The sequence below is a fragment of the Thamnophis sirtalis genome, unplaced genomic scaffold (genome assembly GCF_051295495.1).
Source record: "Thamnophis sirtalis isolate CommonGarterSnake01/CBP01778 unplaced genomic scaffold, rThaSir2_p1.2 scaffold_1, whole genome shotgun sequence".
In the NCBI taxonomy this organism is placed as follows: domain Eukaryota; kingdom Metazoa; phylum Chordata; class Lepidosauria; order Squamata; family Natricidae; genus Thamnophis; species Thamnophis sirtalis.
The window spans coordinates 96,910,756-96,982,435 of record NW_028261381.1 but is presented as its reverse complement, the minus strand read 5'-3'; the positions used below and the strand labels follow the sequence as shown (position 1 = coordinate 96,982,435).

Sequence of the window (71,680 nt, the reverse complement as noted above, 5' to 3'; positions counted from 1 at the left end):
TTAATAAGGCTATGAAGTTGTTTAATTTCCCTTTACTTCATTTAAGCAGAATATTGTCTGTAACATTAAAGTTCCAAAGAAAAAAGATTAGACGACTCTGCTCTTATAGAATGGGCCATCTTCAAATAATAAAATGCAAGTCCCTTCACATTTTCTTTCTTTTATGTGTTTATTAATATGTTTAAAGGCTTTTTACAATTAATCTGCAAGGGTATTAAAGTGCAATCTTACTAAATAAAATTCATTCTAAATGCAATGTTATACTTTGTAAAATCTTTCTGTTATAGTTACTAGTCAGTAAAATAAATGTAAAATTTAACAATTTACAAGATTATTTTAAGGATAAATGAGAATGCAATAATATTCCACATTAAAATACAGTAATAAAGCACAGTGACAAAAATGCCATTGCTTACCTCCATTTCCTATTAAATAATTTATTACAATATTCAGTTCTGTGTTTGGTAAAGTAGATAAAGAAAGCAAATATTAAAAAAAATTAGAAATAGGCTTGCCTTAAGTTCTAAGATTTTTCTACAATGTACATTTAATTCTTACAGAACAAGACCGCATAGGGAAACCATTAGAGACACCCATTTTCACTCATAACTATGGCAGTTTCAATTCAATAAGTTGAGGTTTTTTTATAAGTAATTGACTTAAAATGTCTGCATTTTGTTTAATTACAAAAAAATAACGTGTACCTGATATTAAAGTAATACAACAAAAACAATGTTTATCAACAAATGCTGTTTCCATTCTTGTTTATATTTTTATTATGAAGTATATTACAGTCAATATATATCCTGCACGGAAATACTATAGTATTTGTACTTATGAAATTGGGTTTTACTAGTTGTACACAACAATGTACAGTACGTTTAGCTTTTTTTTAAAAAATGCTTATTTTATACTGCTTCTGCAGTAATGAGGAATGGCTAAAGATCATGCAAGCCATTTTAGTCCCACCACCATTGAAGAGTTTTCTTAGCTTTTCCTCAGTCTTTTTCCAAGTATTCCCGCTACCACCACCACCACTACTCTATTTCTGAATGTGTCAGTCTCGACGAATGCAATCCCACTTTAACAAAACGGCAAGCTGAGATTGTCACAATTTTAAATTCTATGTTGTTGTTAGTTGTGATGTCATGTCTGACCCATCGCGACCCCATGGACAATGTTTCTCCAGGCCTTCCTGTCCTCTACTGGAGTCGATTTAAGTTCACATCTACTGCTTTGGTGACTCCATCCAGCCACCTCATTCTCTGCCGTCCTCTTCTTCTTTTGCCCTCAATCTTTCCCAGCAGTAGGCTTTTCTCCAGTGAGTAAATTCTATACCCAAAGCTATATCCTCACCTGCTATTGTAGAAAATGTCTGAGTCTTCTGTACCAGTTCTTTCTTGAGCAGGATAGAATTTTGGTCCTAATTAGACTCTCTGCAGGTTGAAATGATTGCTTTGATTTTTTTCAAACAGGGAGCCAGTGGATGAGGTGCTCCAAATCCCCCCTTCCTTGTTAACATGTGGAGGTTGTCAGCAAAACATTGGGGATCGATACTTCCTTAAAGCCATTGACCAGTACTGGCATGAAGATTGTCTGAGCTGTGATTTATGTGGGTGCCGACTTGGAGAAGTGGGAAGGAGACTATATTATAAACTGGGCAGAAAGCTCTGTCGAAGAGACTATCTCAGGTAAGCTACTCGCTCCTCATCCTTTTGCCCTGCTGATAGTTTTCTCTCACAATTCTTTAGACACAATGTGTCTCAGCCTCAGCAACTTTAAGATGCATGGACTTCAACTCCCACAATACCAAGCCAGAATACATACATCTTAAAATTACTGAGGTGAGAAACATTGCTATAGAACAAAGCTAGGATCACCTACAAAATTTGAGTTGGGTTCAGCTTCGGCTGAAAGAACATATGTGGTTGTTTGAAAGGAACTAGTCTTGAAACTCAACTTGGGAAAGCCTTTTGCCAGATTAGCCTGAGAAGAAAGACTCTTTCAGCAAAGTCTGATTTGCTAGAGAGTGAGGCTGAAAAAAGATCCAATCCACCCTTGAAAGTGATGCTAGAATGACAATGTTACAGACACAAAGAGAAAAAGAGGCAGAATCTTGACAGAGGGCCTATAAGTCTAAGATTGAATAGCAAATGTATGTTCAAGACATGAGGGTAGGGGGGTAATAGTGTTGTCAATTGCTTTGGGCTTTACAAAAAGTATGTTTTTGTAAAGATTTCAAATTAATAAAATAATATTATTATTTCTCAATAATATTAATTCAAGGCAGAACAACTAATCAGTTGCCTTTATACTGTCTCAATTATTTCCATTAATTTAGTGCTCCCCATGCAGTCTTATTTAGTGGGCCACTGATTTCAGTAGGAAAAATATACCCTGGGATAAGAATATAATGTGAATAAATTCTAAGTACAAGTAATCCTCGACTTGAAACCATTTATTTAGTGATTGTTTGAAGTTACAACAGCACTGAAAAAAGTGACATGACTTTTTCACACGACTATTGCAGCATCCCTGGGGTCACATGATCAAAACTTGAATGCTTGGAAACTGGCATATATTTTTGACAGCTGTAGTGTCCCAGAGTCATATGATCACCTTTTGCTACCTTAAGACAAGCAAAGTCAATGGCGAAATCAGATTCACTTAACAACTGTGTTACTAACATAACAACTGCAGTGATTCACTTAACAACTGTGGCAAGAAAGGTCGTAAAATTGGGCAAAATTCACTTATCAAGTATCTTGTTTAGCAAATGGAAATTTTGGGCTCAATTGTGGACATAAGCCAAGGACTACCTGTATGTGTATTGAACTTCCAATGAACATTATGCCACTAGGCCTTTAAAAAGCCCTTTGTTTTTTTCTGAAGTGAATAGTTGAAAACCAAGGCTAAATGAACAAAACAATATTCATAATTAACACAGTTCAAAAAATTAACCAATATTTAATTTCAATGTTAAAATTGCATTACTGCACCAAGAAATTTTATTTTCTCTTAATAACTAATTCAGAGTGGAGGGATGGGAATAAAAGAGCTAACTTACTGATTTATTTTTATATTAGGATATATATTCTCTTTATTTAGAAATCTCAAAGCAGTGTACAAATTGCTCCATTTTAAACTTTTTTTCCAGCAACTGTCTTGTTTGAATAAAGAACTAGCTTTACATAACCTAATTTGCAGCAAACTTCCAGAATAATTCAATACTCTCAGAGGATTTTATTCTATTTCCACTGGTTGAATATTTTCTGAGATGGTAGAAAATCTGAACTGTTAATACATCTCCATAAGTTGTAATTGGGTATGTCCCGACTTTTCACACTATGATGTGTCTCAGTTATTTGCATCTTCTTAATGAAGTGCTCCATAGATATAGACTGCTCAACCATGTTTTTTTTAAATTTGTAATTCAAATATAGTACAGCAAGTACAGTGTATAGTATAGTATAGCGTAATGTAGTGTAGTATATGGTACTGTACCATACAGTACAGTACAGTGCAATATATACTGTCTGCCACTTTTTAAGATAATTAGCAGTTTCTTTATGTATTATATTACAAACTAAAAGGTGACATTTAGAAAAACACCCATATCTTAACAGGCATTGTACTATTGCTTTGGATAAGTAAACAGTGACATCTCTTGGAAGACAAGGGAGAAACATGTATCATTTTCATGCTCAGAATTATTGTCCCTGGCCCTATATTTGCTTTACAACAATATTTGAAATTAATAAGCTTGTTCCAAAATTAATTATATTAATACACGGCATATCTTATTGATATAATAAAATATGCCTAATGGAATGTAATACAAAAATATAATAGTAGTCATTGACTTGCAACCATAATTGAGCCAGGATCTATGGTCATAAATCGTGCTGGTTATTAGGCACATCACTGCATGACCACGACTGATATTACAAGCTTTTTTGTTGCAGTCATTAAGTGGATATGGCAGTTGTGATAGCACTAGCAATAGCACTTATGCTTCATAATGCTTTACAGCCCACCCTGAATGGTTTACCATGTCAGCATATTGCCCTCAACAATTTGGGTCTTCATTTTATGGGCCTCAGAGAGATGGAAGGCTGAATCAATCTTGAGCCAGTCAAAATCAAACTCCTGGAAGGAGGCAAAGATAAACTGCAATATGCATTCTAACCTTTGCACCACCATGGCTCAACTGTAATGTGAATGGCGTGCTCGTAAAATGAATGCCATGGTCTTTAAGTGATTCCATTGTGTACAATGGTGGTTTTTTCCTGGAAATCAGAAGCAAATGCCAATTCCTGGCAAAAAAAAATGTGGCCACAAAGCTGCAGGACTCTGCAAGCAGTGATAAAAATGGACCAGTTGCCAAGTGCCCAAAATATAATCATATGAACATGAGGGGTATGTGTGTGTGGGTGTCTTCAAATCCAAGTCTAAGTCTTGGGGAAGTGTGTGATATAACTTTGATTGGTTGATTAATGATTGATCAAAGTTACAATGGACTTGAAAAAAAGTTAGGTCCTGTCCTCAAAGTTATGACTGCCACATCACCCCCACAGTGATGTAGATGCATCCAGATGCTTGGCAACTGGCTTGCATTTACATCCAGTTGCAGCATCCCACAGTCATGTGACTGCATTTTGCAATATTTTTTGCCATTGTTCTGCAAAAAAAACCCCACCATTTGATAAGATGGATTAGGACTTACAACTACAATTTGCTTAACAATCACAATGGCTCACTTAAAAATGGCTGTAAAGTCAAGTATATTGACATGATGACTTGTCTTCTGACTACAGTGACATATAACCAAAATTCCAGATGGTCATAAATAAAGGACTACTTGCATCTGCTTGTGTTAACATATAACCAAGAATTATACAACGTATGATGGATTTTACAATTCCTCTTTCTCTATTCTGTAATGTGCATAAGAATAAGGTACATTATGCTAAGCATTATTTGTAAAAATACTTTTAAGATCCATCATAATGACCACAATTCATGTGATACTGATGTAAAGATCAATCCTAAGCAAACCTATTATCATTCTACTTAATGTTTCCATAAATGTTTGGTTTAAAATCAAATTCAAATTTGCACCCCTTTAACAATTTGACTATTTTAATTTGGATTACTCAATGATCAATCAACCTGCAGAGGATTTTTAAGGATCGATAAGAAGGAAGACAAATTAAGAATAGAAACTATTTCCAAACTCATTTGAGATTCTACTTTAATATTGGAAAGCTGAGCTGACACAGTGAGCTGTGGTGCAGCTGAAAATATTGTAACACTTTTTGTTTGCTTGTTTACTTGCTTTGTCAAGATGTTATGGCTAAATTTCTCCAATGAATGCTATGCTCTTATGGACTATGACAAGTCCTTAGAGTTATCATGGTACTATAGGTGGTCCTTATTAGGTGACCACAATGGAACCAGCAACTCAGTTAAGCAAAGCATTAGTTAAATGAAATCGCAAATATGCTTACAATATTTCTTTAGGACTCCTTTACAGACCTGCAGAGAGCATAAATACAAGGATTGGTAAAAAAAATTAGTTTTTTTATCAGTGTCATAATTGCAAATAGTCATTATTTATTTATTTATTTGCATCCCACCTATAGTATTTTTACAAATAGTTCAAGGTGGTGAACATACTTAATTCTCCTTTTTCTTCCTATTTTCACCACAACAACCCTGTAAAGTGAATTGAGCTGAGAGAGGGACAGACCCAAAGTCATTCAGCTGCCTTTCACGGCTAAGGCAGGACTCAAACTAAATTGAATTAAACAGTCAATCAATTAGGACTGTCTGTATAATTTGTTCCCTTTTTGTGCTTTCTTTTCCCTCCTCCCAGAACTTCAGACTATCCATATGTTTGCTTAAAACTCTAATAAAATTAGGTCAATTACTTTGTTAAAATGGATTATGGAACATTAACCTTGGACTTTTTTCCCTACAAACAAGGCTTTTTGGACAAGATGGTCTCTGTGCCTCCTGCGAGAAGAGAATCCGAGCCTATGAGATGACCATGAGAGTAAAGGACAAAGTGTACCATCTGGAATGCTTCAAGTGTGCTGCTTGCCAGAAACATTTTTGCGTTGGTGACAGATACCTTCTCATAAACTCAGATATAGTATGTGAGCAAGACATCTATGAGTGGACTAAGATCAATGGAATGATGTAACTCACTTGTGCCTCATAGTCTTAAATACATTTCATGAGTGACATATATTTTTGGCTATGGTGAGGTTATTGCTCACATCTATATGCTTTCTGTAAGGACGGGGGAAATGGAACAGAATACATAGGCATTGCATCTAATAAAATAAGTGACGATTGAATAAAAGGCAACATTATTTCTTTTAGCAAATATACTGTGATAATAAACTGACATTATTAGAGTTATTAATTGAAACTAATACAAAGCAACAATGGATACTTTTAAACTGAAGTACGATTAGCTAACTTTGTGGATTTATCTTCTCTAACCTGGTACTTTTTAGATGAATCGAGTCTATAAATCCCTAGAAATCTAGCAATTGTTGTCCTAAGACATCTGGCACATGCTGGCTTCAAGGGTGGCCTTAACACTCACAAACAAATTTGTTAAATTTTGCTTATTTTGTATCTATCTAGAGTTAATCCCAGCATTAATATTAAATGTAAGAGCATCAGGAGACTTGTATGTCTGAAGAAGAAGGGGCTTTCAAATAAGTGTATCCCCCCACTTTAATGATACTCTTCTTTTTAAAAATGAAAATACAATTTTTGTACAATTACAATTGAACAATTGCTCCAGTGCAAAAGATGATATCTCATCAGATATAATTAAATCCTTGTGAAATCCATGAGAGTTAATGGCATGTAACTGGAGAGGGAGGAAAGACTGCAGCCTTAAATGGTAATTATTTCAAATAATACATAGCTACCTTCTGTTAATATTGTTGGAAGGTGAGGAATTACTACTCCTTTCTATACAATATTTTTTTAAGTTCTTCAACTATTTTATTAGAAAATGTAAATACATTATTGTATGTAGTAAGATACTGCAGACTTCATTAAATAGACTTGATCGAAGAGTTGTGACATTTTTCATTCAATAAACTGGCAGCTTTTTATTATTTTAGTGCAATAAATATATGGTTCTTGTATGGCTCATTTATTTGTACAGAGTATCTTGCTTTGAGCTCAGATTTTGTTTGAAAACAACAGTTACTCACTGTATTAAATAGATTCAAAGGAGAAAATTTAAGTCTTCCTAATAATAGAAGAGATTGATTTCCCCAATCTTTTGAAGATTATTTATCCTTTGATTGCTATGTGCATTGCAATATATATTGTAGGTGCCTCTCACATTAATTTGTGATGTGACTAGTCATGACTAATGTCATGAATTATTTGACTCCTCTAGTCTCCCTACATATGCCACCTAAAATTGTTTAGATTAAAATGGGTTGATGCTTTAGCTGTGATTCTGATATTATCCTTGCATTTTGAGAACAGAAACATTTGCAAAGCAATTCCTGACATGTAGCAATGCACATCAGCTTTCACATCTTTCCAGAGCAGCCTTATTATGCATGTTGATATGGAATTAAGTTTTTCAGTATTCAGTGAGAGTATATTTTCTATAAAGTATACTTAGGATTGTAATTATTTTTCTTTATTTTTTAACTTTCAAAAGTATGAAGAGCTAATGCAGCTTTAATAATCACCCCTTAATTCATCCATAAACAGTAGATAACTTGCTTTTCTTGAAACTGAAAAGCAAGTGATTTTTTCACAAAGGCTGCATGCAGTTCAGTCACTCATTTAGTGCAATCCCCTGAATAAGCATTAAAGAAATTTTGGTGTAATCTTGCCATTAATTTTATATAAGCAGAAAGGTTATAGCAGAATTCATGGTGATTAATAAGTCATGCTAAAAATATGAATTTCCAACAAATATATTTATTTTGTAGTGGAAGCTCTACCCATTGTTTAAACAAACAATGTCTTGATGGGATATTATGAAATGATGTTTTTACATAGTAAAACAATGAAACAAAATTGAACAGAAAAGTGGAATTGAAATTGAACAGATTCAGATATCAATCTAAAATTTCTTGGACATTGTACTTAAATTTGTAAAATCTGTTAGACCAGTAATATTTTATTTGGTCTAGTAGTTACCAATCTATCACCATTTACACCTGTACTAAAAAACCAGCCAAATAATTTTGCCTACAGATTTAAAAAGTCCTGATATCCCATACATTCTTGGAAGAAAAAACTGTGACAATGAAAGTCACCCATTCTGCAGAAATATCTCATTTACCAAATAAGATATTTTTTCCCTCCACCCTTCAAAAAGTACCTTAAAGTTGGAATCTTAGATCAGCTCAAAATAATTTAAATTATTGAAAAAAGAATAGTTAAAATGCAAAAATGGTTGCAAAAAGTGGCTGCTGAAAAAATTGACTCTTTAAAATTATACATTGGTTCAGACATTGCTTCCCTTGTGAATTTTAATCCTTTTGTAGTTCCATAATAGGGCGTCTCTTTTTTCTTTTTCCTTTTCTTTTCTTGTTCAGTTACCATACTTATTCTTTATCTTTATCCATTCCATTCCATTTCACTTTTTGTCCCTTCTAGGTATGTCCTCATAGCTTTTCTTTTTTCTTTTTCTTTTGTTAGTGTTTTTATTAGATGAAGTATATTTTTGTGCGTGGGAGTGTCGGTGTGACAGAGACCAAAATAAAGGTTTGTGCATCAAAAGGAGAAAGAATATTTGGGATATACTGATGGGAATTTCAACTAATTTTAATTCTATTGTTTTATTTTTTTCTCCCTTGGCCCATCCATTTTGAATTGTGGATTGATAAATACATGAGGATGTGACCTGCACAATTTATGAATTATGGTGAGCAAGGATTGGTTTCAGCCAGAGTTAGTAAGCCTAGGTTAGCAAGAAAGGGAAGCAGGTACATTGCAGGATTTTTTTATCTTTTTGACTGACTCTCCCCCTCCCTCCATCCCCCTCTCTCATCTGTGTAAATATAGTAAGCAAATTTTCTAGGGGAAAAAATAAAATTTTCTCACAGGTTTAGTTATATTCACATGAGAAATTACTGAACTTATTAAAATTAACATGAATTGCATTTCTCTATATACTTGTTATAGCAAAGTCATGACAAATCATTTCCATTGATCTGTATGAAAACATAAGCACTATCACAGCAAAGGTATTTTGGAGAAAATCATTTTTTTTAAAGTTTTATTAAACAGCTAATTAAACCATACTAAATGAAGTCAGTTAACAGCGAAACGGACATGGATACTGGATTACATTATATTTTGTCTGAATTTAATACAAGTTTTAAAAGCCTATCCATTTTTTATTGTCCCCATTATTCAATGTCATGCTTTGAAGATGAGAGCGTTACCTGCAGTATTACTTTTTCCTCTGTCTCCTTGGTTGGAGAAAATGTACCATAACGAAACATAATGAAACTTTTAAATAGACAGCATAAATGTAGAGCAGTTATTAACATAAGGCTAGCTAAAATAGCTGTCTTTGTGTCCCTGTTCCTGTTCTCAAGGTAACATTGAGTTCTCAAAATTATTGTAGCCTAAAATCACATAATTTGAATTCTGCATACAGCAGCCCAAAATATCATCTGCCAAATTCATAGCATACAATGTTTAGAAAAGAATATTGTAAACATTAATTGATATAACTGCATTCTAGTAATATAGTTCACAAATTAAAAACACCTTGGATATTATGCATGTTATCTTCCTGTTCCTGAATAACTTTTAATTAATATACTAGTTAAGTTTTCATCCTAAATTTTAGGCTTACAAATATATGCTAGAATACACACAGATTGCCTAGGATCTAAGTCTAAAAAGAAAACAGTTTATTAAACCTGTTAATTGATCACCGAATTATAATCCACAATAATTAGCCACTTAAAATATAAATTTAAACAGTAATCTACAAAAGTCCTAGTGTGGTACAGTATAACAATGCATAGTTGACATCTCCATATACAGTATGTTACTTTAATATTTTACCTTTTTAGTGAATGCTGACTGTAATGCAGGCAAATAAAATCAAATAGAATTTTTTTTTGTTTACTCTGTAAGAAAATGAAATTATTCATATCTTCTCAGTGACAAAAAATAATTATGCAATAATCAGTGAAAATATTTTTGGCAGATGTTTATTATACTGACTATGTATTTTTAATATGGAATAATTTAAATTAAGGATAGGATTACATAAATTAGTTTATATATCATGTGATAAACCAATTTTTGTCCTATAAATCATTATTTTCTGTACCTAAAAACCAATAAAGTTTGAAGTTATGATTCTACAGATAAGTTAGAAGTGCTTTAGCATTGCCTGATAAAAATCACATAAGTTGAAAAATAACTCAGAGGAAATTATGTAATAGATACTTAACAATTGAGCTTTACTCTATAGTTGTCATTCTCCAGAATTTCCCACTAGAGCTCTTCTTTCGCAGCAAGTACTGAAATCCTTTTAAATTTCTTTAATTTATGGTATCTTCATTATTATATTAATATGAATAATATGGAACTCTCTTGGGTATAGTAGCTTTCCTTTCCAGCAAATTAAATTCATAAAATGGCAATAAGTTTCAGAAAAGTTCAGATTTTCAGGGGCTCATTGAGGTAGATCTTTTAATAAAACAAAGTATCCTTTCAAATAATGCACAATTATGGAATTCATATCTACAAAATATAATAATGAATTTCAATTAAGAAATTTTAAAGACGGTTAGCAATAGGAAAGTATTAATGAATAACAGTCCGGGTGAGTATATATCACCACAAATATCAAAATCAATTTGCTTAAGTCACAGTATGATGGTTAAAGTGCTGGTCTAGGAGAGGAAGATCAAGATTTTAGTCTCCCCCTTAGTCCCAGAAGCCAGCTTGGTTACTTTGGATCAGTCTCTCCTTATCAGCCATAATTGGCATCAGGCTGTGTGACAAGAAAAATGGTAAACAGAATTCCTCATTACATCATACATTGGTAGCTTCACCGTAAGAATTAGAATAAACATAAAGGTTTCCCTGTCCAGTCATGTCCAATTCTTGAGTGTGGTACTCATCTCCGTTTCTTGGCCAAGGAAGCCAGCATTGTCCAAAGACATTTTCCATGGTCATCTGGCCAGCATGGCTATATGGCAAAGGTGCATGGAATGCTGTTACCTTCCCCCCGAAGGTCTACCCATTTATCTACTAACATTTGCATCAGAGGTGGGTTGCTCCCAGTTTGGCCCAGTTCGGGCAAACCGGTAGTGGCAGCAATGGGAGGCGCCGCCTACCGTCCGGACACTTCTACGCATATGCAGAAGTGTCCCACGCGTGCGCAAGCACAAGCAAATCAGTAGCACTGGGATTTGCAACCTACATCTGATTTGCATGTTTTTGAACTTCTAGGTGGACAGGAATGGGAACTCACTCCTGTTGCGTGACACTCGGGTCTTGAACTTGGGCTGTCAACTTTCCTACTGACAAGTTCAGTGTCTTTAATTATTGAACCATCACTCTCCCTGTTATAATTAGAATACCATAGTGCAAAAACAAGGGGATCCTGCAGTATGCGGGACAAACACTAAGAACAAAAAATATCAAAAGCAATATGCTTCTCAGTATTAGCTGATTAGTTGACACAATAAGGATTGAGACTCCACTCGCTACTGTTTTGCTTGAAGGTTTCCATAGATATCTGATTTGATGCTGTTAGAACTAGACATTTTTCATTTGTGAATTTTTAAATCAGTTCATTCAATCTGACTCTGAGCAGCGCACAAAAGCAATAACAGTAACAATATATAACAACATAAATGCAATATATAATTATGGGGGAAATAGCTAATACAATATTCTTGACCCCGGAAACTCTAAAGCACTCAGTTCCCAAGGACATTCTAGAGCAGCTATGTTTTTAGAAGCTGCCAGGAGAGCAGGATAATATATATGCCTTGCAGGGTAAGCTGTTTCAGAACCACAAAGAATAATAGCTTTTTCTTTTTCTTATCTAATAATCCATCTGAAAAAAATCACCATAAATTTTAGGTAAGATTTGTCATATCATATGACAATAGAGTAACAGCTCGTAGTTTTGAGTTCCATGCATGTATTCAAGTGTACTTTGCTTTTCCTTCTTAAAAAGGACAGCACAAACCATTGGTATGTTTTTGTGCTGCTTCACAGACTGCATGAAAGGCTCATTAATGTGACCATAATGAAGAGCCTCAGAAAGATGAAAATTAAAAATGACTCCGCAGTTTGTCCTTTTGACAGCCTTAGTGCCTGAAATTATAGCTTTGCCTGCATCTGAATGCCAAAAATAGCAGGAGACAAAGTTGATATCTGAGCAAGTGTCTTCACTCACTATGCTTTCACTTTTTGTCTTTGAGATCCTCAATAAAACATTTCAATGAATTTGTCTTCTATTTGTTTATTATTAAATGTATATCCCATCTTTTCCAGCTATTTGAAACTTATTGGCTCATGGCATTACAAGAAAAAATAACATGAAAATTAAAACAATATAACTAAAACCAAAACAAAATTAAGATATTTTTTAATATATAATTGAATATATGAATTCAATTCAACCATTAAAAATTTTGAGAAACAAATTACTTTTTCTCATTTTTCTAACATGAAAACCAAGTATATTTCCTTGGAAGAGAATTCCATAGCTCAGGGCATGCAGCCTACCCAATAACAAATACATGAGTTTCTATTAAAGGAGGGATCATCAGAAGAGTCTCTCCAGATTCTTCTTCATATAAGAAGAAATAAAAATCAAGATCTTAAATTGTCTCCTATATACAATTGGCAACCAGGAATAAGCTTCATCTAATACATGTACCTTATATTAACCAATATCCTAGCCATTGAATTTTGCATTAAAAGTAGTAGTGTCTTTTCCCAGAACTGCGTGCACATTGCTAATAACTTTGTTTTGTATCAAATCTTTAAAGATTTGAACATTTCTTCTTGAGTCGCTTGACTTTGTCAGAGAATTGGTATTGGATAGATTTTAGTTCTGAGGAATTTCAACTTTGTCTTTCTGGAAAAGACAGAATTTCTCATGAATTTATGGCCACCAACCAAATGCTTGTTTCAGGTGATCGTGGTCTGAGCCATATACTGTAGATGACCAAATGTTAGACCTATTTTTCAGCTAAAATATGATCTGAAAATGCAAAATGAGATATCCATTTGTTTCGTGTCAAGGAGAAGTATAGAATTTCCATGAATAAATTTGCAGTTAGATTTTAGATTTAGATTTATTTATTTATAGGCCGCCCTTTTCCCTGAGGGGACTCAGGGCGGCTTACAATCAAAAAAGGAAGGGGAGTGTAGGACAATACCAAAAAGAAATGTGCACAAAGTAAATTAGACAATAAAACTCAACATTCACTCAGCATTCGGGAGGGGCGAAAATAAGATTATCCCCAGGCCTGACGGGCTAGCCAGTTCTTGAGGGCTGTGCGGAAGGCCTGGACGGTGGTGAGGGTACGAATCTCCACGGGGAGATTGTTCCATAGTGTCGGAGCCGCAACAGAGAAGGCTCTCCTCCGAGTAGTCGCCAGTCGGCACTGACTGGCGGATGGAATACGGAGGAGGCCAACTCTATGCGATCTGATGGGACGCAGGGAGGTAATTGGCAGAAGGCGGTCTCTCAAATAGCCAGATCCACTACCATGGAGCGCTTTATAGGTGGTGAGTAGGACCTTGAAGTGCACCCGGAGACCAACAGGTAGCCAGTGCAGCTCACGGAGGATCGGTGTTATGTGGGCGAACCGTGGTGCGCCCACGATCACTCGCGCGGCCGCATTCTGGACTAGCTGAAGTCTTCGGATGCTCTTCAAGGGCAGCCCCATGTAGAGCACATTACAGTATTCCAGCCTAGAGATCACAAGGGCTCGAGTGACTGTTGTGAGGGCCTCCCGATTCAGGTAGGGCCGCAACTGGCGCACCAGGCGAACCTGGGCAAATGCCCCCCTGGTCACAGCTAAGAGATGGTGGTCAAAAGTTAGCTGTGAATCCAGGAGGACTCCCAAGTTGCGGGCCCTTTCTGAGGGGTATAAATTTTGTCCCCCCAGCCTGAGTGATGGTATGTTGGTCAAATTTTTGGGAGGGAAACACAACAGCCACTCGGTCTTGTCTGGGTTGAGTATCAGCTTGTTTGCTCTCATCCAGTCTTTAACGGCTTCCAGTCCCCGGTTCATCACGTCCACCGCTTCATTGAGTTGGCACGGGGCGGACAGATACAACTGTGTATCGTCCGCATATTGGTGGTATTTTATCCCGTGCCTTCGGATGATCTCGCCCAGCGGTTTCATGTAAATGTTAAATAGTAGGGGGGATAGGACCGACCCCTGCGGCACCCCATAGGTTAGGGGCCTCAGGGACGATCTCTGCCCCCCCACTAACACCGACTGCGACCTGTCCGAGAGATAGGAGGAGAACCACTGCAAGACAGTGCCGCCCACCCCTATCTCCCGCAGTCGTCGCAGAAGGATACCATGGTCGATGGTATCGAAAGCCGCTGAGAGGTCCAGGAGAACTAGGATGGAAGCGTGGCCTCCATCCCTAGCTCTCCAGAGATCATCAGTCAATGCGACCAAAGCGGTTTCTGTGCTGTAACCGGGTCTGAAGCCAGACTGGAAGGGGTCAAGATAGTTAGCTTCCTCCAAGGTACGCTGAAGCTGGAGAGCCACCACCTTCTCAACAACCTTCCCTACAAAGGGGAGGTTGGAGACTGGACGATAGTTATTAAGAACAGCTGGATCCAGAGACGGCTTCTTCAGGAGGGGTCTTACCACCGCTGTCTTGAGCGCGGTGGGAAAGTACCCCTCCCGAAGAGAAGCGGTAACAACCGCCTGGATCCAGCCTCGTGTCACCTCACTGCTGTTGGCAACCAGCCAGGAGGGACACGGGTCCAGTATGCAGGTGGAGGCACTCACAGCTCGCATAGCCTTGTCCACATCCCCAGAGGCAACTTCCTGAAACTCAACCCAGAGATGGTTTGCCAAGTTTTCTCCTTGTGTCTCGGCTGGATCTACTGGGGTGGAGTCCAGGTCCGCTCGAAACCGGGCAACTTTGTCCGCCAAGAACTGGACATACTCCTCAGCCTTACCCTGTAAGGAGTCCCCCGTCTCCCTCCTATTTAGGAGGGAGCGGGTTATCCTAAACAGGGCGGCTGGGCGGGACTCGGCGGACGCTACCAAGGAGGCAATGTATGTTCTTTTTGTTGTTCTTAAGGTCCGAATATACTCCTTGGTGCATGCTGTTAAAAGTGCCCGTTTCGACTCGGACCTATCGGACCTCCACGAGTGCTCTAGGCGTCTCCTCCGGCGCTTTACCTCCCGGAGCTCCTCAGTGAACCAAGGAGGCCTCCGGGAGCCGCTGACCCGGAGGGGCCGTAGCGGCGCAATCCGGTCTAGAGACTCCGAAGCTGCCGAGTGCCAGGCAGCGACGAGGGTCTCCGCCGAACTGTGGGCGAGGGTATCAGTTGATTGTATGATCAAACCAAAGACCACAAGAAGGTCACTGATTGTGCCTATATGAAGAGAAGACTTCCTTTTTTTCATAAACATCACAAACATTTTCACTAACATATAGCCCTCCCAAACATACAGCAAAAAGTATCTATCTGGTATATACATTATACCTTCCTAATAATAAAAAAGGAATTCGAAAGACACATGAACAAAACAACAACACATTACCTTTCCTGGATATCGGCATCATCAGGGAAAATGACGGCACATAAGAAATGCAAGTCTGTTAGAAAACAACCCAATAGACTAACCAATTGTTCCATTACCAAAGTAACAACCCAGCCTCCTAGAAGAGGAACTAAGGGAGAAAATTATTCAGATGTGTAAAACTACATTGCAGCAACCCAGAATACCAGAAAAAGGAAACATGCTTCCTCTACCACAATCTCCCACAAAATATGCAACTTATATTATGCAACTTTACAAAAAAAGTGCCTGACCATTCAAACCACAATACCACAGTCAACAAAAGTTATGAAAATAATAATATTACAATAAATCAAAACATTTCAGAAACAAGCAACAGACTATTATAATCTCATGGCACTGCCGTACCATATTAACCAATTAGTCTTCTGGAACATCCTAACTAGACCAAAAGAGAAGGGGGGGAAAAACAGGAGGGTTTTCCTTCTTTTGCTGTTATATACTGGTAATATTTCATTAATATATCTATAAAACTTTATATTTAAATTTTTTAATTGCCTATTTCCGTCAAGCTGAAGTCAATTTACCCTATTTTCATAGCAATCATTTTCAATAGTGCCTTCAAACAATGAGACCTTTTCATGGGATTAATTAGTAGGAGTCATTAATCAAACTAATCAAGATCTACCTGTATAAATATATGTCCCACAACAGATTTAAAAGAATAAGGCATTAAGGTATTCTCTGGTAAAGTGCAGGAGATGTTATATGTAACATCAAAAGAATGCTATCCAATTGTTGGATAAGTAGACGAATCTGGACTAGCTAAATACAATAAGCAAGAGGCAGTTTAAAAGAATGTTATACAGCCTGGCCATCAAGCTCCCAGGGTACCGGTACCCCACAGTCCAAAGCTCCATTTTCAGGTGCAACTGCCTCCTGCCAGCAAAAACAGAGCTCAGGAAGGCGACATGCAGGAGGCCATGGCATCATTCAGTTGCCAGGGCAGCCCCACAGGCCAGATCTAAGCACCCGGATATGGTTCCTAGGCCTTGAGTATGACACCCCTGTTTAGAGAGTTATTGAAGCACTTGGAGGTTTATCTGTGTCCTCAGGGTCACCTGAGTAGTGCTCCTGGTTCCTATAGTCTGCAATTTTTTCTCTGGAAATCCATTCCTACTCCCTCACCATTCAAAGGGTGTTCATCCCAAATTGTATAGCTAAAAGTCTGTAGAGATTCTCAGACATCCAGGTCATGGTTGTCCCAAAGGTGCTTTGTCAGGAGACATTTGGACTTCCTTGTTTTTTCTTTGAAGACATTTTGCTTCTCATCCAAGGAGCATCTTCAGCTCTGACAGGATAGTGTGGAATGGAAGGGGTTCAGTTCAGTTCAAGCAACCAAGACCTGGATGACTGAGAATCTATACAGACTTTTAGCTATACAAATTTGCGGTAAAACCATTTGGTATTTGGTATTTATTCGATTTGTAAGTCGCCCTATTCCCCGAAGGGACTCAGGGCGGCTGAACAAAAACCAGGGGAAGGGGAAAATAAATACAGAAAATAAGACAAACAGGACAGTGATACAACAATTTAAAAAACACAGCAAGCACAGCAAATTCGAGTGGGGGGGGGGAACTCAACCCCAGGCTTGCTGGGACAGCCAGGCCTTAACGGCTGTCCGGAAGGCCTGAAGGGTGGCAAGGGTCCGAATCTCCACGGGGAGCTCGTTCCAAAGGGCCGGGGCAGCCACAGAGAAGGCCCTCCTCCAGGTGGTCAACAGCCGACATTGGCCGGCAGATGGAATCTGTGGGATCTAATGGGTCTATGGGAGGTAATTGGCAGAAGACGGTCTCTCAAGTACCCAGGTCCAATACCATGTAGGGCTTTATAAGTAATAACTAGCACCTTGAAGCGTATCTGGAGACCAATAGGCAGCCAGTGCAGCTCATGGAGGATAGACGTAACGTGGGTGTACCGTGGTGCACCCACAATCGCTCACGCGGCTGCATTCTGGACCAGCTGAAGTCTCCGGACACTCTTCAAGGGCTGCCCCATGTAGAGCGCATTGCAGTAGTCCAGTCTTGAGGTCACAAGGGCATGAGTGACTGTTGTAAGATCCTCCCGGTTCAGGTAGGGACGCAATTGGTGCACCAGGCGAACCTGGGCAAATGCGCCCCGGGTCACAGCCGACAAATGGTGATCTAAGGTCAGCTGTGGGTCCAGGAGGACTCCCAAATTGCGAACCCCGTGTGAGGGGTGTATAATTTCACCCCCCAGCCTCAGAGATGGAATACCTTGCCAATTTGTGGGAGGAAAAAACACAAGCCACTCAGTCTTGTCAAGATCGAGAGCCAGCTTGTTAACCCCCATCCAGACCCTCACATCCTCCAGGCACTGACACATCACGTCAACTGCTTCACTGAGCTGGCACGGGGCGGACAGATACAATTGAGTATCGTCCGCATACTGGTGGTATTTTATCCCGTGCTGTCGGATGATCTCTCCCAGCGGCTTCATGTAAATGTTAAACAGGAGGGGGGACAGGACCGACCCCTGCGGCACCCCATAGTTAAGGGGCCTAAGGGTCCCTTAAGGGTTGACCTCTGTCCTCCAACCCCCACCTCTCGCAACTGCCGCAGAAGGATACCATGGTCGATGGTATCGAAGGCCGCTGAGAGGTCCAGGAACACCAGAATGGAGGCATGGCCCCCGTCTCTGGCTCTCCAGAGATCATCCATCAGTGCGACCAAAGCAGTTTCCGTGCTGTAGCCAGGCCTGAAACCAGATTGGAAGGCGTCTAGATAATCGGCTTCTTCCAAGGACCGCCAGAGCTGAGAGGCCACCACTTTCTCAACAACCTTCCCAACAAAGGGGAGGTTGGAGACTGGACGGTAGTTATTTAAAACGGCTGGATCCAAGGACGGTCTCTTCAGTAGGGGTCTCACCACTGCCTCCTTTAAAGGGGGGGAAAGGACTCTTCCTGGAGAGACGCGGTCACTATCGCCTGGATCCAGCCCCGTGTCACCTCCCTGCTGTTCGCGACCAGCCAAGAGGGACACGGGTCCAGTACACATGTGGAGGCACTCACTGCTCCGATGGCCTTGTCCACTTCCTCAGGAGTAAGACTGGAAATCAATCCAATGATGTTTGGATAATGTGGGAGTAGGAATGGATTTCCAGAGAAAAATTTGCAGACTACAGGAACCAGGAGCACTACTCAGGTAATCCTGAGGACACAGATAAACCTCCAAGTGCTTCAACGCAAATGATCAGTTGTCTTCAAGGAATATAAATCCTTCCATTCTCCACTATCTTGTCAGAGCTGAAGAAGCTTCTTGGATGAGAAATGTTTTCAAAGAAAAAACAAGAAAGTCCAGTTGACTCCTGTAAAAGCACATTTGGGACTGCACCCAACTGTTTATTCTTTAAGACAGTGGGTCTCAACCTTCTTAATGCCACGACTCTTTAATACAGTTCCTCATGTTGTGGTGACCCCCCAACCATAAAATTATTATACGCTTTCTGTATTTTTTCAAAAATATGTGTTTTCCGATGGTCTTAGGCGACCCCTGTGAAAGGGTCGTTCGACCCCCAAAGGGGTCCCGACCCACAGTTGAGAACCACTGCTTTAAGACGACATCAAGACCTACTTACTTGCAGCTTAGTGTCAAATTATAGAAAATTGTTGGAAGAAATGTCCAATCGGGGTTCAGTTCCAAGTGGTGAAGACACTGGAAACATGAAGGCTGCTTAGAAGATGGTTTAATGGCGGACAGGATCATATGGTTTGAGTTGCTGGGGAAAAAGGGAAGAGATGCTGAGAGTGCCCTGGTTTTATGCACCATCTGGGCCCTGCTTCCCATTCCTGTGCAAGAAATGCACTGTTTGATGATCAGACTCCCAGGGGGCAGGGGTCATAGTTAGGTTTGTAGGCTGTCTTTTGAGTCCAAAGCTTGGTTGAGCTTTTGCTAGGTGATGATGTAATGAAAAGACTTTGGGATTCTTATTATGGCTCTCCCTTAAGTAGGTAGATCGGAGCCCCCAAACTTGGCAACTTTAAGACTTGTGGACTTCAACTCCCAGAATTCTGTTCAAGTTTGAAGACCTCTGAAATAGATCATTGTTATGTACAATAGACTTGACTCGGGCCTTTACGGCCCAGTGACAAAGGTGCCCCCCCCCCCGAGTTTCTGCCTCCCTTTTAAGGGAAATATTCTGTCCTTTTAATATTTCCTAAAATATTTCATTTTGCTAGGAGAGGGGTAGGCGCTAACTTCATACAAAACAAGAGAGCTTTTGTAGAGGTTATGCAAAGCCCAGCTGAACGCGAAGGACAAACTTAGCTTCAATTTTAGTCTGGGGCGCCGCCCTTAATAGAGGGACCCAAGCCTTAGTAAGATAAAAAAAATTGCTAGCAAACTGTTCATTCCTGATAAGGGGTGGGGGGGAGAAGGTGCACTTTCAGGCAGGTCAGGGCCTCTCAGCACCGCCCGACAAAACGGCCTCCTTCCTTTCGGGGCAGATCTTTTGGCGCGCGACTCCCTCCCACCCCTCCCCGCTTGTTTTGATAACAAACCCGCGTGAGGAGCGAAGAAGCACGCGCCTACTGCGCGCAGGTAACAGGCTGTAGGCGGGCTTCCTTCCGCGCGGCTCAATCCGAGCGAAGTAAGTAAAAGGGGCGGAGCCTCGGGCCGGGAGCAAAGAGCCAGCAGGGCAAGCGTCAAGATGGCGGCCGTCGCTGAGCAGGACTTGCCGACCCTCAGCCTGGAGCAATTGCCCACTGACCCGCTCTTACTCATCCTAAGCTTCCTGGATTACAAAGACCTCATGAGGTGGGGGCACCGCCGGGAACGGGGGAGGGGGAGTGGAGAAGCTGAGGCCGAGCCGGTGGCATAACTGACCCGCCCCTTACTTTCCCCTGCAGCGCTAGCCATTGGGAAAGAAGGGAGGCGAAGGGCGGCGGTGTCCTCTTAGCAGAGGCGACGGCAGGTGTGTGTGTGTGGGGGGGAGAAATAGTCAGCTCGGTGGCTTCGATCTCCCCCACCCCAAGGGGATTGGAAGGCTTGACTTAGGGAGGGAGGGGTGTCTCGAGGGTTTCCGAGCAGGCTGGGAATGGGGATTGCTGACGAAAGAAGGATGAGGTTTCCTTGAGGTCGAGTCAACGGGGGCAAATGGATTTTCCGTGGGGCAGGAAGCTGGGCAGAGGCCTCGATGTGTGGGGAAAACATTCCTTTCCGATGTTGTGGGCTGCAGAGCTGAAGGCTTTTCCTTGCCAGGGCATCGAAGAACCTTTCAAGCACCCCCCCATGTGCTGATGGACAGGTTTCTTTCATCAGGCTTGCATGTATCAACAGGTGCTTGCATTATTCACTGCGTTAAAACGGGCCTTGCCCTTGTGATACGGTATTTAAGGCTTTGCTGAGAAAGAGAAAACACAATTAGTAGAATTATTAGTGTGGGGGCTGATTATTCCCACTGTAGGAGGGGGTTGAATTGACTCAGAATTGTTTTACTACCAGTGTCCTTATGTAATTTTCTGTTGATGATTTTAAATGACCCACCTTTTGTAATGGAAAATATATCAGCTCCTACAGTAGATTGGAGAAAGAAGGGGCTACTTAACCTTTCAAATATTTTTTCTTCTGTGAGATTGCTTCCCTCCTCCAAAATAACATGGAAACATCTAGTGAAAATAAAAATGAGCCTCTAGTCTCAAAGGTGCTTTTTCAAGAGGCAACTGGACTTTCTTGAATGAGATGCAAAACATCTTCAAAGAAAAACCAGAAAGTCCAGTTGCCTCTTGAAAAAGCACCTTTGGGATAACCATGACCTGGATGACTGAAAATCTCCATAGACAGTTAGTGTCTAGTGTTTGTCAGGAAAGCGACATCACATGAAATTGAAAGTTAACCTCAGTGGTTAAGTTGGCCACTAAATAACAGTGAATTGCATAATGACCATCTGATTAAAATTATAGGGTAAATGTTTTGATATTTCATCAGATTTTGTTTTGTCAATCTCTTCAAAACTTTTGATTAGTTGCTGTGAGCTAATCTGCCAGCAATATCTGTCATTATTTAACTATACATTGTAGTTATGTGACCTCACTTGGCTATAATAGATCAGTGTTTTTCAACCACTGTGCCGTGGCACACTAGTGTGCCGTGACATAGTGTAAGGTGTGCCGTGGGAAAATTACTTTATATATAGTCAATACAGGCACAGAGTTAAATTTTTTTAACATTTTCTAATGGTGGTGTGCCTCGTGATTTTTTTCATGAAAAAAGTGTGCCTTTGCACAAAAAAGGTTGAAAAACACTGTAATAGATAATCTTATTCTAAAACTGAAAGAGAAATAAATATGTTTTAAAACATTCGTGAATGGAAGAACTATAAAATATGACTCTGGCCATCAAATGTTAAAAATACAAAAGCATAACAAGGTAAAATAAGGACAAAATAAAAGAATATCAAACTGGCAACTGAGGAAACCAGTCAATAAGAATGTCATAGATTCTCTTAGCATACCAACTCACTATGCCAGAAAATAGTTAGCTCTTAATGGTTTTCCAAAAAAGCCAGCAGAATCACCGCCTGGTACAAATTGCAATGGTACTCCATTATTTTTAACTATTAATGGCACCACCAAACTGATTGTTCCTTGAGGGTACACTTTTCGATGTGCTGGCAGAATTTTATATCAAATGTTGAGTTTGACTTTCAAAATTATAAATGGAAATTAACTAAGGGTTAATTAGATGTAGAAAAGATGTGGAGACTCTAGAAAGAGAGCAGAAAAGAGCAACAAAAATGATGAGGGGACTGGAGACTAAAACATGAAGAACGGTTGCAGGAACTGGGGATGTCTAGTTTAATGAAAAGAAGGACTAGGGGAGACATGATAGCAGTGTTCCAATATCTCAGGGGTTGCCACAAAGAAGAGGGAGTCAAACTATTTTCCAAGGCACCTGAGTGTAGAACAAGAAGCAATGGGTGGAAACTAATCAAGAGAGAAGCAACTTAGAACTAAGGAGAAATTTCCTGACAAAACAATTAATCAGTGGAACAGCTTGCCTCCAGTTGTTGTGAATGCCCCAACACTGGAAGTCTTTAAGAAGATGTTGGATAGCCATTTGTCTGGAACAGTATAGGGCCAGGATAGTGAACCTATGATATGTGGGCCACAGGGAACATGCGGAGTCATTTGTCAGGGCACGTGAGGCGTTGCCCTGTCAGCTGGCCAGTGGGCACGCGTGCACTGGCCAGCTGAATTCAGCCTTTTTTAAAGCCATTTTTCACCCTCCCCAGGCTCCAGAGGCTTTATAGGAGTCTGGGAAGGGAGAAAAGAGCCCCCGCCCGGACACCCTCCAGAGGTTTTAGGTTTCCCTGAAGCCTCTGGAGCGCAAAAAACCAGCCCTATGGGCAAACAGGAAGTTTGGGAACGGACTTCCGGTTTGCTCGTAGGGTCTTAAGCTCTCCGGAGGCTTCAGGGACCTTCAGGACTAAAAAAGATCCTACGAGTAAACCGGAAGTGGAGGATCATTTTAAGCCCTCTGGAGGCTTCAGGGACCTTCAGGAGGCTTCACTGAAGCCTCCAGAGGACTAAAAACCACCCTACAAGCAAACCAAAAGTCACTTCCGGTTGGCTTGTAGGGTCGTTCTTTGCCCTTTGGAGGCTTCAGGGAAGGTCTCTGAAGCCTCCGGAGGGCCTCTGGGGGGGTGGGGAAGGCTCTTTTTGCCCTCCCCAGGCTCCTATAAAGCTTCTGGAGCCTGGGGAGGGCAAAAAAAGCATGGAAAAATGGGGGGAGCGCCTCTCTTGTATGCAAGCGCACTGGGGGGGTCACACGTTGCATTATGGGTGTGGCACACCCACGCACGACCCCCCTGCGCTCCCCCCCTTATGGCACGCAAGCCAAAAAAGGTTTGCCATCGCTGGTATAGGGTTTCCTGCCTAGGCAGGGAGTTGGACTAGAAGACCTGCGAAGTCCCTTCCAACTCTGCTATTGTATTATTGTATAATTGTAAGGGTAATATGTTTGCATTATTGCATGAAAGCTAAGGAAATGATAAATTTCAGGTAGTAGGAACATTTTCTTTCTTTTTTATTGACTCTCATGTCTCCTTGTCATTAATTCCATCTTTCCAGATCAGTGCGGGCAATTTCTTTAAATATTGAATTCTGAAAGCTTCAGAAAAAGAAACTAAATGATCAAATAAATATATATCTAGAACTTCTGCTTCTAAATAAGTAATGTGTGATAATTTAAAAACAGAGTATTAAAGGTATGCATAAAGCAATTTTAATTTCAAACCTGGGAGTTTTTCAGCTTCATTCTGTACAATAAAAATTACCTTAGCATTAGCATTACATTTAATCTGGTACCTCTTTGTTGCAGTTGCTGTTTTGTAAGTCGTAGATTAAATCAACTTTCAGTCCATGATCCATTATGGAAGAGGCATTGTAAGAAATACTGGCTTCTTTCTGAGTAAGTATGGATATTTGATTTTTCATAAAATAAAAATGTCATAATTTTTATCCAATCCAAATTAATAACTGTAATATGGAAAAACAAGACTTTGAAACTGCCTCTAGGTGTAACCATCTGAGTTATTTGCTATTTTTATTTGAAATATGAGTAATTATTTCTAAATATCTGTATACATTTATATTTATACTTATGTACTAAGTAATCATTTGTAGATTGCATAGAGTTTTTGCTTTATTTGATATATTAATATATTAATTTCGTAAGCTCAGTATGAGTTGTAAGAGGATAAATAAGTGGAGACAGTATGATATTTTAAAATATTGAATTAAGAGTTGAGGTTTTGTTCATTTTCAGTTAACTGGAAATGCTTCTAAAAATTAATTTGACATGATCAAATGTATTCTTCAGGAATAGTTTCTAAAACCTTAATTGGTTCTTCTGCAGGTATACTAGAATAGTTTAAATTTGTTAGAGTAGATCATCGGATCAGGTGATTCAGTAGTCAATAGATCTGGGCTGATCTCACTATCTTTGTAAACTACCTTGCTTTAATTAATGGAGTATAGAAAGTTTTAACTTCAACACATTTAGCAAGCAATAACTTTCAGGGTCAGATTAAAAGAAATTTCAGTTGCTTTTCTAATCTTATCTTCAGTGTCAATGTACATAATGTATAAATGTGGCATTTATATTACCATTTGCTGCTTTTAAAATGTATGTATATATTTCATTTTTTTAGAGCTGAGAAGTCTCGAAGAACTAAGAGCTGGAAAGCAATTTTCATAGATATGTATGCTGATTTGGGGACATATATTCACTATTATGCTACACTTAAAAAAGCCTGGGATGATTTGGAAAAATATTTGTTGCAGCACTGTCCTCGGATGATTAGTTCTTTGAAAGGTATTTTTAATATATTCTTGACATTTTGAAAAGTTTTGTATCTTGATTTTTCTTTCCAGATTTTGAATTTAACTTTGCCATTTTATATATAAGAAACTCAATAACAATTATTAGCAAATGTTGTAATTATATAAATTACAACAGGAGTCAGGAATGCCAAGATTGCTGCTGTTAAGCTATGTGGTCATGTGACATTGTATTTTATTATATCACATAGTGACAGAAATCCCAATCACAATTGCCATCATACACCAAGAACTACATGGAGTTTTTTTGGAAATAAATTTTTTATTTATTTCTGGTTTATAGGAATGTGCCAAGCATTCCAAAGAGATGCTCTACTGAGTTAAGGAGCACAAATGAAACGCTTCTCTTCAAATCATTAATGCAAGTCTTTCAGTGTAAAGGAAAGTTGCAGTGCATGCACATGAACACAGAGATAGACTTAGAAACTTCCAAGTGTGCCTCACTCAAGTAGCCTTTAATTTAAAATTTTCAATAGAGATGCTCTTTTTATGTTCCACAGGTTACAAAGTGCCCTGTTTATATTCTGAAGATGAACCTAACATAATTATCGGAGTTGCTAACTTCCGTGGGACTTGCTGAGCAGTTTAGCATTAGGTCTTAGGTTGTTCCTTGTTTATATTGTGTGAAATCGTGAGTGAAAACTTGTAACTTTTTAATATAACAGAGTGTGTTCAGGAAGATGATCTGGATGCAGTGGAGGCACAGATTGGTTGCAAATTACCTGATGATTATCGATGTTCATTTCGAATCCATAATGGACAGAAGCTGGTTGTCCCAGGGTGAGAGATTAAAATTTATTGTAATTGCTATTTAGAATTAATGTTATGCATAAGAATTAAAAAATTACGTTACTGTTCTTAAGCATATTTTAAAACTTTTTTTTATACAAAGATTGATGGGAAGCATGGCACTCTCCAATCACTATCGCTCTGAAGATTTATTGGACATTGACACAGCAGCTGGGGGTTTTCAGCAGCGACTAGGACTGAAGCAATGCCTTCCCTTAACGTTTTGCATTCACACTGGATTGAGTCAATATATGGCTCTGGAGAGCGTGGAGGGTCGCAATAAGTATGAAATCTTCTACCAATGTCCAGTAAGAAAGATTTATAAAAGTATTTTTAGCAGCAGAACATTGCTCACACACTTCATGAAACTGATACATAACCATGGGCATAATTTGACTGTTTGTGTAGAATATTTAAAGTCAGCACCTTTTTTATCTGATCCCCCCTTCCCCCTTTCCATCAGTGGCAAAAGGTCACATGAATGTTTAGAAGTTTTAACTGGTGGAGAGGAAACAGGTTTGAGAGGATAGCAAGGGCTCTTAACTGCTGTCAGAAAAGTGAAAATTAATTAGGCTATTGGGGGAAAAAACCCTTTGCATCAAGATCAACAGTCAGAGGAACTGCTATATGAGAACTGTGAGTAGGAAATAATCAGAAATAAAATATTGCATGGTGATTTCAAATAGACTAACAAATCGTAATGCAATGGTATAGCTATAGTTTTTACTTAGTGCTGTATATTATTAAGAACATTTACACTTTTGGAAATGTTTGGTTATCTGAATAACTTAAAAATTTGTAGACGATAATGCTCCGCTGATTTTTATAAATATTGGCATGATTTACCTATAGTAGTACATTGCTTGTCAATACAATAAAAATCAAATGTAGCATCTCTTTATTGTGCTAAGATATAAAAAACAATTTGTCATTTTCGCATCAGATTGTTCGTATATCCCTGATAACACAGGATTTTGCTTAATGGTAGAAAAATGATCATCTATCAAGTTCTTATATTCTTATATTCAAGATAAATTTCCAGTAACAATTTTTACATTGTGAAAATCACATCTGGTCTGCTTGCCAGTATATTGTGTTTTTAGTTCCCCTAAAAGGAGATACCTTTCTTTCAAAATTCCTGAAACCAAAACTTTCATTTCCCAAACATAACTTTTCCATCTATATAATACTAAAGTCTTAATTTTTTCCCCCTTTGCAATTAATTGAATTTTGCATCAGTTGTTTAAACTATAAATCTTGGATGTAAAGTTACTTACACAGTAATATTACAACTCAGTAGCTTATTCTAAAAATATTATTTTTCTTTGTTTTAGGATTGAGATCCGTGTAATAGGCTGCATCTTAGCAGGATATTGTAAAAAGAATTAGGATATTGTAAAAAGAACTAGAATAACAATATTTTAAAAGTTACAAATTTAAAGGGTTTAATTCATATATTTTTAGTTATTTCTAAAACTATATTCTTGATAATATAACAAAATTAAATTTTCCTGTTTAGTTTGCTAAATTATTATAAATGTTAGTAGCAAACAATCTACAGGTGAAACTTGAAAAATTAGAATATCATGCAAAAGTTCATTTATTTCAGTAATGCAACTTAAAAGGCGAAACTAATATATGAGATAAGACTCATTACATGCAAAGCAAGATAGTTCAAGTCGTGATTTGTCATAACTGTGATGATTATGGCGTACAGATCAAGAAAACCCCAAATCCACCATCTCAGAAAATTAGAATATTACATGCAATCAATAAAACAAGGATTGTACATAGAACAATATTGGACCTCTGAAAAGTATAAGCACGCATATGTACTCAATACTTGATTTGGGCCCCTTTTGCAGCAATTACTGCCTCAATGCAGTGTGGCATGGAAGCTATCAGCCTGTGGCACTGCTGAGGTGTGGAAGACCAGGATGCTTCAATAACAGCCTTCAGCTCTTCTGCATTGTTCGGTCTCATGTCTCTCATCTTTCTCTTGGCAATACCCCATAGATTTTCTATGGGGTTCAGGTCAGGCGAGTTTGCTGGCCAATCAAGCACAGTAATCCCATAGTCATTGACCCAGGTTTTGGTGCTTTTGGCAGTGTGGGCAGCTGGAAAATGAAGTCAGCATCCCCATAAATCTCGTCTGCAGAAGGAAGCATGAAGTGCTCCAAAATCTCCTGGTAGACGGCTGCGTTGACCCTGGTCTTAATAAAGCACAGTGGTCCAAAGTCCTGTTGCTCAGTGGTCCAAAGTTCTCTTTTCTGATGAGAGCAACTTTTGCGTCTCATTTGGAAACCAAGGACCCAGAGTATAGAGGAAGAATGGAGTGGCCAATCAAGGACAGTAATCCCACGGTCATTGAACCAATTTTTGATGCTTTTGGCAAAAGTTGCTCTCTATGTCTATGGGATTACTGTGCTTGATTGGCAGCAAACTCGCCTGACCTGAACCCCATAGAGAATCTATGGGGCATTGCCAAGAGAAAGATGAGAGACATGAGACTGAACAATGCAGAAGAGATGAAGGCCGCTATTGAAGCAGCTGGTCTTCCATAACATCTCAGCAGTGCCACAGGCTGATAGCTTCCATGCCACACCACATTGAGGCAGTATTTGCTTCAAAAGGGGCCCAAACCAAGTACTGAGTACATATGCGTGCTTATACTTTTCAGAAGTCCGATATTGTTCTATGTACAATCCTTGTTTTATTGATTGCATGTAACATTCTAATTTTCAGAGATGGTGGATTTGGGGTTTTCATGATCTGTAAGCCATAATCATCACAATTATGACAAATCACGGCTTGAACTATCTTGCATTGCTTGTAATGAGTCTTATCTCATATATTTCATCTTTTAAGTTGCATTACTGAAATAAATGAACTTTTGCATGATATTCTAATTTTTCGAATTTCACCTGTACAACATACTTTTTTGAAAGAGCGAGTATACAGAACTAAAACTATAAAAAGGACAGAAATCCTATTGCTGTTTATGTAGTATAAGTCTTGCCTTTTAAAAATATTTATTTTAGGATACAAATAACCTTTTTCATTTTATTTGAAGGATCAAATGGCCCGTAATCCATCTGCAATTGATATGTTTATCACAGGTAAATATGCTTTGGAACTCTAATGGAGAAACATTTTCAAGAGGAATAACGGGAAGACGATAATTAGGATGATGAGGAACATGCATATGCTTATTCCAACAGATGCTCAACCTATCTGATTTATTACTATGTGTCTTTACAGCAGCTTTTCTCCTAGTAAATAAAGTGAGTCAACTATTGAATCAACTACAGATGAGATTATAGTCTAACATAATTGAAACTCATCTGATTGGAGAAAGTTGATTGGCAGCTATTTAAGCACAATTTCCAGAAATAAATTCTATGGAACCACTATTTGCAGCATGTATTTCCCTACTCTAAACCTTTGTCCAGGTTATTATAAGTCTTTGAAAACTAATTTCCAATCCATCTTTCTACCCCAGTGATGTCTTTTACTGTGACATTCTAGTTCTACATAAAAGGTGGGCTATTCAGTTTTACTGTGTCGCTCTGATGTTTATGTTCATAAATTATTAATATTGCATCAGCTTAATCAGATACCTAGCTTGTTTATAGTTGCCTTGTTGTCCATCAAATGAGACAATATATTTATTCCAAGGAAGACTTAATTTTTATAGATTCTATTAAAGATCTAATCAATTGATACTGGATTTTTTTCTTCAACATCTAGGTAATTCCTATTTGGACTGGTTCACCACCTATGTTAACAATGTAATAACAGGTGGCTATCCAATCATCCGAGACCAGATTTTCAGGTATTATGAATTTTGCTTACAGTACAATACTGTTACAATACAGTATACAATATTATATTTTATTGTAATTAAGAAAAAAAACCAGAAATTTGTATAAATGCAAATATTGATAGTATTTAGGTGTAGTAAATATATATAAATGAGAAACAAAGGTTTTGTACTACACAGTACAGAAACAAGCCTCATAGTTTTCTAAAAAGTATTAATATATACAAAACTATTGAGAGAAATATGTTTTATTACATTTTAGAAAATGATTCTAACATTTTTTAAATAATATTACATTTTTAAATGCAATATTTGTTATTTATCTGTAATATAAAAATGCAGGCTGTTAGGAAAAACATTTTCCTAATGTACAGATAGTCCTCAACGTACAACCACAATTGGGCCCAACATTTATGTTGCTAAGTGAGTTTTGCCCTTTTTTCTTGTCACATTTGTTAACTGGATCATGCAGTTAACTTGTCACACTTGTGACAAGAAAAGTCATAAAAAAGGGTAAAACTCACTTAACAAATTTCACTCACTAACAAGTTTTAAATTAATAATATGGTGGTTAAATGAATCTGGTTTCCCCCATTGACTTTGCTTGTCAGAAAGTCACAAAAGGGAATCACATGACCCAGGGACACTGCAGCTGACATAAATGTGAGTCAGTTGTCAAGCATCCGAATATAAATCAAGTGACCATTGGGATGCTGCAATGGTTAGAAGTGTAAAAATGGTCATAAGCCACTTTTTTCAATGCTATTGTAACTTTGAATGGACACTAAATGAACTGTCATAAGTTGACGACTACCTGAATTGTTTTGTGCTAAACAAAAGTTATGCTAAGGTTATGACAGAGGCAGTTGTTCTTGGTGGAAGCTTCTTTTCTCTGAAATAACTTGCTATTAATAACCTACACCCCCCCCCCCCAAATCCCAACAAAAATGATTCCTACTTTCATCACTTTCTAGATATTTCTTAAAACGTGGCTTTCTAGAAGACCTTTGGAGAATGAATTACCAGCATTAGAAATGGGAGAATATAATGTTGGCATTAATTACAAAATTATTTTTGTTATTAAGTGATTGCTGTGATGCTGTTGCTCATTAGGTTGGGAGCCTCACTAATTATGCAGGGTTTTCAAAATTGTACAGACAAGGTATCATGCTGTACGTTTAGGTGATTCTAGAATAGCTTTTGGCTCTTTGAATAGCAGATGTAGCTGCTCTTGGAAACTTGGATTTCCAGGCCTAGTTTTAACTAATATCATATGGTTATTTATAAGTATTTGTAATGATGAAATGTAATGATGAAAAGTAGATGTCAGGAAATATCCATTACATATTTAGATGTGAATTCAGTAGAAATAGCAGAAGTATTAATACAGGTTTGAATAAAGTATAAAATGCACTGTTTGAAACATTGGTTTTATGTTGGCTTTAATCTTTCAATATTTATTCCTTTACATATCAGATAAGAAAATTTTACTTTTTCATTTGCTAGATACGTTCATGAAAAGGATTGTGTAGCCAAAACAGGAGATATTACTGTTTCAGTTTCCACATCTTTCCTACCTGAACTCAGCTCTGTGCATCCGCCTCATTACTTCTTCACTTACAGAATCAGGTAAAATAAGTAAAATCATGTTAATGAATTAATCAATGTGTTAACTATATGTTTAATTACTAAAAACATTTAAAAATATTTAAAATGTTTTAAGAATAATTGAAAAAATGTGGAAATATTGATTTCTATCGCTTGAGAACCCAAACTAAATTTTTGGATTATTTTGCAATGTAGAACACAGAAGTTTGTCTAAAAACTATTCCAGTTCAGTTTTTTCCCCCTGTAATAATCACATGTTGTTTCCATAAGTGTCAGGTTGGTTTCCTTAGTGTACAGATAGTCCTCAACTTGCAACAGTTCATTCAGTGACCGTTCAAAGTTAAAATGGCACTAAGAAAAGTAACTTATACCATTTTTCACAGTTATGACATTTGTAGCGTCCGCATGGTCACACAAACAAAATTTGGACACTTGGTAACTGACTCACATTTATGACATTTGCAGTGTCATGTGATCACTTTTTGCGACCTTTTGACAAGCAAAGTCAATGGGGAAGCCAGATTCATTTAACAAACAGGTTACTAACTTATCAATTTCAGTGATTCATTTAACAACTGAGGCAAGAAAGGTTGTAATATGGGGCAAAACTCACTTAACAAATGTCTCACTTAACAACAGAAATATTGGACTCAATTGTGGTCAAGGACTACCTGTACTTTTTAAAAACACTTTACTTGTATTTCCAATACAGTCAAAATGTATTTAGCTCCACAGGAAAAAACTTTTTATTGCATCTTAATATGTGGTTATGTAATATGGTTCTATATATAATATCATAGGGATGCGGTGGCTCAGTGACTAAGACGCTGAGCTTGTCGATTAGAAAGGTCAGCAGTTCGGCTATTTGAATCCCTAGTGCCGCATAACGGAATGAGTTCCTGTTCCTTGTCCCAGCTTCTGCCAACCTAGCAGTTAGAAAGCACGTAAAAGTGCAAATAGAAAATAAAGGAAGTTTATATGTAATGTATATAGCATACATCCTGCTTCCTTTAGAAAAATATTTCTACAAGAGTAAACAAATTAATATTTCTGGACAATGTATGGTGCTATGCTGTGTAAATGACACATTTCTAAAAGAACTGTTTTGTGTAATTTATTAGAATTGAGATGTCCAAAGATGCACTTCCAGAGAAGGCTTGTCAATTAGATAGCCGGTACTGGAGAATAACAAATGCCAAAGGTGATGTGGAGGAGGTCCAGGGTCCTGGAGTAGTAGGTAAAGGGATATGGTTTCAAAATGTTGATTAAATGAAGAAATGATTGATTTGCTAAAAATAATAAAGATGTTTGATTAAATTGGCTGTTTATTTTAAAGAAAAAAACACAAGCTGCTGTGCTCAGTCTAGAATTTATTTCACAATAGATGAAGACCTGTACATCCATGTTCACATTAAATTAAAATTTCAGTATTCTGATTGTCATAGACCAACAATGAGATCCATAAGAAATGCATGATATCTTATTTGTTTCAAGCCACTATTTGTTACAAACTATTGAATCACATTTTAAAATAATTATTTACTTCTGACATATAATTTGGTTTTAATTTACATGTACTTGATTCTAAAGTTTTCTAATCATTTTATTTCTGCAGGAGAATTTCCAATAATTAGTCCTGGTCGAGTCTATGAGTATACTAGTTGTACTACATTTGCTACTACATCAGGATATATGGAAGGATACTATACATTCCATTGTCTATATTACAAAGATAGATTTTTTAATGTTACCATTCCTAGATTTCACATGGTTTGCCCAACATTCAAAGTATCCATAGCACGTATGGTAAGTTGAAGCAACTTGGTTTAGGCAATAATTTTTATATCTGTCCCGAAGTACTAGTAGAGTTGTATTTTTAAAATAGTATTCTTTTTGCATAAAAATTATCAAACAAGGAAACATCCTCTATGGACAGACTCCTCATTGCTTTCATTAAGCTTACTTCCAGCTTCCCTGTTCCATCATAGGATGGTCATAATAAGGTACAAGTCATAGCTTTCAGAATCAATTAACAACTAACTAGTCTACTTCAAATTGGATGTTCAACAATCAAATTGAACTATTATTTACTATTGAATTCTGTTAAATATGCAGAATGGAGTCTCTATTACAATTATTGCCAAAATCCATAAGGGCTATGTAATTTCATTTAAAAGTATAATCCAACAAGATGAATTTTAGATAAATGATTAATATATAATTACAATGATGCTTACATTAGTAGCTGAGAATGAAATATTTTTTGACAGGATTGTTTTGGACTACATTTTTAGTAACAGTAATTTATATTGTATTAATTTAGGTATTCTATAATGGTGTAAATTAGACTTGTCAAACTAGTGGCCCGCGGGTCGGATGTATCATGCTCAGGCCATGCCACCCCAGTTGCACAAACGCAAAAATCATTGCAATATGTCACAATACCTCACATGATGCAATTGAGTTTGACACACGTAGTGTAACTAAAAAAGAAGCAGATCTTGTCTTGATGTGCTTTGTTAAAAAAAAACCTGATAAACATTCTCTGTAAATTACTAAGATTCGTAAAACATTTAAAAGCATTCCAATACACAATAAAATATTCTATACAGTATTTTAATAAAAAATTGATGTTTATAAATATTTTATTCATTGAACCTTCTACAAAAATTGAAATAGCTGATTAAGAAACAGAATATTAGATTTAGATTCAGTTTTATATCCTATTTTGTTAAAAATTCATGTTTGCTTTCTATTTACCTGCATGGCCTACTTAACAGAATGTTGAGTCCCAATTATTTAGGTACTTTTCATAATTGAGAAATACTGTACATAACTGAGTAGTGATTTCTAATATATTAAAAGTTTTGTAAGTTACAGTTTGTTTGAGATATCTATTAAAATGTTCCATTTAAATTTATTATTTGATAAATAGAATATGGCAGTAGCGAGAATTTAGTCAAATATTTAACCAGCCAATTGTGAAAACAAGTTAAAAGAATATGGATGTCACAAAAAGCAAAAATGAGATATTAATATATTAACTTCGTTGTGATTCTGTTATTGTGTTTTATTGAGATGGTAATATAAGTATTAGAAAGCTAGTTTGGTGAAATGGTTGAAGGCATCAGGTTAGAAACCAGGAGACCATGACTTCTAATTTCACCTTAGGCACAAAGCCAGCTGGGGAATCACGAACCAGTTACTCACTCTCAGCCCTAAGAAAGGAACAATAGCAAGAAACTTCTGAAAAACCTTGCCAAGAAAACTGAAGGAACTAGTAAAAGTAGTTAGTTGCCAAGAGTCAATATTGACTTGAAGGCATCAAAACTAATAATAATTATTGTCATTATTATCAATCCTAAGGTGATTCTTTAAAGAAACTGAAAATCTAAATTATGTTGCCTTTCCTGTGTTTAGGAAACCAATCACAATGATTGTGCCATGGATGAGGAGGAAGACTCGACAGATACTGATGAATATGAAGATAGACATAGAATTCTAGGCATTCCGATGCCTTCTGGGCGTTGTCCACGTCATACCTGATCAGACTTTCAAAACAATGTTTGGGGTTCTGTGAATAGATGAGCATATATGTGTGTATTTGTATGTATACACACACAAATGCATATATAAATATACAAACACACATGCATGTGTGTATGTATGTATATATTAAATACTTGACTGTGGAGTTACTGATATGAATGCTGATACTGCTTCTGGCTTGTACCTGATCAGGTGTACAAACAAGATTTTCCTTTATTTTTCATTTGTTTTGAAGACGAGGTAAGATGGAAATGCAGTAGCATGGGAACCTTTATTATTTTGAAAAACTACATTGGGAGTACTTTAGTATTGTATATAAAAGTTATTTAAATGTAGAATGGTGCTTGGTTTTTACAGATATATAGTTATATATATCTGTAATGGCAAATAAAATAGTAGTAATAGGCATGCCATTTTCGCAACAGTTTTGTATTGTTACCTCTGACATAAGTGAATGAAATATTTAAAATGTTTATGATCTTTGGGTTGAATTGGGTATTCTTGTATTGTTAAGGTTAGGACATATAACAGGAAACTAAAATTATTAGAAAAAACTCTCATGTTTTTAATCCTGCATTCATTCTCATAATATAATAGATCTTCTACAGTCCTTCACTTCAGTTGAACTGCACCAGATTATGAAATGCAAATTGCCTATTACATTTTCTCATTTATTATCTAATAAAAATGTGTAAATAGCATTCATCCTTCAAATGCCATTTATCTAATGTGATAAATGATTAGAACTTTGATTTAAAGATAAACCTTTTGTGTTTTCTGAATAATATGTGGATTTTTTATAATTTCTAAAAACAAACCATTTGAAAAATAGTCATAGTTAAGAATATGCATCAAGAGTTATTGTAAAGATTTTAGAAAAGTGAAATAGTTGAAACAGATATTTATATGGTACTTAGTCCCACTGATTTTAGAAAAGCTTTTGCACAAACATACTATAGGACTGAATGTTAAATCCTTAATACTGGGAGATCTGCATAGATCTTGATTTCAGAGTTGTTGTAGATGGGAGTAATAAATTGCCATATCAGGGATTTACAAGAATTACTGTATGAACACTCTATTTTTATTTAGGAATAGGAAAAAATTGGCTTTCCTAACAAATTGGAAAAGAAATATAGCATAAAGGAATATGTTTTTCATTCACTTCAAAAGAATAATGACATGAGAATGTGTGAGATAAAAATTCATACAGTAATTACAGTAATTTCTACATAATATTTTTTGTATAAGCTGAATTAATTGTTAGTCATGAAGCAAAAATTAAACTTCAAGATAATGAATCTAAAATTTAATGCAAATGTATTGGGGAAATTGGAGGAAAAACTGTTTGCACCCTAGACTTCTGCTCATTTTTTTCAGAAGGATTTAAACAGACTTTTAATGGCCAAAGATTTGATGTTTTTGTACAGTAGTAATTATGTAAAACAAATAGGACTATATCATGCATAGTTATAGAGACAAGATTTGGATTTTTCCCCTCCTTCAAATTACATATGACATGCAATTTTATACTTTAAAGTTTTTTTAAAACTCTGTTAAGGCTTTTATAAGACTTGTACTACAGTTTCTTTTTGCACTGAAAAGGGAAATAAGAATGCCAAAAAATTGGTTTGTGTGTACAGGGTCAAGGGTTATTACAGCAGGATATTTTCTATGATGCTGTCCCGTAACTTCTAGTCTAATGCTTCATTTGTATATAAGACACTTTTAGATTTACTGGGCTTGTACTATTATTGCTAGTATAGGTAAAAATATTAAGACAATGGATTAGGATACTCAATATCATACACTCAAGTATGTTGCCTTACAAGATGCCATTGTTTTGCATCTAACTCAATAATTCTCTTTTGACGCAAATAGCCTTATTAAATATGCTACATTTTATTTGATGATGTACTTCTTACATTGGAGCTTTATGCTTGACATTGCTTGATTAATTCATTACATTTTCACTGTCTTTTTTTTCCACTGTCCATTTCTATGTAACTCCAGGGTTTTACAAAAAATAAGGAAATCTGTATAATGAAAACAGGAACAAACTATTTAAAAGGCAGCCTGCATATGACTAGTCCCCAAATTCTCAAAAGAACACTAGAACTTAAATGATTTGCGAAAAATGAGATTTTGACATTCCCTATTTCAGGGGACATGGTGTCCTACAGCACGGGGACAACTACAGAAAAGGCCTGTGATTATTCCTTAATCTCCCATTGGATGGAAAGTCTCCTGTAGGAATGCACAAGTTGAAAAATCTTGATAGGAGATAGTTGGAAGCCACAGCCACACAGGGTTTTAAGGGTAAAAGTCAGAACTCTGAATTGAACCTGCAAATAAATTAGCAACTATTGCTATTACAGCAAAGCACTTCTGAAAAACCGTACCAAGAAAATGCAGACTTGTCCGGGCAGTCTCTAGGAGTCAATACTGACTCGAAGGCACACACAAACACACAGTGCGATACCTCATTTATGTGTGGATGTCAAACTTGCTGTATCAGACTAAGCAGCTGCTGCAGGCATATCACTAAAGGATAAAGTGTTGCAACACTGTGTTGCTAGATTGTTATATAGCTCTTCCCAAGCTCTCCAACTTAGTCGCATCCTCTTAGATTGAGTATAATGCAGTTAACTGCTGGGCATGAAAGTGGGAGAGTGCCATATTGCCTTCACCTCAGACAATGGAAAATCTTTGATGTTTCCTGACATGGTAATGAATTCAATGTGCAATGGACTTCCTTGGACTTACTGAACAAAGTAGATTTTTCAGATTAAATACCTGAAAATAGTGCTATATTGACATTATGCATGGCTAGATTTTCAAAGTTGCCCCTATATCATTAGCCTTGGTTGATTCCAAAAATGTAACATCAGCTCAGGCTGGTTGATATTTGGACAGAGTTAGCAGGATTGTAATCTAGACAAAGTTGGGGAGAAAAAATTCAGAAGTCAGCAGTGGCAAATTATATCGTTGCCAAGTAAGTTACCTGGAATGCATGGTTGCCAGGCCCTGAGCTTGACTTGAGAGTGTCTCTACCCTCCCATAGGCATCTGGCTGACTCTTGCTGCAAACCAAGCCAATGGTGGATTTACATTTTTTTACTACCTGGTTTGCTCATGCACGCACGCGTGCAACACTTCTGCTCATGCGTAGAAGTGTCCAGGCAGGTGGGCGGAGGCTCCCACCACTATCACTACTGGTTCACCTGACCTAGGCCGAACCGAGGGCAACCCACCTCTAGTTCAAGGCCAGTATATATATTTTTAAAGCTAATCCTAAACACAAAACTAAGGTGCTGAAAAATGGAACATTTCTCATGGCATCCATCAAAAGAAACGTAACAATTGCGTGTTTTCATCCCTGGAAAGCAACACAAGAAAAGAAGTCATAGCAAAAAAGAGAAGGGTTACAAAAACAAAAGAAGTCCCTGGTCCCTCTCACCCTGGGAAGAGAGGATGGCTGCCTTCCTTTTCGTCGTTCAGACCCTAGTTCCTCCTGGTGCCTCTTGTATATCTTGTTTTCCTTTTCTTTAGATTTTATATTATGGATTCACATGTGAATAGTGGTTTTGCTGCCTTTCCCTATTAGGAGGGCTGGCTGCTAAGTAAGCACTGAAGGAGGTAAGAAAAATGTCCCAAATGAGACAGGACAAATACCAGAGATACCCCTGAATTCAGAAATGCATCCATCAATATAATTTTCAGAGGTGGGGGTTGATGTTCTAAAGTAAGATTAAAATTAATGTTCTAGCAACGGTGTGCTACTGTTTGGAGTACATTAGAAATGGGTGGAATATCGTTTTGCTAGTTGCAGAAACAGTCCAACCACACTGATAAATGTGGAGTCTCCCTTCTTATTAAAAAGATTGTCCGAAGATGGTGCTGATACTGACTTCCCTATGGCCAATGCTAGGTCTCCTCGTGTCCCTATTTATTTGTCTGTTTGCATATTGACAAAAAAAGGTAACTTCTCTTTTTGGCCGCTGAGGTGAGGCTGACAGTTACTTTTGCCGCAGAACGGCAGTAGGGAGCCGAAGGCGGAGCCTGCTGGTGTCCCAGAGCCGTTCAGGTTTTAAGGATTTAGGGGCGGCCGCAAGGAAAGGACTGCGGCTCAGCAGCTCGGCGCGCCTTTGAAGCAGCAGTCCGGGTGAGCGAAGGCTAGTGGGGTCCAGGGTTGGGTGGCTCTCGATTCGTTCAGCCTCCGAAGGAGCAATCACTTTCCAAGCCCGGTCTCTTTCCAAGCCCGGTCACATGTGGGAAGGGGCATCCGAAGGAGTCTTGAGAGGGGCGCTTGCTGATTGAGGGAGGTGAAAGCTTGTGATGCTTCAGAGCTGCATTTGCCGGCCTTAAAACTAACGGGCAAGGCCGATCAGAAGGGCATTTTTACACCAGTAAAAACTGGGCTCTCGTGCCTTTAGCTGCGGGTTTAGAAAAGCTTCTGCCGCGTTTAGGTATGAATTCTGCTCCCCCCCCCCCCGCCTTTTCTTTTGTCTTTAGTCTTCGTCCCTTCGCGGAAGGTGACAGGATACCTTACAACATTTTAGATGCTGCTCCTCCCGGTTTTCTGATAAGCCGGACGCCCTTCAGAGGCATTTAATATTCTGTTTGTCCGGAGTCTCTTTAGTTGAGACTGGTGGAGGCGGGGAGGGGGGGGGGTTGACTGTAATGTGTAGTCTTGCTGCATTTAGAGACTTTTCCAAATGCATGTAAAATGTTAGTGATTTTATAAGTTAAAGGGGAAAAATGCAACGATCATACAATTAAACCACTGTCGACATCATAAGCAAGAGAAAAGTGGAAACGAACCAAAACAAGATACACATTACAAGGTCCAGTGAGGAATAGTAACACAATATAAAGCAAACTCCCCCCTTTCCTATATTATTAAATCTAGGCCAATGTTCCACCTTTTCGTTTCTTCAGCATAAGGACATTTCAAAGGGACTCTCCTGATGTTTTGGCCAAGAGAGACATTGAATGTTTGCCCTATGTGTAGTGCTGAAGGACAATAGACTTTCACAAAGTCCTTTTCTGAAGTAGATCTTGCCTCTTGGCATTGGTCTGCCTTCCTAAATAGTGCTGATTATGGTTTAAATAATTCTTTGTATTATGGGATGAAATTATTTCTAGCCAGGAATGCAAAAATTATGGTAATATGTTCTCTCTTGAGAACTTCATTGCTTGATAATAGGATGCTCTATCTTGTAATCAACCACTGAACTCAACATACTATATATATATATATTCCCACTTGTTCTGTTTTATTTTTCCTTACTTGTTAGCAGAGTAATGAAGTCCCCATTACCATCACCAGCATCATCCTTAACAGAATGAAGTAATTTTGTATACTGCTCTTTTTGGAAAGCTATTGACGAATTGGAACATAACCACTTGAAAGTAATAAAAGGATTTCAGTTTATCTAACATGTATTATATGCGTGCACAGCTTACCTATCAAAGTCATCTGCTACTCATGAAAATGTGAGATAGGAATCCCTATTAATAACATAGTTCAATAATAGTGCAGTCCTGTAGAAGGACTGCATAAACATCTGGTAAGGACTGCATAAACATCTGGTAAGGACTGCATAAACATCTGGTAATGACTAGATGAGACCAGTGTTTCCTTAGTCTTTTTACTAAAATAAGATCTACACCACTGTTTGCCTACTTAGTTTATAAGCATTATTTCTAAATGTTTCTTAGTTTATAACCATATATAGTGGATAGAATTTTTGATGTGAATAGGCATCCCTGTTTTTAATAGAGATTCCTCTACTTTTATGGCAAGGCATGAAAATTCTATAGTGGATCCATAACTTTTATACCATTCGAACTTGATGCACTGAATATGGGCAATACAAAACAACTTCCTACTCACCTTCTCCCCTTATGATTAACAAGAGGAAACAGATAGGCTTAAGACTGTGAAAATCCTCAACAGCAGTTAACGTATTCTTTCTCCCACTCAGAACATTGCTGGTGGGAAAACTCCATCTGTGGAACTTCTACAAATAAACTTGAATACCTGTGATAATGTAAACAGTGTCTCAGTAGCAAATCTTCCTTTCCAGTAGAAGAGGTACAACTCCTCCTGCATTCAGAGATCTCTTAGCGTGTTCTAGCTAGTTTGTTTCCTAAATATTGCACCTTTATTAATTTCTGTACTTTGTTAATAGAATGAGGAGACAATGAGATATATTACTGAAGTTGTCAGCAATTATTTGAATCTCATACACAAGCACATTTTGTTGCAAGGTACAAATACATTTTCCCTGCATGTAATCACTGTGCAAGCAGATCAGTATGATAGATAAGATCTTTATTAGATTAGTTTGATTAATTTCAATACAATACAATTCAATACAACCAATTTCATTGTATTTAAGTACAATGACAATAAAGATTATACTTATTAGAGAAGATTAGGTATACCCATGCCATAGATAGCATGCCACTGATAATAATGACATCACCAGTTTTAGCATGTTTATGCTACTCTGTGCAAACTAGATTTCTATGGTAGATATTACCTTGCCAGCTAATATATTGTTCTTTACATTCCACCTTCCACACAATCAGGATGGTAGGTTATTGCAACATTTGGTATTGGCTCTAAACACAAAAGTGCGGGACTATACTATGACGACTTCTTTACCCTCCTTTTTTCCTAGTTTCCCCCTAAACTATATCTATCCATTCATGCAGAATATTTGTTGAGCTGCTTGTTCCATTCGTGTGTGTGTGTGTGAGAGAGATCATTCATTCTTGTCTTTCTGCAAGTTCAGAGTTTTCTTGAATATACTGGTGTTCCTAACGTACGCTGAAGCCAAAACAACTTGCAATCCAATACATTTCTAATCCAAAAAGATACCATTGAACTGAATGGGCTTTATAGCCAGCTAAATAATATTGTAGCCTAAATCCGGCAGCAAAACCAGCTAGGCAACTTCATGTTTGCATGAAATATATCTGTTGGCCATGCTGACAGAACTGTGGAAAAATGCCAGATTGGCAGAGACAACTTTAGTTGTCTGGTTTCTGGGGATAGATTTTAATGGGCAAAAACAGTGCATGGAGGAACTCCTTTCATAAAGCATATTGCCTTGTTACATAATACATGGGGTTGTTTTTGTTTTGTATTTTTGTTCATCTGGTTATCGTTAAAGCTTTGTAAACCTTCCAGGCACAATCCAATGCATTCTTGGCAAATGCCTAGTCATGAATGCTGCCACCGCCCACTTTATTCCAGGCAAGCAGCAATCTTCTTTCCATCAGTACTAATGAGCACCACTAATTCATATCAAAATCTGGCTTAAAGAACTAGAAGGGAGCAGAAAGAAACAAAAGGACAAAGAAAAATACTGCAACACAACAGCAGCCATATGGTGACTATGCTCGACACCTCCTGCATCTCAAAAATAATGAGTTGTCTGTCTCCTCTTTTTAAAAAACTCATCGAGCGGAGGAGAGGGGTGGGGAAAAAATCTTCCTTATTGTTACTGACTTTTCAGGCTTTGATTTTCATAGGCTTCATTTACTTGGATAGACAGATCAGATTTTATTTTACCCTTTTGAGTTACCTTCTCTATTCATGGTCTCATGTATGATTCTACTTCTAGAAAATGGACAAAATAAACTACATTCTCCTGACGGCATTCATTATTCTAACAGTATCCTCCACCTCTGGTAAGTATTGTGGGCAGTGAGTGGTCATGCCAAGCTGGTTGTACTAAGTTGTCCTAGATCCTGCCTCAGTATGGTGTTTGAAATTCTGGATAGCCAGGAAAGCAGTTTGAGTTCCTTCCCATATTCGGCTATTCATATATAAATATTTTAATCAGATGTCTATTTTACAATGTTCAAATGTTAGAGAGTTAGATGACTCCAAGCTCTGAATATTATTATTTTTATTTGTCAGTTATCAATAGAAAAAAATGCTGTTCATCTCATGGTTTGCTAGATTGTTAGAGTTCTTTTTCAACTGATTTCCTAAATTCATGTGCAAATTTTTTCTTTTAAAAAGAGAAGGGTTAAAAAAAAAGTTGTTTTGCCTGAATGACCAATTAAACAAAAATCTTAGTAGAAATAAAATAAGATTTCTGAAGGGACAGCAGATTTCAGCAGATTCAATCCATTTTTTTTTTCCAACTCAATCTGGGTCACTTTCACAATCTGTCTCTTGCTAAAATCTTAAAGCAGCTTTAATCAAATATTCTGCTAGCCCTCATGTGCATAAAAGCTAAAAGTTCCCCTCGTGTATATGTACTAGTCGTTTCTGGCTCTGGGGGGTTGGTATTCATCTCCAAAGATCCAGTGCTGTCTGAAGACATTCTCTGTAGTCATGTGGTCGGCATGACTAAACACCGAAGGTGTCTGTGCTGTTACCTTCCCACCAAAGGTGGTTCCTATTTTTCTACTTGCATTTTTACATGCTTTCGAACTGCTAGGTTGTCAAAAACTGGAAGAAGTAACAGGAGCTCACTCCGTTATGCGGCATTAGGGATTCAAACCGCCGAACTGCTGATCTTTCTTATTGACAAGCTCAGTGTCTTAGCCATATGTATGCATGCACGCATGCATGCATGCATATATGCACGTAAACAAATAATATTGATTAGATAATCACCTTAGTTTACCAAACAAGACTGTTACTAAGTTACTGAGATAATAGATGTAAAATAATTGAATGGTTCTACAGAAGTCTGGCAGATAAGAAAGATACTGTTTATGTTTCAGGCTATGCACTTCGATGTTATTTCTGTGAACAAAGTCCTTTTCTCTGTAGAAGCAATCTCACCTGTTCTGAGGAAGAAGACGCTTGCTTGCAAATTAGAATGGGTATGTATACACTGCAAGTATAAACTGAATTGTGGCATACCTATGTTCCGTATAAGTATGTTCTGCTACAAGTGTGTATATCCTCTGAGAAGTTAATCTCCACTATTAAGTAAATCACAAGTTAAGTTGTGATTTCTTCTACTCTCATAGTGAGTATGAGGCTGTAGCTGTAAAAGTTTTTCTGTCAGATTCCAACACATTATTTTAAAGCTTTTGAACTAAAAAAAAAAGACGTAGTGAAATGATATTTTTACTTATTAAGAAAAGAACACATGTCCATTATCAAATCTTAGTATGTCACATTTTTTAAAGAAGGCAAAATGCTGTTTGAAGTCCGGATGGTTGGAACAGTTGCTAAAGGAAAAATGATAAAACTCAAGGATTATAATACAATGCTTTTTCAAGAATATCCATAAATTGTAACACTCATGATGGCTGAATACAGGTAATCCTCAACTTACAACAGTCCATTTAGTGACCTTTCAAAGTTACAACAGCACTGACAAAAGTGACTCATGACTGTTCCCCATGGTCATGTGACCAAAATTCAAACAATTGGCAACTTACTTATATTTATGATGGTTAGGGTGGCCTGAGGGTCATGTGATCTGACAAGCGAAGTCAATGGGGAAGGCAGATTCACTTAACAACCGTATTATAGCACTAATTTAACACATACAGTGAGTCATTTAATCACTGATCGTAAAAGAAAGATCGTAAAATGAGGCAAAACTCATTAACAAATATCTCACTTAATAACATAATTTTTGGGCTCAATTGTGGTTGTTAAGTCAAGAACTACCTGTATAGGAACTTATCCTAAAAAGAGAAATCTGCAGAAGCTGGGAATTATCCTAAATAATCCACTCTGGTAAATTACTTAAATTAATTAGAGGCTTAATTAATCTCTGTGGGCACTTTGACACATATCTTGTCCCCCATCAGGCTTTTTGTCTCATTAGGATTTTTAACAGGAGGCGTCTGGCAGCAACTTTTTCTGACTTAACACATTTTTACTAAAAGGAGTTCATAAAAGGCTTTTGTAAGCTACAGGAGTTCATGAAAGCTTATGCCTGTTAGTAAAATGTATTAGCTGGGGAAAGTGCTACTAGACTCCTGATTTCTTTGCCATCATAGATGTTTCTCCTCCAATAATGTTAATAAAATTATCAGTTTAATCATACCCCTACAAAAAGGTGATAAAAAAGCACTTGGAAACCTAACCTACAGTAGTTTGACAAGAATGCTCAGATTCTTGGATCTCAATTTCGGTTTCCTGAAACTTACAGTCTTATGTAATCTGAATTTTCTGTTCCTGAAGTCATCCACGTCCCAAATCTGAACCTCACTCCTTGACCTTTTCAACTAGGGTGGGCTCAGAAATTAAAAAGGGCTGTACAGAGTTTTGGATTATGAGTACAACTGGGTGCTTAACAGCAACATTCCTTTGGCCCCAATTCTGCTTTTATCTCCAGAAAACAGCTTTCTAAGATCTGGATATGACAGCTTGAGTCCCTCCAGAAATATTATACCAACAAATGTTAATATTACAAACGTATATATGAACTTAATAAAAGAGTGAAATTCTATAGAAAGAGCATGCAAGCACCCTTTTTTTGTCTTTTAATGACCCCGTAATCCCTTGCATCGGGGTGGAGTCATGGCAACTGAATGGAGCTGAGTGTTCACTGGCCGGATTCCTTTCCTGTCACCAATGCGGAGTTCCCAGCAGATATATTCTCATCGTGCCCACAGAGAGAAATATCTGCCTCTACCTAAGATCGAACTCACAGCCTCCTGTTTGTAAGGCTCCAGCTCTAGGCCACCGCTCCACTCGCCTGCAAGCATCCATGAGAAATAAAAAAGAATGAATTATGTAAAATCATTGCACATCGCCATCATGGTTTCTATTTTCCATTGGGAGGGGTACCTGAAAGCAGTCACTAATTCACAGATTGATAAGATTGCTTTTCTTTCAACTAGATCATAATGGCAGTAATCAAAGCTTTCCTACCAATCAGGGAACAAAATACAAGAGGAGAAAGGTCTCTCTAGACTCTTTGCCCTAATTGGCAAAGTAGAAATTGGAAGATTTGGGGGAAAATGTAGTTGGTTCATAATTTAATTCTTAAAGGGGCTGCAACTTGTTTTCAAACTTTCACAGAGGACGGGCTGCTTGAATAAATAGAGAAGCATTATGCCCATTTGAGATCTGAAGTCTTTCTAAATCCTTTTTGATGCATGCTTGCTCATCCCTATAATGTGTGCTTCCTATATGCCAATGGTCCATACAGCATCTTCTTCGTGGATCTCTCAATCCACGGATGACAAAATCAAAACACCATTCTTGCAACTCATCAAAGGTTTTGCCACATTAACTCTGCAGTTTCTAATCTTGAGCAGGAGAGACAGTAACTTTTATACTTGTGCTTTAAAACTAAAAGATGCTATGTAAATCATTAAGTTATTTTGGGTGATTCCAGTACAGTAGAGATCTTTGTCAGATGCCTCTACTGGAGAAAGGTTGAGGGACAGAAAAAGTTATGGATTACCAACTTTATTTTTCTCTAAAGAAATTCCCAGAGCACTTTGAAACCTTCCAGAACATTAAGGAAAATGGTATAAGTGGCAATGAAAATTGCCTCTGACCTCTTGTTCCTACAGAATCCTCTACTGCAGGGTTATCAATTTTGCATCGTCACAGTGGCATCACGTAACGTATCATGATGCCCCCCTTCGCTAAACTGGGTGTGGGCGAGGGCAGTGTGTGATGTAATCGGCCTGTGGGCCCCGAGTTTGACACCCCTGCTCTCATGGATTTACAGTCCTTCTAAAAAACATGTATGGACTTCTCTGAGGAGGTATGTGCTAATTTCTGGATCTACATATGATAAGACAGATATTGGAAAAGGAAGATAATGGAAATCAAGGAAATGATTTGTTTTTAAACTGTTATTTGAAATAACATTCCATGTTACACTTTTAGTGGCAAAATAGGTAATTTTTCTTTGTGTGAAAATGTATATCTTGCTTGCATTTCATCAGACGCAAAATAAATCTCAATTTATATTTTGATTTACTTTACAGTGAATTTGAGAACATACAGGTGCTGGAAAATGTCACAATGCAGCAAGGATGTTGTAGCCCAGGAATTTAGCGTTGACAGTTTTAGACACCTTTGCTGCCAAAGAGATTTCTGCAATAAGAGTCCAAGCCTCCTCGTCAGTACCATTCCCATTGGTATTTCAGCAGTGATTGTGGTTTGGATGATGTCCCGATAATATCGAGATACAAAGAATATGTTCTCTGCATATCCCAATTCTCTCCAGATATACAAGCACTTTTACTGGAGCAGCTAAAGCTATTTGAAGAAGCAATGTCTTTTTAACCAGAAGTGTTAATGCTAAACCAAAAAAGAAATGGAGAAGAAATATATAAAAATGGAAAACCAGTTTTGTAAGAAAGTACTCTCACTCAGTGCATGTTGATTGTCTTTGACTATTGAGTCTTATCCTTAATATTTAATCTCTGGTTAATCCATGGCAACAAAAGTTTTTGTTTATTATATTTCTGGGCAGTTTTGTTTTGATAGGAAGCAGACTTACATTGTTTTCCTTTATTACTCTCAACAGCTGCATGTTTATCAGTAAACATGGATACTGTATTTCACAACTCACTTTTAATGCAAGCTCATCATAAACATGTTTAAGAGCTTACTGAGACAAATGGTTGTAGGATCCCACTGTTTATAGTCCTACATCGACAGATTTCACCTATCTGTTTTAACATTCTATAGTAATCTATTATCCAGGTGTTAAGCTAACTGTTCTGCAGAGAACTCATATATATGTGGCACTTTATGTAGCATACGCAGTAACTACACAGCTTTGCTGCTTCAAAACTTATTTCCTATTCCTTAGCACATTTACACAAAGAGCCTAATATCGACAGAGCTTAATTTAAAAGTGTAATCTTCCCCTTTTCATTGCATTGTTTTCTGTGAAGACTTTATTCAGCAAAGAAACTCTGAAAAGTTTTAACAGAGTCCTTCTCATGATAAGCACATTTTAAAAGTATATTGTATATGGACAATTGTTAACATTAATTTGCAGATTTTTCCATATATTTAGAACTGTAGGTATCTTAAAAAGTACTGAAACAACTATGTGCAATATGTTCTACTTACACTATATATATAAAGATTCTTGAGAGAACCCTGGCTTGGCTTTGCTATGTATAAATCCTTTGTATTAGTAGTCTATAACATTATTATAATTTATTTCAGTGGGAACCAATATGGCCCAAGGAGGCAAAGCTGATGGACAAAGATTATTCACTTTCCTCCACTAATTAAATGAAGGAATTAGTAGTCTATACAGACTCAGTTAGAACTGACAGAGAAATCCAAAAGAAGGCAAAAATCTTCCAACTATTGGGGATTCGTAAACAGACTAGCACCATATGTGAATGCAATGAACCTGAGTTTTAGGAAATAAGAGAAACCAAAAAGAAAAGTACTCTCCCTCTGTCTGTACTTATTTAACCAAGTTGCTTAGAATTATACAACTGTCCTGGCTGAATTCACCCTCATCACTTCAGCAACAAAATTAAGCAGTCACATGGACAGCTCTCATGGACAAGGCCATGAGAGCTGTAAGTTCCTCCACCTGTGCTTTGGATCCGTGTCCCTCATGGCTGGTTTCTAACTGCAGTGAGGTGACACGAGGCTGGATCCAGGCGGTTGTAACCGCCTCCCTTCGGGAGGGGAACTTCCCCGCCGCACTGAAAGCGGCGGTGGTGAGACCCCTCCTGAAGAAACCATCCTTGGATCCAGCTGCCCTTAACAACTATCGCCCGGTCTCCAACCTCCCCTTTTTGGGGAAGGTTGTTGAGAAGGTGGTGGCCTTTCAGCTCCAACGGTCCTTGGAGGAAGCAAACTATCTAGACCCCTTCCAGTCAGGCTTCAGACCCGGTTACAGCACAGAAACCGCTTTGGTCGCATTGATGGATGATCTTTGGAGGGCCAGAGATGAAGGACATCCCTCCATCCTGGTCCTCCTTGACCTCTCAGCGGCTTTCGATACCATCGACCATGGTATCCTTCTGCGACGACTGCGGGAGGTGGGAGTGGGAGGCACCGTATTACGGTGGTTCTCCTCCTACCTCTCGGACAGGTCGCAGTCGGTGTTAGTGGGAGGGCAGAGATCGTCCCCAAGGCCCCTAAAATATGGGGTGCCGCAGGGTTCGGTCTTATCCCCCCTACTATTCAACATCTACATGAAACCGCTGGGGGAGATCATCCGCAGGCACGGGATCAGATACCATCAATATGCGGACGATACTCAATTGTATCTGTCCGCCCCGTGCCAAATCAATGAAGCGGTGGACGTGATGGACCGGGGGCTTGAAGCCGTTATGGACTGGATGAGGATTAACAAGCTTGTGCTCAACCCGGAAAAGACCGAGTGGCTGTTGTGTTTTCCTCCCAAAGATCTGACCAATAATCCAACACTCAGGCTGGGGGGTCAAATTTTACACCCCTCAGAGAGGGTTCGCAACTTGGGAGTCCTCCTGGATCCACAGCTGTCATTCGACCACCATATAGCGGCTGTGACCAGGGGGGCATTCGCCCAGGTACGCCTGGTGCGCCAGTTGCGACCCTACCTGAATCGGGAGGCCCTCACAACAGTCACTCGGGCCCTTGTGACCTCTAGGCTGGAATACTGCAACGTGCTCTACATGGGGCTGCCCTTGAGGAGCATCCGGCGACTTCAGTTAGTGCAGAACGCAGCCGCGCGAGTGATTGCGGGTGTACCTCGATTCACCCGCATTACACCTATCCTCCGCGAGCTGCGCTGGCTACCTGTCGATCTCCGGATGCGCTTCAAGGTGCTATTGATCACCCATAAAGCCCTACATGGCAGTGGATCTGGATACTTGAGAGACCGCCTTCTGCCAATTACCTCCCTACGACCTATAAGATCTCATAGATTAGGCCTCCTCCGTATTCCATCGGCCAGCCAGTGTCGGCTGGCAACCACAAGGAGGAGGGCCTTCTCAGCAGTGGCCCCGACACTTTGGAACGAGCTCCCCGTAGAGATTCGTACTCTCTCCACCGTCCAGGCCTTCCGCATAGCCTTGAAGAACTGGCTCGCCCGTCAGGCCTGGGGATAAGGACTGTTACCCCGCCCGAATGTAGTATGCATGTTGTTTGCTATTTTATTATGTGTTGTAATCTCAATGTTGTATTCCCCCCTCCCTTGGTTTTCTGTGAGCCGCCCTGAGTCCCCTCAGGGAAAAGGGCGGCCTACAAATACAAATAAAAATAATAAAAAAAATAAAAATAAAAAATAAAAAAAAAAACATTTTACCCTACTGTGGTGAGCAAACCAGCTATTGTTTTTTTTAATCCTTAAGATAGAATATAACAGGTCTAATTTCATTTAACAAGAAAAAAAACTTATCTGTTTATACAAAACATATTAAATGTATGTTATTACATATTTAACAAAGGTATCACAATAAACACTAAGAGGCCATATACTAATCTTGTCTAATATTTTAAAGTAAATGTTATTAACTTCCTTCTGATTATAGATATATAGAAATAACCCTGTGTTGCCATTTAGTGATAATCTAGATTTTTGCGGCAGGCTAAGATAGGCCTGCAGAATTACACTATTTTTCAAGCTGTTTGTCAGTGACTACACAACTCTTGATTAAATAATAATAATAATAATAATAATAATAATAATAATAATTAATAATTCACTGTGTCATAAACTAATTGCATGGGCAGAATCTGCCAGATTCATAAGGCTGAAAATATAGTAAGTAAATTTCATAGGATATCATCATTATATTATACTAATAAACTTGAAATAGTTTTGTATTTATAAATATTGTATAAATATTAGATGCTTAATGTGGACCTTAGATCACCACATACTCTCTCAATTCTCAGTCATGTAACTAGCATGCAATTGCTCTCTCCTTTGCCTACCTCTTTTTGAGCCCACTTGATCCTTGGCATATCAATATAATGAACAATGGATGGGTCTAGTTCAAAAAGCACATCTAGGAATTTTAACATAGCCATTTTCAACCTAATGTCTTTCAAAGGTTTGGGGCTTCCGGTCCTATAATTCTTATGCTAGTTGACAATTATATGAATTGGTTGAATCAATTAGAGATGCCAAGATGAATAACAATGTATTCTACAATTTCTAGGATTTATAGCCTATATGGTTATGCACATTTTATAATATTAAACATTTAAAAGAGGAAATTTCTTTAAAGAGCCAGAGGTGGGGTTTTTTTTTTTAGATGATAGAAAAAATTCTAATTTCACTGTCCTTTCCCTCAGGGGAAAGTTGCAACTAACTGAAAATAGATGTGACCACTATCAGTGCCCTGATTAATTATGGAACCTACATCAGGCAATATTATTACTTTAAAAATGGTTTCCTTTATATCTGCATGAACAACCAGCCCCACATGTACAGAGTTCAAGCTAATTAGTTTATGTTCTGCCTATAACACATGAATCTCCCCCGTCTGTCAGCCTAGTCTTCTAAATAATTATATAATGCCCCAAGGAGCTTTATGGCGGACAGCGCCGGGACTTTAAAACCCTGTCGCCGGGGCCCTGCCGTCATGGAGGCTCGGCCACCCCTCGTCCCTCAGGCTGGCTCTGCTGGTGCAGCAGTGCTGCTGAGCCTGCCCGCCCGTCGCCTCCAGTCCTCCCTCGCCCTCTCCACCCACCGGGATGGAGCACATCAAGCATGTCCCACTGAATGGCCAGCCCGGAAGGCATGCCGGCACTTTAAAGTGTATGCCGCCTAGGCCCGCCATAGAGCGAAACATGTCCTGGTTTGTGGCCGGGCAGCACACTGGCACTTTAAAGTGCATGCCTCCCGGCCACAAACCAGGACATATTTCGCTCTATGGCAGGCCGAGGCGGCATGGCTTTAAAAAAAATAAAAATAAAAAAATAAAAATAAAAAATAAAAATAAATGTGCCAGCCCGCGTGCCAGCAGAGGCGGGTAAAAAAAAACAACCACACACACACGTACAATAAAAACAAATTACAATTACTTACAAATAATTTTGAATTCCTCCCCCCTGCCCCCTCCCTCTGACCCACATACCTTCCAGGTGCATCAAAAATGCAAGATTTGGTCTAGCCAGGGCCAGGCAGGCTAGGATAGTTGCTGCTAGAGTCACCACGTGGATGACTCTGCTTAAATGTTTTAAAAAAGCCTCTAAACAAAGTGCCCTCTGAGAGAATCACTTGCCTCATTTGCATAAGGAATTTTTCGCTTTTTAACCCTTGCTTAACTCTTAAAGGCGAAAAAATCCTTATGCAAAGCAGGCCCATAGTTCTCTCGCCTCCCCCTACAGTTAGCACTAAGCAGACTCAGAGTCACTGTGACTTGGAGTCTGGCAGCAACTGCCTTGGCCTTTTTAATTATTTTAAAAATTCTTTCCTTTTCCTCATGAGACTGGTGAGACCCCTCCTCCCCTGCCTCCAGTGTCTGCACGTCCTGGTAGACTTGTTCATCTCATTACACTGATGAGAATGTCAGACAAAAATAATAAAGTACACATGTGCTTGTTAAAATGTGGCACAATAAAAGAGAAAGAAAAATATTTTCTGCAGATATTTCTCCCCATTAGGGATTTTTTTTAAAGTCCCAATTTATACTTACGAATGGGAATATCAATTTCATGCAGTTTTTCATCAGGCCAGTATTCACCTTATCAAACAAACAAATCAGAACAAAACAAAAACCTTCCTGGATTACATCTTGCTTTTCCCAGCAACACAACAGTTTAAAAAGACCAGAGTGAGCTTAATGTGTGAATAAAGAAAACTATATTATTTTTTCCCTTGGTGATTTGATAATTTTTAGCTTTATACTACCAACAAGTAAACTGCATTTCAATTCTCTTGAATTGTACTTTTTATGGCACAATAATCCATGAGTTAACCCTGTGATGGTGAACCTATGGTACGCATGCCAAAAGTGGCATATAGAGCCATCTCTCTATGCACGTCAGCCGTTGCCCATTGCTCTTCCGGGTTCCAGCTGGTCTTTGCATGCATGGGAGCACCAGAAACTGGAAGAGCAGCTCCCGGCATGCATGCACAGGAGCAACGGAAACAGGAAGACCTGACCTCCCTGTTTCTGGTGTGTGCATGCACAACGGCCAGCTGGTCTTTGTGTGTGCATGCACACCAGAAACCGGAAGACCAGGTGACCAGCACGCATGTGCACTCTGGAAACTGAGTTCATGTGTGTGCCAGGGAACTTCTCTTTCAGTTTCCCACATTCCGCCATGCCCGCATGCATGTTCCTGTTTCAGCATTCGGTGCACCAATATTGATTTAACCAGTGCTTTCCGAATTAATCCATTGGCAGTGTTGATCCAATGCCTTCTGAACCATAAAGTATTCAAATAACATTGCAGCCTACCAAGCTGTGCAAACAGAGCCAACACTCTGGTGTTTCATAGGTAAAGCTATTATTCTCATTGTTTACAGCTTTGCATAATAATGCTATTCTTTTGTAGGAAGTTAAAACCCACTCCTAGAAAAAATGATATATCCTGGGAAATATTAAAAAGGCAGAATATTATATTTTCCGGGATCAGAAATGGACAAACATGTTTTTAGCAGGAAGCAGACTCAGTCTTAATAGCCCCCACTTTTGTCAATGGGCCATTAAAAAGCCTGGGCACTCTATTCTACATAACAAAGTCCTCTCCCTTATCTCCAGGGTGATGGGATTAAGCCATGATAGGATTAGCCCTTTACCTTTCTCACTACAGACCACCTGGTAAAAAGCAATGCTCAACCAAACATGGACTCACACCTTACAGAGTTGTCCCTGCATGACTCCATGGCAGTCTGACAATCAATCAGAATACAAGCTCAAGATCAAAGGCCTGAGAGAGCACAAAACCAGGAACTTTCAGCATCTCGGTCTCTTTTTCTTCTTCACCCAACATCTGGAAGGATGTGATTCCCCCTTTTCTGTTCAGGAGCTCATGCCATGTGACCCTGTTCACCATTAAACCATCTTTCCAAGTAGCCTCCATGTTTCCAGTGTCTTTCCCCACTTGGAACTGAACCCAGAAGGACATTTCTTCCAACTCTTTCATACCACAATATCTATTTGTCAATTAACAAGTTCACACTCTTTCCCCCAGTTTGTGCGGTCTTTTAACTGACGATTTTTTCCTGGCATTAAATGGATACAAGATAGAAAATGGAAATACAGGATGCTAAGCGTATTTTTTTGCCACTTAAAATTTCTCCCCTAAGAAAGTTTTTATATATTTAAAGTTTCATGCAATTATCTGTTGTAGCATTTGAAATATAGGTGTTTCTACTTAGAGCTGCATTGGAAATCCACATTTTTCAAAGTCTAATTCACATTACTTGTGAACAAGGTATCTTGAATTAAAAAATTGATGATGTATTGGCTCATCTGTGTTTAGATCTTCTAATACTGCTCCGGATCAGACTCCGAAGCACATATACATAAAACAACAGTTTCCTTAAGAACGTAGACCTAGTCTGCTATGTATTCTGAGCGCGTCCTAAATACGTTTTATCATAGTTAAGTTTTGGGCACGGCTCGGTTGAGCAAGACAGCATATCACGCGGTAGCTTCCGTCATCAGGAATTGGAGATTGCCAAGTACCCCGCGAGAGAGTCTCGTAAAAGAGCAAGCATTTTGGGTTCCCGTTGTGTAACTGTCATACATACATACATACACCACCATCATCCCTAGAATAAAATGTTTAAAATGTATTGAAATATTCTGTTTCCCTCCCCCTCTTCGCTGATATTCCTATTATTATAGTACGTGTTACTCTCCTCGACCCTTGTGATTAATCTTACAAATATCCCCCTACAGCTTTAGCTGAAAGGCAAGAAATAGCTGTTTATTCTACAATCTCCATGATCATGCAGCCAATAAGGGATAGGGAAGCCTATAAAGTAGCCAATGAAAATCAACATTAGGTTGGCTCCGCCTCGCCCGAGTTATATATATTACCTTCACGAATTAAGAAAATCGGGCGTAGGTTGGCAAGTTTCGGCGGAGTTGAGCGTGTTTTTTCCTTTGACGCGGCGTTGAATTGTCTCCGTTTGCTGCCTGGTAAGTATTGGGTGTTTCCCCCCGTTTCAAAACGAGGCCTCTGGCAGGGCCTGTGCGCTTGAGTTGGTTGCTCCAAATGCTCCTTTGAAATCCGCTAGCCGGTCGGATTGCTAGCTTGGGTCAGCCGCATGCAGGTCGTTTATCGGGGGCGTAGCGTAGATTTTTCACCCTAGGTACCGTCGGGTTTTAGTTTGGATTTAACGCGGGATTGGAATAGCAAGGAGGCACAAAAGAAATGGCGAACGAGTGGGAGGCAAAAATAAAAAAAAAGATTTTAAAAAATAGCGGTTTAGTCTTTCCTGCTTGCTTTGTTTTATTCAGAAATCCAAATTTAACCTCCTCTCTCTCCTCGGGGTAAACGTTTTTCCTTCTTCCCAGAGTAGATAGAAAGTTGGGGGGAAGCGGGTGGCCGCCTTCAAGCCAACGCTGTGAAAGGTAGAAGGCTGGCAAGCAATTTGGACTCGGTTGCCAAAAAAAAAGTTATTAATGGACGTGCGAAAGTGACGCTTGAATTTCAGCTCTTTTGGAGCGGCTCACCTTTTTGGAGACGACGCCTTGTCGCTGCCCCATAGCGTTGTTGCTCCACTCCAAAGGCTCGGGCGCCCCACCCCACCCGACGAAGAAAGATAGCACGCCTGAGTCAGATGGAAAGTTGGGGGAGCCCTAAGCTACGTAAAATATTGCACCGCAAGGTCTCCCAGACGGGCGGCAAAACAATCTTCGATCAACGCCTGCGCCCGCAGACAAACACCGCAGACGAATTATTTGCGGGCGGAAAAAAGCAGGATACACCTAAATAAAGTATGCTTTTTTCATTAACTGCAAGCAAGCATTAAAAATGAAATGAAGAATGAACTCCTCGTATGAGTAACGGATTCATTTTCTTGCTCGATTTCTCAAAAGCAAAACCAAAACCTGTATTTATTAAATGTATAGGCCAGCCATCACACCAGAGGATGGCCCTACATTTAAAATTTTGAGTTAATAAATATTGCCACTAAAAATAAACAAAAATGTCTTAAGATAAAGACAGTGGAGGCAGAATCTTTTCCCAATCCGTTAACTACTTTCAGGATGACACGCCCCTCCCAAGGCTCTAGGCTGATTGGCAGAGCCAGGTTTCAAGGCCTTTTGGGAACCTTCACAAAATGAATTTGCTCCAATGATCTGCTGTGCAGCTTATTGCCATTTTAAAACTTATTAACAACTAAAGTATATATTAAAAAAGGGTGGCCTAACTGTTTAGCTCATGGGTCGTCAATCTGGTCCCTACCGCCCACTAGTGGGCGTTTCGGGATTCTAGGTGGGCGGTAGGGACTTAGGAGGTTAAAACCTCCTTTTGAGCGAGTGCGAAGACGTGAGAAGGGGAGGAGAGGATAGCAGGGACAGGCAGAAACCGAACAGCAGTTGCAAAATAGGAGAAAGAAAAGTTATAGGCAGGAGAGAATTGTTGGCTAATAATAATAAATGGGCTAATTTATTTTACATTTACTAAAAAGTAATCAGCCTTACTTTTGTACATTGCCCTAAGGAAGGTAAAAAAAAGATAAAAAGGAAAAGAAAAAAATTAACAAAAAAGGGAAGACAAATAGAGAAAAGGGGATAAAATAAAGGAGAGTAAGCAGTGTTTAGTCTGGCTCATAAAGTTAAAAACATAAACATGCATAAAATAGAAATAAAAAGATAAATAGCTGATGAGAGATAAATAGTTTGAAATAGTTCTATACTAGTCTCCCTTTATTTATCAGCACAAATACAACACAAAAAGATAAATGTACGTACATTTCTTTTTTTAAAAAAACATCCTCCTTTCTAAAAAATATTCCACACTTGCGCAAAAACTGGTGGGCAGTAGAAAAAGGTTGACTACCACTGGTTTAGCTTATGCTTAAATCTGAATTTGGTGCTACAGCATAGACATAATGTGTTTTAAACTACCCTCGTGTGTCTTTTTAATAAAATATAGCCAGCTTCATACCCCTGCCACATATAGAACACTTACTGTTCATATGTTAAGGATGTGCATAGAGAGGATTGAAAATATTATGGCTAGAAGGACTTAATACTTCCACAAAAACTGGTGAGAAGTTTTAAGAAAAAGCAGAGGAGGATGCAATATATGTGTGTGGTAGTGAAAAGGATTGAAATGTATGGAAATACATAGTTTTTCGGTTCACCCACATAACACCTATCCTCCGCGAGCTGCGCTGGCTACCTGTCAATCTCCGGATGCGCTTCAAGGTGCTATTAGTCACCCATAAAGCCCTGCATGGTAGTGGATCTGGATACTTGAGAGACCGCCTTCTGCCAATTACCTCCCTGCGACCAATTAGATCTCATAGATTGGGCCTCCTCCATATTCCATCGGCCAGCCAGTGCCGGCTGGCAACTACAAGGAGGAGGGCCTTCTCAGTAGTAGCCCCGACCCTTTGGAACGAGCTCCCCGTGGAGATTCGTACCCTCTTCACCGTCCAGGCCTTCCGCACAGCCCTTAAGAACTGGCTAGCCCGTCAGGCCTGGGGACAAGGATAGCCGCCCCTCCCGAATGATGAATGTATGTTGCTTATTACTTTTATTATATGTGTCTACGTCATTGTTTGTATTCCCCCTCCCTGATTTTATGTGAGCCGCCCTGAGTCCCCTCAGGGAAAAGGGCGGCCTACAAATGTTAATAAACAAACAAACAAACAATAGTGTTGATGCTGATTAGTTTTAGCTGTTTTCTCCCCTTTCTGTTTTTTTTCCCATTCCTTTTTTCACTTTGCCAGTAGGAATGAGGTGACTATTTATGCAGTTTAATTGCCATTTTTACTGTTGTACTCAAGAAATGCTTGTACTCATTTGGGATTTTGATGTGTTATGAGACAAAAGTCCCAGATGATATGGGGATGCATAAAAATCAATTTAAGTGATACAGCTAAAATGGTGAGAGACCTCCAGAAAAGAGTGTATTTTGGAGTACTGGGTTAAGTACATAAATATTTTTCTTCATATTGTGATAAATTCTGATTAGTCGATAAAAAAGATTCCAAATTTAGTAATATTTCATTTTAGTGGTTTCACTTTAGAGGCCAGTAATTTAACATCTTTTCTTCAGGCTAGTGTCATTGTCTTTCATGAATATTCTGTCACGTGCCCGGAAAAAATTATATTCCTATTTAGCACTCATAAAAGTTTTATATAAGGCTGGCATAATGACATGGGGTATAGAAAGTTGAGGCTTCGGATACAAATACTGTTGTTCGATTTAGGTTTAGAACATCTGATAGGACAACTCTATTTTTATTATGTAGGTTGAATAGAAGAAACAAGATGAAATCCCTTTTAGTCACTGCTGTCATTACTACCTTTCTTCTGGCTTTGTTCCTCCATTCAGGTAAGTGAACCTCATGGTAAATGGAAACAGAATGATAACAATGCAGGGACTAGAATAATAGAACAGGGAGGCAAAGGTGGCTCATCATTCAAAGGGCTGTCTGGGTCTTAGTTTGATGGTTTGGAATTACACGGATAATATAATAATTATAGAAAAAGGTATATCCCTTTGAATGACAGATTATTGGTTTGAATTGTATGACACTATCTTATATAACCAGTCAAATTGTTGGAGCAATCCTAGTGATCTGGTTTCAAGGGTACTCCTTATCATTTTTGTATGTGTCCTTGAGTCAGTTTTGACTCCTGGCAACTATATGAACATGTCTATGCAGTTTCCCTGCCAAGATAATTTGAAATCTGCAATCTTCTCAGGAGCTAGTTGTGAAGCTATGGATGATGATACAATAGTTGTAAATGCATGGATTGTTCGCAAAACTGGTTTTTTTTTAGCCTTGGCAGCACAGTGGTTAGACTGCAATACTGCACACTATTTCTGATTGCCGGCTGACTGCAATTTGGCAGTTCAAATCTCACCCGGCTCAAAGTTGACTCAGCCACCCATCCGAGATGGGTAAAATGAGGACCCTGATTGTTGGGGGCAATATGCTGATTCTGTAAACTGCTTAGAGAGGGCTGTAAAGCACTCTGTAGTGGTATATAAGTCTGTGCTATTGCCATTAATATTGTTAAAACTTTGAACTGTTGCTAAACAAAACAGTAAGAAAAAACTACTTATAATTTCTAACAGGGATTCCGTTTTAGAAGGGAACATAGTGTTTAGTTTCTTTTTTTCCTTGTTTATTTAGGAAATGCTTTAGTGTGCTACAATTGTCCAATTCGTACCTGTAATGAAACTGAAACCTGCACAGGTGAAAAAAATGCTTGCTTAATAGTATATCTTGGTGAGTATTACTTTATATCTTTTATATTTAATTTCTGATGAAATATACAAATTTATTAATCTGATTTTTAGACTGATTTTTATTATTCTGAGCCGTTTAATGTGCACACAATGAAGTCAGCAATAAAATATCAATATACTGTGTCATCTGGAGGGAACAACCAATACTCCCCCAACCCCGTTTTCATGTGTGTCTTTGAGTTGTTTGTTTGTTTGTTTGTTTGTTTTTTACTTCTGGTCATTGCCTGGACAAATCCTTGCAGTTTTCTTGATAATGTTTTTTGGAAGTAGTTTGCCATTACCTCCTTTGCAGGGCTAGAAAATAATGATTGGCCCCAAATCACCTAGCTGGCTTTGTGCCTGAGGTAGGACTAGAACCCACAGTCTCCTGTTTCTAGCCTGATGCCTTAATTACTACATTAAACTGGCTCTCTCTCCCACTTGCAAAGATAAGAACAAACACTTCCCACCACCATATTACCTGCAGGATGGGAAAGATTTGTTTTTAGTACTCTTAAAAAGTACTGATAATACTTGTAAAATGGCAGATGAAACAAATCTCCAGGGAGGATGTTGCAGAAGGAAAGTGCCACAGAGACTTCTTACTGGATCCTAGAAGATTGCATTGCTGAAGCAATGGGATCTGCAGCAAGTCAGTTCTTACAGGTTGATTTCAATCCATACAAAAGAGAAGGTCCCACAGATAACTAGTCTCTATGCCATGTAAGACTTTTACGTGTGGAATCAGTATCTTGAAAGTCACCTAGGTGGCAGGAAGATCAGTGCCCAAGTGGCCATTTTGTAGAATTTACAAGCTTGTTGGTAGGACCAGCAAACCAAAAAACAATCTGTCCATAATGAAGGGCAGAGGATATCATTCCCTGAGACAAAAATCAAAGGTGATTTCCAGTATGCATTGGGCCCTCAATTGTTTCATTCTCCACCATCCCACCTTCAGCCTTTTAGTCTACAGGAATTGTTCTTCCACACATTAGGGCTGTTTTGTGTTACACAAGTTCTCCTATAGCTGGTTCTGCCAAAGTGCCCAGCCTTACTCATTCTTTGCTTATATACTCCCTTTCATCTCATACAGGTAAAATAGCCATCTCTACAAACAGGCTCCCCCTTGACTAAAAACTAAAATGCAAAACGTCTATTGATTCACTTCAGATACAATAGATTTAGCTTTTATAAAGCTTTCTTCTATATGTTTTGTTTAATGCCTTAGGATAACCTGGCGTATTATCTGTGCAATCTTGAAGCAGAATGCTTCTGGGTGACAGGGATGGGTTGTGGTTAAGTGACTAGCTGATCTTCCAGTAGTTGGGGTTATAAAAGAAAAAAATAAGAAACAGAAGGCTTGGTGCATAGCATAACTTGCAAGAAATCTTGCATTGGAAAAAAGATAAGACATTCTTTTTCCTGGTTTTATTTTTAATTAAAGGAAGCAAAAGCAGGTAGACTTGTGTGAAATTCTAGGGGTTTGAATTTCAAATTAAAAATTTCAAAAGTGAAAAAACTGACCTCTATTTCCAATAATGCACGCTCATTTTCGAATGAAATCTTATGGACTTTTGAAAAGGACCTTGGAGATCTTCTAATCCAAGGCTCAAGCCATCTCCTTCTCCCCTACAGTTTGGGATTATGTCATTTTGTGAATTCAGTTCAATTGACAATAGCTACTCTTTCTCTGGTATTGTTTGTTTTTCAACATTATGTTCAACAGTTAGAATTATACAACTGTGCCTCTATTTGTGTTTCCCCAAAAACAAGACCCAATCTTACTTTCTTTTGGGGGCCCAAAATAAGTAGCAGGTCTTATTTTCAGATGATGTCTTACCAACTTAATTTAGGACCACTGTAGCCATGCCTCCCACACCCTGATGCCTATCATGCCGTTGCCCTTCTGCAACGTGCCAGTGCTGCCGCTTGTGGCAGGAGGCTGTGTGATATGCTGTTGTGCGAGCAGTGGCACCAGCGTGAGGAGCATCATGGCCACAAGCAGCAGTCACACAGTAGCGCAAGAAGTGTCATGGCATGGGAAACCTGGTTACGGTGGTCCTAAGATAAGTGAGTACGGGGCAGTTCCACATGCCCTAGCTTCATTTTTATGCATGCACCTTGCACACCCTTGTACAACCACTTGGTGGGCAGAGCTTAACTAGGGCTTATTTTTGGGATAGGTCTTAAGTGCAGGCATGAAAATCAGGCTAGTTTTTGGAGTAGGTTTTTTTTCCAGGGAAACACAGTAGTAAATTCTTGTCTTACTAAAATATTTTAATTGTGCAAGCTATGACTTAAAGTTTTCTAGTGAGTGGCTAAGGAATCATTGCTTATTTTACTTTCTCCCTTTTTAGTGGGAAAAAAATAAATGTTTCTTATTTTTTCTGTTTTATTTGGCGTAAGGTTGTTATCAAATGTTGGGAGAGGGGTAATAAAACACAGATGGTAAAATCTACCAATGAAATAAATAGTCTAATAATATCATTTTTAATTAACAACTGATTAAAAAGACTGAAATTATTGAACAGACTATATTTTTCACCTATATGCACAATTTTTTTTTAATTAAGTAGAATAGAACCTAACTTTATAATCTGGTTTTTCTTCTTTTTAAGGTTCACATAATACATCTCGATGCTGGAAGTATTCTGATTGCAATGTAGACTTTCTTTCACAAAGTTTCTCAACTAAAAACTTCAGATACAAATGCTGCCAATCGAATTTGTGTAACAATGCTCCAAATCTAGTAACTAGCAAAATATTTCTCAATGGGGCTTTCTTGCTCACTGTTGCTCATATCTTAAAGTCTTTAGTCTGGAACTGAAACGGGGTCTTGTTTTTCAGTTTAAAAAGATACAGGACACTGGTGTCATTTGAGAAATGGTTCTTGGTGGACAAGATTAAATTATTAAGATACAGCATTATGTAGATAAAATTTGTTTGCTGTACTGCACTTCTCATATTTTTCCTTACATTACTTAATTGGAAACTTACATTTAATCTGTAAGACATTCATATTAGCCAAATGTGGCTGTATAAAGACTTCCTTTTGTTTGGCTCACCTTTTTGTATCTCATAAAACTGCCAACTACATTTTAACTTGCAAGGAATTGCCGCAATAAAACTGCTGTTGTATATTTATGTCTGGATTGGGTTTTTTTGTTTACTTTAAGGCTCTTTTTTATGGCATAGCGGAAGCTTCTCCAGTAAGCTAAACCATTCTAGTCATAACAGTGAATGGCACTTTTGTGGATGGTTCCTTATCAACACAAGAAATATAATGGAAGGGTTCCTGCAAGGAATATAAATCCTTCCATTCCCCACTATCCTGCCAGAGCTGGAGAAGCTGCTTGGAGAAGCGAAACGTCTTCAAAGAAAAACAAAGTCCGGTTGCCTGCTGAAAAATGGACAACCATGACCTGGATGGCTGAGAATCTCTACAGACTTCCTTATCAACATTTAGTGGCTTGTCTGTGATTAAACGAACTGTCCAAATTCAGACTGGCTACCATTCCAATATAGCACTTTCAAGCCTATTTATATAGCACTTGTTAGAGTACAGTCACTCCTAGTGGGAAATGATACTTTTGTTTAGACAACATGCTTAAACTTAGAAAAGCTTGATATTAAAAACTGGGACTAGAAGCAGTGAGAAAATATGTGTTAATTTGCCTGTTGGGAGAGGCCCCCAGTGTGGGTGCACTTTGCTGGAGTTGGTTAGTTGAGTGAGAGACAGACAGTACCTCTGTGCTCTTGGTTCTTAATCTTCATTTATGCTTTTACAGTTATTTATTTATCACATTTTAAAACCATCCATTTCCTTCACACAGGGACTCTGGGTGATGTATAGTAAAATATTAAAACATGAAAACAGTATATAAAAGTTTAACAAGCAGTATATAAAAATTTAACAAATGGGCAAAGGTAATTAAAAACCCTTAAAAATTGACAGGCAAAGGGAGTGCTAACAATCCCCACAGCTATGCTCCTATCTGGCTCCCCACAAAGGCCATTAAACCTTGCTTTCGTTCCTTTCTGGAAGGCCAGGAGAGGGGGTCTGCTTCAGTTCTGATGGTGGGTAAGGGGAAGGATTATTCCATAGGGTAGAGCAATGGCAGAGAGAGGCTCTCTTCCTGGACCCTGTCTGTTGGAATTCTTTAACTGGCATGGTCCACAGCATAGCTATTTATGCTTTTATGCCATTGGAAGCCACCTGGAATCTCTCTGGATAGTGAGATGGGTGGCACATTAATTGGATGGATTGTCCTGGTTATCAAATGCATTCTTCTTTTGCCCTAACTTGGCTGCATAACGAGGTGTTTTTTGAAGATTCCTCCATATGGAATGGACAAGAAGGCATTATTTGAGCAGCCATAATCACTAGTAATCTTGGTATTTTTCTATCGCTCTGCTGCCATTTACTGATCATCCAAATTTTGTAGCCCTGAAAGAAGAAACGTTCTACAACATTTAAATTAATGTCATAAAATCCAATCCAATAACTCCACATAACTTAAGTTTGGGAAGAGGATTAGAGAAAGAGAGTACTTGACACGTGACCATAAGAGCAGTTTTTTTCAATGTTGTTGGACTTGATATTGATACAAATGAACAAGAAGTAATGACGATATCAAACATATGTTTTGACTGATGTCCTTCCTCCAGTGCACGTCTTTCTCCAGTAGGTGGAGACACCATCCAGGCATGGGTATGACCATCAGGATCCAATACGACTGGGTCTACAAGTATTAAAGCCACGCCCACGAAGCTCCTCCCCAGAAATACACTCAGTCGATCCTTCGATTAGCTGTGTCTCCCTATCTCTCCTTGCTAATTTCTTTAACTTTAGCTAAAAATCCTTCCAAATTCTCTCAAACTCCTTAATTGGCTTCCTCTTCAAATTGCTGTCAATCAGGCTCCTTCCTCGCTCTTTTAGAGCGCTACAGTCTTTACGAGGTCTTTGCCTCTCTGTGCCTTGGTTGCCTCAACAGCTAAGAGACCTCGTGGCCAGCCTACAAGGTTCGCTCTCAGGCTCCCTCATTACCGCTCGCCTCTGCCGCGCTGCCTGAAGAGCACCAGAAGTTTCACTTCAAGGCTCCGGAGGGACGATCGCTGCAATTGCGCCACCGGAAAAGCCTCCTTTCATCGCGGCGACCACAGGCTTCATTTGCCAAGCCGCCGCCTCTTGCCACCAGCAGCGTCATTTGTCGGCTCCGAATCTCTCCTGGCGCCGGAGCGGTTGGGCTGCAAACTGCCGGGCGATAAGCTGCCTTGCCGGCTCACCACCTCAGCCCTTCCTCAGGGCCTTGTCTACTCTGAAGGCAGTTAATTTAGGCGGGAAAGCAGCAGCGGCCACTTTGTTTGGGCGGGAAGCCACCTACGATGCTTCACAGTAACTGTGAGTAATGGTGACCAACGGGACCATTCCTGAAGAGGGGGATTCACCCAGTCCAATTGCCCCCTCTGCTCCAGTCCCCTCTGAGCCCAGGAGCAAAAAGAGAACCTATAACAAGCCTTCTGCTACCAAGCCTGCTAAGGCTTCTAGGCCTGCTCCTCCTCATGAGACCCAGGAAGCTACTACTCCTAGTTCACCTAATGACAATGCCTCTGAGCCTGCTCCTCGTAAGGCCACTTCCAAGACCAATCATTGCTCCACTCCTGCACCCGCTCCTAGGGTTTCTCCTCCATCTAATTTCAACCCAATGTAGGACCTCTCCACTGATATTGAAGGGGATATCCCCCCCCCCTCAGCTTCTCCCTGGAACTCGGAGGATGGGATTGGATTTCAAGGGGATGGCAGAATCACCCCTGACATAGATGTGGGTTCCCCTGCCCCCAGGGCTGTCTCCATCAAGCCTGATGATATGGCTGACATCATAGCAGCTGCCATTGAGTGGGGCATTGCTGCAGGCCTTCAGCATCGACCTCCTGCTGCTACCATGCCTCATTGTTCCACTTCCCAAAAATCTAAGGGGTGTGTGTGTTGTTCCAACCAGTTCCCAAAGGGCGACTTCTGCAAGTGCTTCTCAGCCTCCTGCGGTGGATACTGAGGAGCAGGTCACTCATGATTCCGACCTGTCAGAGGATGAGAATTCGACCCCTGCTTCTTTTGCCTTATTGGGCCTGTTCAAACCTGCCTTGTTTTACTCCCTCTTGTTTAAAGCCAAGGTGGTTTCTGGTATTCCGGCTTCTAAACCATCCTCCTCTTCGGAGGCAGACAAGTCAGACACCACAGATCCCATCTTTTCACGTCCACCGTCGAAAAGGACAGTTCCTTCCCCGAAACTGTTTCTGGAGGTGATTCAAAATCAGCGGGCCTCTCCAGGGTCAGGGCCCCTTCTAGTCTGGACAAACAGTTGTATAATATCAGCCCAGAGCTCTATAAACTTTAGGAGGTTTCTTCCATTGATCTCCCAGTGGTGTCTTTGTCATTGCCTAATGCGGCCTCCACTGCTCCAGAGGACGCTCTCCGCCCTGAGGACAAACACTTTGACCAGTCACTGGTAAAGGGCCATCAGTCCGCTGCATGGGCGGCCAAGGCCACCTCTTCTTCATTTTTCAACAGGGTTGCCCTTCGTTGGCTAAAGCAGATGCAGGACAGGATCCCTCCTGGAGATTCCCGCGCTCACCAGGATATCAACAAGCTTAAGGCGGCAATGAAGTACGCAGCAGATGCATCTCTGGATGCGGTACGTTTCTCTTCTAGGTCCATGGTTTCTACCATCACCACCAGACGTCTTCTTTGGCTGAAGCAGTGGCAAGCGGAGCCCAGAGCAAAGTGGTGCTTGGCGTCCGCCCCCTTCTCAACCGGTCTGCTCTTTGGTGCTCCTCTGGAGCCTCTCTTGGTAAGTCCAAGGACAAACGCAAGGTGCTTTCTTCTGCAAACCACAAGTCTGACCCTAAACCTTTCTTTCGCAGGTCGTCCTTTCGTGGGATGGACAGGGCATTTGCCTACCCCGTCCTCAGCGCCAGGTTCCCCCGAGGCAGGGCCAGCAGTTCCAGGACAGGTCCAACCGAAACTCCCAGCGATTCTCCTATAGAAAGCCCTTCAAGGGCGGTTCAAACCGTACCTTTTGAAAGCAGAAAGGAAATTTCTGATGACCTCCCTATTGGGGGATGCCTGTCCGCCTTCGCTGATTGCTGGGATGACATCACCAGAGACTCCTGGATCAGGCGTACCGTCCGGTTTGGCCTGGCCCTGGAATTTCTTTCCAGCCCCCCGTAGACTTTCGTACCTTGTCCTGTCTCTAGGGACACTTCCCAAAGACATCTGGTTGAATTAGCTATCGGTCATCTCCTCCAAATTCAGGCCATCGAGGAGGTTGGGCAGGGGTTTTATTCCCGTCTCTTCATAGTGCCTAAGTCTTTGGGGGGTTGGAGAGCAATTCTCGACCTCAAATTTCTAAACAAATTTATAGTCTACCGGAGGTTTAAAATGCCTTCTCTGTTGTCCATTCTGGAGAGCATTCAGCCCAATGACCTTCTCTCTTCCATTGACCTCACAGAGGCATACCTCCATATTCCCATTCTTCCAGATCACAGGAAATTCCTCCGTTTTTCTTACGAAGGGAATCACTTCCAATACCGAGCACTACCATTTGGCTTATCATCGGCCCCGGGGTTTTTTATTAAGATCCTTGCTGCTCTGGCTGCCCATCTCAGATCTCTGCCAGTTAGAATTCTCTGTTATCTTGATATTTTGTTACTATCCGGGTTGTCACATCAGGCTCACCGGGACGTCCTTCAGGCCCTAGAGGACCACGGATTTCTGGTCAACTCGAAGAAGCGTCATCTGCAGCCCACGACTCGTCTCACACATCTGGGGACAGTGATAGACACTTCTCTGGAATAGGTATTCTTATCCTCAGAGAGACAGGTGAGCATTTGCGACTTGGTCTCATCCATCCGCGACTAACAGGCGGTTCCGCTCATTCAACTATCTCAACTTCTGGGCAAGATGGTGTCCGCTTTCCACATCGTGCCGTGGTCCAGGTTCCACAGTCACCAACTCCAATGGCTTCTGCTCCCGTATCAGAAGACAAACTGTAGTTGCTCTACACACAGATTTCACCTGACCTCGGAGGTAAGATGATCCCTACAATGGTGGCTCTCCCTTGCCGTGACAGATCTCTCTTTCGCAAACCCCCATGCATCACACTAACGACGGACGCAAGTCTGCAAGTCTGGGGAGCTCACATTTTGTCACACATGGCCCAAGGTCTTTGGTCACGCTCCGACCCGAGGAACAGTATCAACTGGTTGGAGCTGAAAGCCGTGTTTATTACCCTGCTTCGTTCCATTCTCTTGTGGCCAATGCGCAGGTGCTTGTCCTTACAGACAATACCACCACCAAAGTACACATAAACCGGCAGGGGGGGACAAAATCCTGGCATCTAATGACTCTGTCTTTACAACTGATATCTTGGGCGGAAACTCACCTGTTGTCGCTCAGGGCCAAGCGCATATCAGGGGTCCAAAACACTCAGGCAGACAACCTCAGCCACATCCACATCGATCCAGCAGAGTGGAGCTTACATTGGCGCATCTTCCAACAACTGACTGTCAGGTTCGGGCTTCTGGTTCTCGACCTCTTTGCCTCCCAGGACAACACTCAGTTACTAAGGTACTTCACTCACTATGCGACTCCAGGAGCAGAGGGCGCGGATGCTCTGAGGAGCAAGTGGCCTCCGGGCCTTCTCTATGTCTTTTCTCCTACCCCACTCATTCAGAGGGTGGTGCGAAAACTACTGGAAATGTACTTCATGAATGCTTCATTACCCTATCAAAGCGGTCCCCAACCATACTGGCACCAGAGACCAGTTTCATGGAGGACAATTTTTCCATGGACTGGAGGCAGAAGGAGGAGCGGACAATCTATATCTCTCACATGGACAGTTTTGCTTACCCGCCGTTCACCTCCAGGCAGACAGCCTATATCATAACAGGACACACCCCGGTACTGGTCCATAGTATGGGAGTTGGGGATCCCCGCCCTATCATGTTTAAAAGTAATTGGGAACTCAAGCTAAAGGGAGAAATTCATTTTCAAAAGAAGAAATGGGTTGAAATGATTCATTTTCAAAAGAAGAAATGTGTTGATGTGTACATATTCAGATATCTTAAATGATTGAATCAGGTAAGATTTTTGCAGCAATATCATGGTTTGTGCATAATATGAAAGATTAGTCTTATCAAAGTAAGTTTTGGTAATAAAAAGTATAAAACAAAGCTGGTTTGGTTTATTGATTTGTTAACTTAAGGCAGGAGTCCTCAAACTTTTTAAATGGGGTTGATTCACAGTCCCTCAGACTGTTGGGTGGGGGGCTGGACCGGCTGGGTGGGCGTGGCCAATTTAGCAGTCCATTTTGCCTTTGTCCTTCCTGTTTTTGCCCCTCCCCTACTCACTCACCGCCACTGGATCAATGATTGTGAAAAAACATCCTGAAAGGCTGTTTTTAAAGCATTTTTACACTTAAAACACTACTTTACAAGCTGGCAGCAGAGCTGCTTTTCAAGCCAGCTCATCCCCTATTCACCCACCAGCCCTGGATCACGTGGCTGCACTGGCATGATCACCCCTCAGTCAGCTGGTCCTCCCCAGCATCTTTCGGCCTTACCTTCAGCAGCAGTGGTGTGATCAGAAGTGCGGCTCAACCGGTGAAATAACTAACCAGAAGTGCAGCTGGAGTGGATGCTTGCTGGAAGATAAGGCCAACAGTGAGGGGGCGAGGGACGGGGCTGAATCCTGCCACTCCACGAGCTGGATACTTTGCATTGGCAGGCTGTACCCAGCCATAGTTTGTAGATCGGTGACTTAAAAGCATAAGATGCCTGCTTTCAGCATTTTGGAAATTTCATGTGCTAATCTGAAATGCCTGGTTCTTCAAAGAAGCATTCAAATAAGTCCCTCTGCAAGCTGTATCTAAAGTCCAGAAAAGTTTAAGCTTTTGATTATATTTTTATTTTAATTTATTGAAGGCATTTGTATAGCCTCCCATCTTAAAACCAAAGTGGGGGCAGGGAGAGACTTAAAACTCATTTATATATCTATAAACAAAAGGCAATACAACCTAAAACAGAAAAACCTGGTCCTGCAATCATACTTCACTGATGCAGCCCATTATATACTCATCTTGCACTGACCTCATTCTACTCATTCTATCTCAGCACCTGGGGGAAGAGCTATTTGTTAAGTATTAAGTAAAAATGACAATGATAGTATGAAAACTAAAACTTTTGGCTACTTAATTAAGTTAGACCAATGGCAGAAACTATGGGATAGAAATTATAAATTAACAATGTCTACTGTATACAAAGAAAACTTTATAAAATGTTTTATAGAAGGCATTTTCTGTCCTCAAGATTAGCAAAGATGTTTAAGAATAAATCTGCAAAATGTTGGAAATATCATCAGACACCTGATTCATATCATATGTGGTTGACATGTCAAAAAGGAGAAAAAATATTAGACAATATTGGACAAAAGCACATATACGATTGGAAAAAATGATAAAACAACATATAGACTTGAAACCAGAGACATTTTTGTTGGGCATTTTAACAGGTAAGTATAATGAAAGGAATGTGTATCTGATTTTACATGTATCAATAGCAACAAGAATAGTATTTGCACAACAGTGGAATACAGGCCACTGGATTGCAACACCATAGATCTAAAATTGTGGGGATTTCCACATCTTTCTTTACAAGCCCTTCAGCGTTGGAAAGCATTAGAACGATGATATTTCAGCACGGAGACATAGAAGATTATTATTATCTTCAAATGGGGTGGCTCACTTTTTTGTGGTATGATAAGAATAAAATACATAGATATTTCCAAAGACATTACGCAAGAAATGGATTACTGTTAGTATGGGAAAAAGTCAAAACAAAAAACTATAGGAAAATACCAGTCTGGCTTTCCATGTTGGAAGCGCTGATACATCCAAATGTTATTAACTTGGAAAGAATTGTAACATATAAAGACATTTTAAATGAAGATGGGAACTTAAATGACACAGGAATTGCAAAATCAAGGAGTAGCTTTAGCATGGTGGCCATATCTGCAAATACAATAAAGATATATGAAAGATGCAAAAACACATGGATTCTATATTTTTAGGGATGGGCGAACTCGCAACTCAGGAGTAAAATTACTGGATAACAATATCATATGAAATATCACGTGAAAAATGCAAGTCCAACTGCATTGTCCCTTTCTCTGCCATGAGTCATAAAATTCCTGAGGTTCAGTATACTTCAAGAAAGCAGCTTCTTCTTTTGAGAATCTACCAGACCTGTGACATGTGGGGACAGGTCACCAAGCCAAGCCAAAATAAACAGAATGAGGAATTGATCACCAGTCTTTTTACCCTTTTCCTTTTTTCCCTTTCAATGGAAGATAAACTGTTGGACAAAAAGGTCTTTATGAGCAGGATTCTTAGTATGAGGGTCCTTGGTGCTCTCTGAGATAGATTGTTTTCGGGCAGATGTTTCATTACCCAAACTAGGTAACATCCTCAGTGCTAGTAAGGAGTGTGTTTGCTCTCAGTTAATATTCTAGTGGCTTGCCCTCTCAGTGTTGCTGGGGATGTTATAGAAGTTCTTTGGTTGGGCTGATTACTGTTGGGCAGTTCCTTAATTGGGGTATTGTTTACTTCATTATTGGTCTGATTTTAATCTTGGAATTAATCTATGCTTATTTGGGTTAAGTTCTCATAAAGAACTTTTTGTCCAACCGTTTTTTCATTGAAGGGGGGGAAAGGGTTAGGGCAGGGGTCAGCAACCCGTGGCTTTGGAGCCGCATGTGGCTCTTTCATCCCTCTGCTGCGGCTCCCTGTCACTAGTCAGCTCCACAATTGATAGGGCTTTTGGTTAGGACAGGTAGAAGAAAAAGGACGCCACGCTAGGAGGAGACTCTGTGGTAGGGGAACCAGACCTCTGGTCAGCAACAAAATTGAACAGGGAGCTTCCGTTTAGGACCTTTGTGGCTCTTTGAGTGTTTAAGGTCACCGGCCCCTAGGGTTAGGGAAAAAAAATCAATGCTCAATCATTTATTTGCTCATTGGTTTTGTTTCGTTCTTCACACTGCCTGTGGATCTGTATGGGCTTGTTTCCTCATTTTATGTATTTTGGCTTGGTGACCTGCCCCCATAGGAACATGGACTCTTCTGGTAGATTCTCAAAAGAAGTTGCTTTCTTGAAGTACATGAATCTCAGGAATTGTATGACTCATGACAAAGAAAGGGACAATGCAGGTGGACTTTCATTTTTCACGTGATATTTCACATGATATTGTTATTGAGTAATTTTACTCCTGAGTTGCAAGAGTCATGCAAGGATACAAAGCTTTGCTTGATACAAAGCCGCACTGAGTCTTTTACTTGATTCCCCAAGTACAAA

The 71,680-nt window shown here is 39.3% G+C and overlaps 4 protein-coding genes across 10 annotated transcripts in view; all 4 read left to right on the top strand.

Moving 5' to 3' along the window:
• LMO2 (LIM domain only 2) overlaps positions 1-10,395 on the top strand; it is a 15,593-nt gene extending 5,198 nt beyond the window's left edge. For both annotated transcript variants that reach the window (XM_014066343.2, XM_087719580.1), the window contains exons 2-3: positions 1,476-1,691; positions 5,989-10,395. In XM_014066343.2, coding sequence (XP_013921818.1) covers positions 1,476-1,691; positions 5,989-6,208 — 436 coding nt within the window. In that variant the 3' untranslated portion in view covers positions 6,209-10,395. The remainder of the gene's footprint in view (positions 1-1,475; positions 1,692-5,988) is intronic.
• A 10,060-nt stretch (positions 10,396-20,455) lies between these two features.
• FBXO3 (F-box protein 3) lies at positions 20,456-36,871 on the top strand. Its single transcript, XM_087719568.1, has 11 exons — positions 20,456-20,611; positions 24,176-24,265; positions 25,008-25,171; positions 25,863-25,977; positions 26,090-26,294; positions 29,060-29,105; positions 29,737-29,821; positions 31,316-31,438; positions 32,539-32,654; positions 33,033-33,223; positions 34,838-36,871. Exons 1-11 carry the CDS (start codon positions 20,505-20,507, stop codon positions 34,961-34,963), a joined length of 1,368 nt encoding a protein of 455 aa, XP_087575694.1. The 5' UTR covers positions 20,456-20,504; the 3' UTR covers positions 34,964-36,871.
• Positions 36,872-38,988: 2,117 nt separating this feature from the next.
• Positions 38,989-48,038, top strand: LOC148049628 (CD59 glycoprotein-like). 5 transcript variants are annotated; one of them, XM_087719525.1, is made up of 5 exons: positions 40,913-41,065; positions 42,236-42,371; positions 42,606-42,672; positions 43,723-43,824; positions 46,912-48,038. In XM_087719525.1, exons 2-5 carry the CDS (start codon positions 42,369-42,371, stop codon positions 47,103-47,105), a joined length of 366 nt encoding a protein of 121 aa, XP_087575651.1. In that variant the 5' UTR covers positions 40,913-41,065; positions 42,236-42,368; the 3' UTR covers positions 47,106-48,038. The 5 variants fall into 5 exon arrangements, with proteins under 5 accessions (XP_087575665.1, XP_087575681.1, XP_087575651.1 ...); XM_087719539.1 differs by lacking the exons at positions 40,913-41,065; positions 42,236-42,371 and adding an exon at positions 38,989-39,130; XM_087719555.1 differs by lacking the exons at positions 40,913-41,065; positions 42,236-42,371 and adding an exon at positions 39,306-39,434.
• A 6,844-nt stretch (positions 48,039-54,882) lies between these two features.
• LOC106540642 (CD59 glycoprotein-like) lies at positions 54,883-62,415 on the top strand. 2 transcript variants are annotated; one of them, XM_014055866.2, is made up of 4 exons: positions 54,883-54,996; positions 58,290-58,372; positions 59,181-59,276; positions 61,894-62,415. In XM_014055866.2, exons 2-4 carry the CDS (start codon positions 58,309-58,311, stop codon positions 62,100-62,102), a joined length of 369 nt encoding a protein of 122 aa, XP_013911341.2. In that variant the 5' UTR covers positions 54,883-54,996; positions 58,290-58,308; the 3' UTR covers positions 62,103-62,415. The 2 variants fall into 2 exon arrangements, with proteins under 2 accessions (XP_013911341.2, XP_087575638.1); XM_087719512.1 differs by lacking the exon at positions 54,883-54,996 and adding an exon at positions 55,175-55,797.
• The last annotated feature ends 9,265 nt before the right edge of the window (positions 62,416-71,680 follow it).

Coding starts and splice junctions, on each gene's coding strand:
- LOC148049628 (XM_087719525.1), top strand. Junction 42,673..43,722: donor AACAGTATCCTCCACCTCTG/GTAAGTATTGTG, acceptor TTTATGTTTCAG/GCTATGCACTTCGATGTTAT. Junction 43,825..46,911: donor TTGCTTGCAAATTAGAATGG/GTATGTATACAC, acceptor TTTACTTTACAG/TGAATTTGAGAACATACAGG.
- LOC106540642 (XM_014055866.2), top strand. CDS start 58,309: ATGAAATCCCTTTTAGTCACTGCTGTCATTACTACCTTTCTTCTGGCT. Junction 58,373..59,180: donor GGCTTTGTTCCTCCATTCAG/GTAAGTGAACCT, acceptor TTGTTTATTTAG/GAAATGCTTTAGTGTGCTAC. Junction 59,277..61,893: donor TTGCTTAATAGTATATCTTG/GTGAGTATTACT, acceptor CTTCTTTTTAAG/GTTCACATAATACATCTCGA.
- FBXO3 (XM_087719568.1), top strand. CDS start 20,505: ATGGCGGCCGTCGCTGAGCAGGACTTGCCGACCCTCAGCCTGGAGCAA. Junction 24,266..25,007: donor AAATACTGGCTTCTTTCTGA/GTAAGTATGGAT, acceptor TCATTTTTTTAG/AGCTGAGAAGTCTCGAAGAA. Junction 26,295..29,059: donor AAATCTTCTACCAATGTCCA/GTAAGAAAGATT, acceptor TTTTATTTGAAG/GATCAAATGGCCCGTAATCC.